Source organism: Oncorhynchus clarkii, chromosome 7 (genome assembly GCF_045791955.1).
Source record: "Oncorhynchus clarkii lewisi isolate Uvic-CL-2024 chromosome 7, UVic_Ocla_1.0, whole genome shotgun sequence".
NCBI classification, from domain to species: domain Eukaryota; kingdom Metazoa; phylum Chordata; class Actinopteri; order Salmoniformes; family Salmonidae; genus Oncorhynchus; species Oncorhynchus clarkii.
This window is the reverse complement of record NC_092153.1, coordinates 21367737-21428927: the sequence shown is the minus strand read 5'-3', so window position 1 is coordinate 21428927 and position 61191 is coordinate 21367737. Positions and strand designations below refer to the sequence as shown.

General features: G+C 42.6%; 2 protein-coding genes across 2 annotated transcripts; one reads left to right on the top strand and one right to left on the bottom strand.

Annotated features, from left to right (window-relative positions):
- Window positions 1-15040: 15040 nt before the first annotated feature.
- On the bottom strand, window positions 15041-22931 carry LOC139413052 (ras-related protein M-Ras). The gene is made up of 6 exons (XM_071160067.1): window positions 22779-22931; window positions 21072-21283; window positions 20623-20776; window positions 20374-20473; window positions 19287-19366; window positions 15041-18952 (listed from the first exon to the last, which is right to left on the bottom strand). Exons 2-6 carry the CDS (start codon window positions 21262-21264, stop codon window positions 18853-18855), a joined length of 627 nt encoding a protein of 208 aa, XP_071016168.1. The 5' UTR covers window positions 21265-21283; window positions 22779-22931; the 3' UTR covers window positions 15041-18852.
- An 837-nt stretch (window positions 22932-23768) lies between these two features.
- Window positions 23769-60671, top strand: LOC139413051 (tyrosine-protein phosphatase non-receptor type 4-like). The gene is made up of 26 exons (XM_071160066.1): window positions 23769-24157; window positions 28539-28693; window positions 38923-39030; window positions 39749-39791; window positions 39888-39966; window positions 40104-40148; window positions 40259-40311; window positions 41558-41678; window positions 41970-42057; window positions 42259-42347; window positions 43228-43291; window positions 45204-45376; window positions 46527-46595; window positions 46832-46978; window positions 47198-47356; window positions 50465-50615; window positions 50728-50868; window positions 50989-51148; window positions 52006-52208; window positions 53395-53485; window positions 53635-53699; window positions 53987-54133; window positions 54309-54437; window positions 54615-54763; window positions 55113-55248; window positions 55810-60671. The coding sequence occupies exons 2-26, from the start codon at window positions 28556-28558 to the stop codon at window positions 57772-57774; spliced, it is 4713 nt and encodes a 1570-aa protein (XP_071016167.1). The 5' UTR covers window positions 23769-24157; window positions 28539-28555; the 3' UTR covers window positions 57775-60671.
- The last annotated feature ends 520 nt before the right edge of the window (window positions 60672-61191 follow it).

Sequence of the window (61191 nt, the reverse complement as noted above, 5' to 3'; positions counted from 1 at the left end):
CATTTTCTGGGGCCAAAAAAACAACAACATAGAACTGCAACAATCACTTCATAATCTCTTAAATGTTATCCTTGACTGTACTGAAAAACTCATTTTCTACATATTCATTGTGTCTTATTTGGGATTCCTCCCTTCATTTTCATTAATTCATTCATTAAGTAATTCATCCATTCTTCCATTCATTCATTCCTTCAAACTTACCTGACTAACAATAGTTAGTATAGCATAGTAGTTCTCTAGTAGAATGAGTTTGTTGCCTCATGGAAACCTATCTGGGGGGCGGGAAGTTACACAGCTTCCAGGGAACCCCATCATTTTCACCGGTAGCAGAAAACAACATTTTAATGGGCAAAACTATAAAAACTAACCACTACCATATCTCACAAAGTATCTCTCCACGTTTTGGCACCGTTTTCTTGCCCACGGAAAGGAGAGAATATGACGTGTAGGAAATATTGAAGAAATCCTCCCGTAGTTGGTATTTTTTTGGTCATGCTCATTGAAAAATAGTCTCTGCTTGGAGCATTAGCCTCCTGTGGTGATAATGACTGGCCCATACCTCTTCTATGTTAGGTTTTATAGAGTGGTGCTGTGCTGAGCTGTGTGGAATCACAGCAGCTGTGCTGTCTACTAACTACAGTGTCATAATTAGTCTACAGGTGAGGAGTGTTTTCTGACACTGGCTGCAGTTCAGAACCAGAGTCAGGTTCAATCTGTCCATTCACAGTAGCTTTAGTTTACACAGAGGGAAGATTGCGGAGAGTAAATGATGAAGGGTTTGGTGACTCAGTTTGTCTTCTGTCATTTGGACCACAATTGCATGTTTAAATGCAATCATGTATTTAGTAGAAATGGCATGGGGACCCTCTCAAGTCAAATCAATTCGAATCTAACTGTATTTACCACATGCGCCGAATACAACAAGTGTAGACTTTACCGTGGAAATGCTTACTTACAAGCCCTTAACCAACAGTGCAGTTCAAGAAGAAGAAAGTATTCAACAAGTAGGCTAAAATAAACAGTAATAATAAAAAGTAACACAATAAGAATAACATTAACGAGGCTAAATACAGGTGGCACTGTTACCGAGTCATTGTGCAGGGGGGTACAGGCTAGTTGATATAATCTATACTTGTAGGTGGGGGCGAAGTGACTATGTATAGGTAACAAACAAACAGCGAGTAGCAGCAGTATACAAGGGAATTGTTGAATTGTTGAATTATGAATTGTTCAGCAGTCTAATGGATTGGGGGTAGAAGCTGTTGAGGAGACTTTTGGTCCAAGACTTGGCGATCCAGTGCCGCTTGCCGTGCAGTAGCAGAGAAAACAGTCTATAACTTGGGTGTCTCTGACAATTTTGGGCTTTCCTCTGACACCGCCTATTATATAGGTCCTGGATGGCAGGAAGCTTGGCCCCAGTGATGCACTGGGCCATTCGCACTACCCTCTGTAGCGTCTTACGGTCAGATGCCGAGCAGTTGCCATACCAGGCGGTGATGCAACCGGTCAGGATGCTCTCGATGGTGCAGCTGTAGAAACCTTTGAGGATCTGGGGGCCCATGCCAAATCTTTTCAGTCTAATGAGGGCGAAAAGGTTTTGTCGTGCCCTCTTCACAACTGTCTTGGTATGTTTGGACCATGATAGTTCGTTGGTGATGTGGACACCAAGGAACTTGAAACTCTCGACCCACTCCACTACAGGCCCGTCGATGTTAATGGGGGCCCGTTTGGCCCACCTTTTCCTGTAGTCCACAATCAGCTCCTTTGTCTTGTTCACATCGAGGGAGAGGTTGTTGTCCTGGCACCACACTGCCAGTTCTCTGACCTCCTCCCTATAGGCCGTCTCATCGCTGTCGGTGATCAGGCCTATCACTGTTGTGTCGTCAGCCAACTTAATGATGGTGTTGGCCACGCAGTTGTGGGTGAACAGGGAATACAGGAGGGGACTAAGTACATACCCGTGAAGAGCCCCAGTGTTAAGGATCAGCGTGGCAGACGTGTTGTAGTCTACTCTTACCACCTGGGGGCGGCCCGTCAGGAAGTCCAGGATCCAGTTGCAGAGGGAAGCTAAGGACTCCCAGAGTCCTTAGCTTAGTGATGAGCTTTGTGGGCACTGTGGTGTTGAACGCTAAGCTGTAGTCGATGAACAGAATTCTCAAATAGGTGTTCCTTTTGTCCAGGTGAGAAAGGGCGATGTGGAGTGCGATTGAGATTGTGTCATCTGTGGATCTGTTGGGGTGGTATGCGAATTAGAGTAGATCTAGGGTGTCCGGGAAGATGCTGTTGATGTGAGCCATGACCAGCCTTTCAAGCACTTCATGGCTACCGACGTGTCCTTGGTCATGCAACGCTGAGTTACAGCGTGTGACTATATCTTAAAAGGGCAATCCACAGATGCTACATCCATTTTTGGGCTATAACAAGAAGACTATAAGAAGACTATAACATATGCCTAATTTATAATGCCTCAGAACCAAAGCTTGTTTTACTTCAATGTGTGCAAACATTGTAAATGTAAACAAACACTATATAGCCTCCAAATAAACTTCAAACTATATTTTTTCATTCCTTGCATCAAGAGCTCTGCATTTTTACCAACACAGAGGCAGGGTAGCCACTTTGTTATTGTTTCAACTACGGGTTACACCTTTAAGCTCTATCTCAGGAAATGCCAGAGTTACTCAATAAATTACGCATGTACATTTTATTCACCTGGTGGTCCAACCACACTGCAACTTTCAGGAGGAGGAATACCCCCTGCTCCATTTAAAAAATGGTTAAAGAATATGTGCTTATATGCATGCGTGTGTGCAGAGAGGGGATCCTTGCAAGCATGTGGTGGAGGAAGTAGGTAGTTGGTGTGGGGTCTTGTAGTCTCCTGCAGGCTGCTGAATGGTATTTTCCACAACCCTGGTGGTTTCCTTCCCCCCTGACTGGGGGAAGCCTCTGCCAATGGGGTGTCCCCTACAGTATGGGTCATAAAACCAGGGTCGGGAAACCCCTGTGTCTACGTGGGAAGGTAGGAATGGACGTGATACGAGTTGCCTGCTTTCAGCCATCGACGTATGTGTGTGTGATTGTGTGTGATTGTGTGTGTGTTTACGCATCCGTGTGTGAGTGTGTGAGTGTGTGAGTGAGCGGGGGGCTTTCCGCTGGCAACCTTTGTTAGCCTTTGGAAAACAACAATCACGTGTGGAGCGTGAGCATACAGTTCCCTAAGGAGGTGTAACGATCGGTTATCGGAGTGTAATGAATTAAATAATTAACTATTGACACAGGCGAAGCTTGTCTCTCAGCATGGGTGTTTCAGTCAATACACTGCTACACAAAGTCTCTTGACTCTAGGGCTGAGTCCCAAATGGCACCCTATTCCCTACATAGTGCAGTACATTTCACCTTATGGGCCCTGGTCAGAGTAGTGCAAGAGCACTATGGGCCCTGGTCAAAATGAAGGCACTATATTAGGGAATAGGGTGCCATTTGGGACACAGGCAAAATCATCATTATCTGTATAGAGTTTGAATTATTAATACATTTTGGTTTAATTCATGTCAAATGCATGATCATGATGTATTGTTGGGAACTGACAAATGTAGTTTCTTTCAGCGTATTAATAATGCATGTCTGTCACTGTGGAGGGATCTTCATGCTGTGCCCAGCTAAACAATAAACTATTTGTATTGGACTATGCTGTAAGTAGGAGCTCTGTTGACATCTAGTGGAGGAAATATGTATCCGTTTATATTCATTGTTGACAAATCGGCCCTGAAATCATGTTGTAATTATGTTGTAATATTTTCTGAGTTGAAGTTTGAAACTGCAACCTAAAAAATATCTGTAACCTAAGACTATAACCTAAAAAAGATCTGTACCCTAAGACTATAACCTAAAAAATATCTGTAACCTAAGACTATAACCTAAAAAAGATCTGTACCCTAAGACTATAACCTAAAAAAGATCTGTACCCTAAGACTATAACCTAAAAAATATCTGTAACCTAAGACTATAACCTAAAAAAGATCTGTAACCTAAGACAATAACCAAAAAAAGATCTGTAACCTAAGACTACAGTGCAGTGTTCTGGGAATTGTGACATGGCAGGCTGCCATGGGAATTGTTCTAGGATTGCCACCTGGATCTTTCCCACTTGGTCACTATAGTAACAGCAGAGCAGCTCAAGCCTTGGGTGGTGGCAAATAGTGCTGCTCAGTGCTCATGTTTTATTCCATCAACTTACCTGACCAATCACATGCTAAAGAGTCAGATGATATCTGTATAGGCCCATCTATTTTATCAAACTGAATCATGCTTTCAAGTTAAAGCTGACATCAATAAACAAATGCAAACTGTTGGGGAACGAAGCAACTTTTATTTTGTAACTACTTCACAACAGTAACGGATGGTAAATGGACTACATATGTGGTACTCTTGCGGTGCCAGACATCACACCAAATTACAGAATCAACTATGGTAGTCAACGGTTGTCTCAGTTGCATCGGTCAGAGGAACAGCACCAGACATGAATGTTCTCACTCTTGTCTCCAAACATCCGGCATTCTGACATCTGCATGCATCTCTTGAATGTTGAGGGAGCTGTGGAGAGAGGATTGAAAATACCAAATACCTAAGAGACAACCTGGACCTGTATTTATAAAGCATCTCAGAGTTCTGATCCAGGAATATGTCCTCTGTGTCCATATATTCAGTATCATCTAAAAGGCAAAACTGATCCAAGATCAGCACTACTACCCCAAAATGTGTGTGTTTTACTGATAATTGAACCTTGGTAGGTCGCACAGATGAAGCACAAGGTAAAGTGGCCAAGTGAAGGAGGGAGCTACATACGAAGGTGAGTGTTTGAATGTTATTCTCGCACAGATGTTTTTTTTCTCGCTTTGGCAGGTCTCCAGTGTGTCTCAGCTATGGTCTCCACAGCCACTGTCAAGATGTTTGTTTCACCTTAGGCCCTCTCCTGGAAATACAGTAGACAAGCATTATCTCTGGTGTAGTTTAGTAGCTTGGTTAAACCTGACTGAACGAGTCAGGTTTAACAATGGTGAAAACATTTGTTTAGTAGCTTGGTTAAACCTGACTGAACGTTCCATGTTAAAAAAATATGAAAAAATGTGTTTAGTAGCTTGGTTAAACCTGACTGAATGCTCCATGTTAAACAATGATGAAAAAATGATTTCACAATGGTTCAGTCTGGTTAATAACCAGGCAAGTATTCAGTGAGACAGTTTATCATACCTAGTAAGACACAGAGTACTCTTTTTGGGCAGACTCACCATAGCTTAAAGCCAGCAGCAGGAGAAGGAGAGAAACACACACCACTTTCATCTTTCCTTCTCTTCAGGTGTCTTTTGAGCTGTCATTTTAACGATAGAACATATGTCATCAAAGAGTGCTTAGTGTGACTAACGTATATTGTCGGTCCTGTTCCGCTGCTTCACATGCAGGCTTGTGTATAATGATGGACATGGTGAAACCCAAGTAGCACAATTTAATTGAGACAAATATTTGTAACACTTTACAACTTTTTAAGCATTTTAGTGTTTGTGTTTGTTCTCGTAGCGTATTGTTATAGTGTGTTGTTATGAGCAATAAATAGTGAAGTAGTTGCAGGTAGGCTACAACTCAAACAGAATCTCTGACCTGGTTAAGTTTCATTTAGAGACGTTCTTTCTGGTCCAATCAATTGTATTTTGATTCTAGCTTTCCTTTCCCTTCTCCTCTCCATATGTCATGAAGCAGCTAATATACTTGAATCTACTCTCTGATATTCATTAGGCATTGTTTCATTTATTCAGGTTTAGCACAGAATTTCCCAGATGTCCTCTTGTCTGGATCTGAATATCAGAATGGGAATTCCTGGTTTTCAGAAGAGATTACGCAAGACAAGAAAGTTTACAGCGATCAGTGCCACAAAACAGGGACTGTTCCAGATCTGGGCCGAAAATCGTTACATTTTGTACTTTATTTGAAAATACAAATAGTTTTAAAAAGCAGTCATTTTTGGGATCTGTATTCAAATAGTTGTAGTTACCTCCAAAGTAACTATTTGCTCCACCGGATTAACTTTCCACAACTCAGCTATTCAAGGTCTGCTCTGTTCCACATTGGGACATTCAACATTGGGACAGAGTGTGTAATGACACTTTTAAGCTGAATGGAGTCTAGTTTATAGCTGATAAATCACATACAAGTCATATACAGGACTAGTTTATAGCCTATATGATGTATTACCCTGTACCACCACAGAATATACAATCTTGCTCAGTACAGTGCTCATGTTTTACCTGGCTAATCACAGTTTAATTATGTCAAACATAAATAATAATTAAATGCAAACTATTTGGAACAAAGAAGCAAAAGTACAACTTTATTTCTGTTACTTCTTGACAGTTTCAATCATGTGCATTGATTAGTACAATTAATGGACTGTATAGTATACAGTATGGTAGACAGAGGATGTGTCTCTCAGTTGCATTGGTTGGTGGTGCAGCAATAGGCATCAATGTCCTTGTTGCTTCCCAGCAGCATGCATTCTGACATCTTCATGCATCTCTTGAAGTATGAGATAGCTGTGGAGAGAGAGAAGCGAGACAGGATAAAACACCAGATACAGAAGACAACAAACCAGCACATTTTCTTGATTGGATAAAGCAAACGTATTCCTTAGATGTCAATCAAAAGGATCAGGTATTTTGTGTTTTCCCGATTGGTTACTGATCCTAGAGTTAAACACAGTAAAGTGCCTAGTGAAGGGGTATATACAGATGAAACTCCGGGTATACTGCCTAGTGAAGGGGATAATAGATGCAGTACGTACGGAGTGGGTACTTGAATATGACCATGGCACAGGTGTCATGGTCAACACGGCAGGTCTCCACAGTGTTACTGCAGCCATTGCCAATACATCGGTTGCATCTCAGGCCCTCTCCTGGAGAAAACAGAAGAACAGCGTCATCTCTTGTATTGGAGTGTGTCTGGTTATCCATTGTGTATAATGATAGATTGGAGATGAGAATAATCTAGCTTTAATCTGGTACATGTGTTTAATTGGCATGGTTCCTGTCAAATAAATACATAAAATTAGATGGTAATTTTACATGAAGTTTAATTGTCTGGGTGTCCAGTGAATGTAACACAACAATCAACAGTGAAAAGAAGGACGCCTGTACAGAATACAAATATTCCATAACATGCATCCTGTTTGCAATAAGGCACTAAATTAAACCTGCAAAAAATGTGGCAAAGAAATTATCTTTATGTCCTGAATACAAAGCGTTACCTCTATGTTTGGGGCAAACCCAACACAACACATCACTGAGCACCACTCTTCATATTTTCAAGCATACTTTCCTTCGGCAAGGACTAGTGAGTTTTTAAGTGTAAAAATAAACAGAATAGAGCAAAGTACAAGCAAAATCCTAGAGGAAAACCTGGTTCAGTTTGCTTTCCAACAGATCCTGGGAGACAAATGTACCCTTCAGCAGAAAAATAAACTAAAACACAAGGCCAAATGTAAACTGGAGCTGCTTACCAAGACAACATTGAATGTTCCTGAGTGGCCTAGTACATTTTTTGACTGAATTTGGCCTGAACATGGCTGTCTAGCAATGATCAACAGAAATGTCCGGGAACTTTCAGGTGCCTTGGTGGAAAAGTGGGGTAACATCTCACAGCAATAACTGGCAAATCTGGTGCAGTCCACGAGGAGGAGATGCACTGCAGTACTTAATGCAGCTGGTGGCCACACCAGATACTGACTGTTACTTTTGTTCAGGGACACATTATTCAATTTCTGTTAGTCATATGTCTGTGGAACTTGTTCAGTTTATGTCTCAGTTGTTGAATCTTGTTATGTTCATACAAATATTTATATATGTTAAGTTTGCTGAAAATAAACACAGTTGACTGTGAGAGGACATTTAGTTTTGTAGTGGTAGTGTCTGCAGTAGTAATGGTGGTACTGTAACTGGTCATAGTTGACAAAGTAGGGTAAAGGAAATGTTAGGATAGCCTGAACATGCAAAAATTGGTTTGGTGTATCTAGCTTCAACGGTTCAATAGTTACTGTTGGTGGGTTATTTTATACAAATGTATATAGTTACAGTTTGTCAAAAAGCCATTATAATTTAGGATAGCCTGAACATGTGAAAGTTAGTTTGGTGTATGTAGTTTGAACAGTTAAAGAGTTGATGTTGGTGAGTTATTATGTGCTAAAATAAGACCTTGTTGGGCAGACTCACCAAAGCTACACACCAGCAGCAGGAGGAGCAGAGAAAAACATACAGCTTTCATCTTTCCTTTCTTCAGGAGTCTTTAGATCTGTCGTTCCAACAATAGAAAATATACATCACCAAAGACTCCCTTTCCATGGTGGGATTATCCTGTCTAACAATTACAACATGTACTGTAAGTCTATGTAGGTCTACACACTGTAGGTATACCTCTTATTTGCTTTAAATGTGCAGAAACATTCTGAAACCAACCATTTCACAACCCAAGTGGTACAATATCATGAGACAAAGTTATGAAGAGCAATAGATTGTGGAGTAGTTGCTCACCTGATTGTATTTCCTTTGGATGTGTGTTGAGCTCTCTTTTACTTGACTTTCCTCTCCTTCTCCTTTTATACAGCATAATATGCTAATAAAGCTGCTATCTGTGAGTCACTTGTGTGAGATAATGGCAATATTTACTTAGGTTTAGCACAAGTAGTTCCCTTAGCCTACTCTATATACAGTGGCAAGAAAAAGTATGTGAACCCTTTGGGATTACCTGGATTTCTGCATATATTAGTCATAAAATTTGATCTGATGCTCATCTTAGTCACAACAATAGACAAACACAGTCTGCTTAAACGAATAACACACAAACAATTATACGTTTTCATGTCTTTATTGAACACACCGTGTAAACACTCACAGTGCAAGGTGGGAAAAGTATGTGGACCCTTGGATTTAATAACTGGTTGACCCTCCTTTGGCAGCAATAACCTCAACCAAAAGTTTTCTGTAGTTGCGGATCAGACCTGCACAACGGTTAAGAGGAATTTTGAACCATTCCTCTTTACAAAACTGTTTCAGTTCAGTAATATTCTTGGGATGTCTGGTGTGAACTGCTCTCTTGAGGTCATGCCACAGCATTTTAAATCGGATTGTTTATTGCTGCCAAAGGAGGGTCAACCAGTTATTAAATCCAAGGGTCCACATACTTTTTCCACCCTGCACTGTGAATGTTTACACGGTGTGTTCAATAAAGACATGAAAACGTATAATTGTTTGTGTGTTATTCGTTTAAGCAGACTGTGTTTGTCTATTGTTGTGACTAAGATGAGCATCAGATCAAATTGTATGACCAATTTATGCAGAAATCCAGGTAATTCCAAAGGGTTCACATACTTTTTCTTGCCAATGTACTTTTTGAAACAGTTGCTTTCTCATGTCTGTATTCAAATAGTTAAACAAAAGTACTTACTTTCTGAGATGTGTATTTACATTTTAAAAAGTAGTCGATTTCTGAGATCTGTTTTCAAATAGCTTAGAAAAGTAGTCAATTTCCCGGATTTAAAAAAAAAACTTCCCGGAAGCATAGTTAAAACTATAGTTATCCATGGTCTGCTCTGTTCCACATGTGGACAGTCCACATCGGGACAGAGTGTGTAATGATACATTTAAGATATCAAACCCTCAACAGAACAACTAAATGTAGTCTATATTTTCTGTGGAGGTATTGGGTAATACATAATATAGGCTGTATATGGCTTATCATGTATAAACTGAACTTGCTCAGTGCAGTGCTCATGTTTCAGGCCATCACCTGGCTAATCACATGTTAACGATGTCAAACATAAATAATCAATAAATGCTAACTGTTTGGAGAAAAAGTACAACTTTATTTCTGTTACTTCTTGGCAGTTTCAATCATGTGCATTGATTAGTACAATTAATGGACTGTATAGTATACAGTATGGTAGACAGAGGATGTGTCTCTCAGTTGCATTGGTTGGTGGTGCAGCAATAGGCATCAATGTCCTTGTTGCTTCCCAGCAGCAAGCATTCTGACATCTTCATGCATCTCTTGAAGTATGAGATAGCTGTGGAGAGAGAGAAGCGAGACAGGATAAAACACCAGATACAGAAGACACAAACCAGCACATTTTCTTGATTGGATCAAGCAAACGTTTTCCTTAGATGTCAATCAAAAGGATCAGGTATTTTGTGTTTCCCCGATTGGTTACTGATCCTAGGGTTAAACACAGTAAAGTGCCTAGTGAAGGGATATATACAGATGAAACTCAGGGTATACTGCCTAGTGAAGGGGTATATACAGATGAAACTCAGGGAATACTGCCTAGTGAATGGGGATAATAGATACGTACGGAGTGGGGGCTTGAATAAGACCGTGCCGCAGGTGTCATGGTCAACACGGCAGGTCTCCACTGTGTTCCTGCAGCCTTTGCCAACACAACGGTTGCATTTCAGGCCCTCTCCTGGAGAAAACAGAAGAACAGCATCATCTCTGTTGTATTGGAGTGTGTCTGGTTATCCAATGTGTTGACTGGGAGACTGGAGCATAAAGAATGGAGATGAGAATAATCTAGCTTTAATCTGGTACATGTGTTTATTTGCCATTGTCCCTGTCAAATAAAGACATGAAATAAGATGAAGACCTTGTTGGGCAGACTCACCAAAGCTACACACCAGCAGCAGGAGAAGCAGAGAAAAACATACAGCTTTCATTTTTCCTTTCTTCAGGAGTCTTTCGATCTGTCGTTCCAACAATAGAAAATATACATCACCAAAGACTCCCTCTATGTGGTGGGATTATACAATGTTCAACAATTGCAACATGTTAAGTCTGATTTATTTGAAATGTGCAGGAACATTCTGAAACCAACCATTTCACAAGCCCAGTAGCACAGTATCACGAGACAAAGTTATTAGGTGCTGTAGATAGTAGAGTAGTTGCTCACCTGATTGTGTTTCCTTTAGGTGTATTGAGCTTCCTTTACTCTCCTCTCCTTCTCCTTCTCCTTTTATACAGCACAGTATGCTAATAAAGCTGCTATCTATGAGTCACTTGTGTGAGATTTTGGGCAATGGATTTACTCAGGTTTAGCACAAGCAGTGCCCTTTGTCTCTCTGTAAAAGATTGGAAATTCCCGGATTTCATGAGACAAAGGTTTGCAGTGTCGTGTTCCATACTGGGACATTCCAGGACATTGGGTTAGGAGAATTTCGAAATATTAAAGCGCAACAAAACAACTGACTGGTGTGCAAAGTTTATCTAAGAGGTGGTGTTGGATGATGAATCATTCATATCACATGTAAACAAGTTCTTATTATGACATTTAGACATTTGTTGAAATCAGGAACAAAAGGTTAAAATATCATTTTGCAATACTGAATGTATTTCATTGCTATTTGAACTGGGCTCCTGCCACACGCATACCAATGATACAGAAGGTGAGTAGAGGCCATGGGTCTTATAAGTTGCAGTTGTTCCAGTTGCAGCAGGTGACTCTCAGACCCTCGGTCACACCAAGCTTCAGGCACTCCATCATCTTGAAGCAGGACTTGTGGAAGGTGTTCTCTGGAGAAATAGAGAGAGAAAGATAGAGAGGGTGGAGAGACATGGAGATGACGATCCCCACAGGGCACAGACGTCAGTTCAACATCTAGTTTTGATTGTTGTCAACTAATGTTGTCAACTAACGTGAATTCAACACGAAATCAACAAGAACTGTCACCGTGTCATTGGATTTAGGTTCAAAGCTGGGTGATAAAAAGAGGAAATGCCCTGACGTTGATGACCTTTTTCCAACCCAATCAGTTTTCTATGTTGATTCAACGTCATCACATAGATTCTTGTGGGGTTAAAATGACATGGGAACAACATTGACTCAACCAGTTTTTGTCCAGCGGGTAATGACTTTCGACTGAGTGATAATCTTGTAGGCCTACCTAGTAAATAGATTTCTGTTGTTTGTGTGTGTATGTCTTTGATGGATTGCTGGTTGGATTAATAAGGCACTGTGGCAGTGATTGTGGGTGTATGCCATGCCGACTGAATGGTGCTGGGACTCACCATAAGGGGAAGGGTAGGTCACTTTGGCACAGGCGTCCAGCTCGGGAGGACAGGTCTCCACAGTCCCCACACAATCACCACTGCCTCACGTGGCCCGGACACACTTATGGCCCTGCAAGGCCTCACCTGAGAGAGGGGGGAGAGAAAGAGAGAGAGAGAAATAGAGAAACATTAACGAAAACCTGAGTAAACCTTGAAAGTCACTGGCCACAGTCATAGTGTGTAGCCTAGTGCACACTACTGACCTACAATCAAGGTTTTTTTTTTATTTGAACTTTTGAAAAGAAAAACATTAGGATGGTTCAACATGAAGAGATATTTCCCATAGATGACGGCCACCAGGAGCAGGAGACCAAAAGCAAAGACTTTCATGTTTGGATGTGGTTCTAAGAGAAAGAACGACACATTTCAACAGTGTAACCTATATAGACACGACAGTTAACATATTGTTCAATACCTTTACAAGTCTTTGTGTCCTAGGCTCAGACAGACATTTCAAACAGGGTCAAAAAAGTGTGAAGTCAGTGCCCTTTTGTCCATCTTACCTTCTGTACCTCTGCAGGTTTCAGTGTAACTCTCCTTCCTCCGGCCCCTCCTTTATTCAGAAATATGAGACTGATAAACACAATGCTTTGGGAAAAGAACCCGATAAGAAAAGACATGTTCTTTTTAAAGCACGGACACAGGTGCAGTGTCAGACATGAGTACGTACAGTAGTGGAATGGGTAGCCTACCGCTCAAATGAAAGGATCATTGGGTTTAATATTCCTTAACTGTCATCGGCTGTAATTGTGTTGTAGCTGTGTGATTGCGCTGCGTAGCAGTTACAGGAGCTAAACACACTTTTTCATCTTCCACCTACTTTTCATTTTTTTTAAAGGATTGAAAAAGGAGGTGGGGGAGTAAAAAATAAGATGAACCATTTGAAATGAACCTGTAAAGCTTTGAAAATGACAACAAAAACAATGAAAAGAAAAGATGGGGAAATATAAAGAAACATTAGGCCTTCCTAACAAGCCAATGTGGTGGGTAACCTTGAAGAGAAGCCAAACCAAAGGATGAGGAGGCTGTGTAGCTTGCGCTGTGAACCTACCTGATGCTGCAGGTCAGAGATGGGTCCCATTATGCCTGGCAAAAACCAAACAATGCATTCCACAGTAAGAACCTCATACCAACGGTCAAGCATAGTGGTTGTCGTGTGATGGTTTGGAGATGCTTTGCTGCCTCAGGATCTGGGCGACTTGCCTTAATATAGAAGGAACCATGAATTATTCTCTGTATCAGAGAATTCTACAGGAGAATGTCAGGACATCTGTCTGAAAGCTGAAGATGAAGCGCAGCTGGGTCATGCAGCAAGACAATGATCCAAAACACACATGAAAATGGCTAAACAAAGAAAGAAATTTGAAGTTTTGGAATGGCCTAGTCAAAGTCCAGACCTAATCTCAATTAAGATGTTGTGGCAGGACTTGAAACAAGCAATCCATGCTTGAAACCCCACAAATATCACTGAGTTACAGCAGTCCTGCATGGAAAGGTGAAACAAAATTCCTCCACATTGACGTGAGAGACTGATCAACGACTACAGGAAGCTTTTGGTTGGAGTCATTGCAACTAAAGGTGGCACAACCAGTTATTGAGTGTAAGAGGAAATTTACTTTTTTACATTGAGTGTTGGCATTGAGTGTTGGCATTGAGTGTTGGCATTGAGTGTTGCAGACTTACATAACTTTGTTTATGAAATTAATGACATAAGTATATCATTGTTGTGTTATTGGTTTACTCAGGTTCCCTTTATCTAATATTAGGTTTTGGTTGAAGATCTGATAACATTCAGTATCAAAAATGGGCAAAAATAGAAGATTAGAAAGGGGGCAAATGCTTTTTTACAACGCTATACTGACAATATGACAAATAAAATGGGAGTATACTGTACATTTAAAACAGGTTAAAACAATCATGTTCTCACTTTATTCGATCCCAGAAAACTAGAATATAGAATAGAATAAAATACATATAGAATAACATAGATATATAAGCCTAGCAAGCAAATATGAAAAATCTGATAAATTCTCAATGTAGCAAGGTGGTAAAAGCGCATAGCTGTATTCATTTATATCCACTAGATGGCACTGTCCCTTTACGAGATTCATAAATGAGGTGTGCAAGCAGTTATGGGATTGCGCATGCACAGTGTGTGAGTGAGAGCAAGCAATTAGACTGGAGAGCTGTTGAAATCCATCTTTGGTCCAACATTACTTTAGGTGGGCAAATCATTTTTTTTTTTATCTTACTCTTGTACCAGAATATATCATAGTTTGCATAATCTGCAATGTATAAGAGTTTGTTTTGCAATATTGATGCCAGATGGTCATGTTAGCCTGTTGATACTTTCAGATTGACATGGTCATGTTAGCTTCTTTCTCAAGAACTCCTTGACATTATGTTGGCCTATTTAAAGAAGCCTGTTAATTATCTTCGCGGCTGTTGGTCTTTGTACTGTGTGTCGTGCTCTGCGTGATCCATTGTACTACTCTCTGAGCTGGACCATTTCCCCCTATATTACACTTTTAGAGGCTGATCACAAAGGATCGCATTACTCATCATCAACCCGCTTCACTTCGACGCACACTTAGTCACAAGCCTAATTTGGATGATCGTGAATTGAACATCACTGGCTAAATTGCAGCATGCTTAGAAAAAGGGCCACATGAATATGATTTGATATATTCAGAAGATTTTCAGCGTCTAAATCTAAGAAACAACAAATTGATCCATTACATAAACTAGATTTGGCTATTTCAGTGCTTAGCTTTCTGTGGGATACAGTGCCTTCAGAAAGTATTCATAGCCCTTGAAAATGTAAAATGGTTTAAATCTTCATATTTTTTCTACACACAAATCTACACACAATTCCCCATAATGAAAAAGTGAAAACATGTTTTCAGACATTTCTGCACTTTTATTGAAAATGAAATACAGAAATATCAAATTTACATAAGATATTCACAGCCCTGATTCAATACAAGTTAGAATCCCTGTTGGCAGCGATTACAGCTGTGAGTCTTTCTGGGTCTCTAAGAGCTTTGCACACCTGGATTGTACAATAGTTGCACATTATTCTTTAAAAAACTCTTCAAGCTCTGTCAAATTGGTTGTTGATCATTGCTAGACAGTCATTTTCAAGTCTTGCCATAGATTTTCAAGCGGATTTAAGATAAATCTGTAACTAGGCCACTCAGGAACATTCAATATTGTCTTGGTAACAACTCCAGTGTATATTTGACCTTGTGTTTTAAGTTATTGTCCTGCTGAAAGGTGAACTTGTCTCCCCATGGTCTGTTGGAAAGCACTCAACCAGGTTTTCCTCTAGGATTTTGCCTGTACTTAGCTCTATTATGTTTATTTTTACTCTTAAAAACTACCTAGTCCTTGCCGAAGACAAACATACCCATAACATGATGCAGCCACCACCATGCTTAAAAATATGAAGAGTGGTACTCAGTGATGTGTTGGATTTACCCCAAACATACAGTAACACTTTGTATTCAGGACATAAAGTTAACTTCTTTGCCACATTTTTTTTGCATGTTTAATTTAGTGCCTTAGTGCAAACAGGATGCATGTTTTGGAATATTTTTTATTCTGTACAGGCGTCCTTCTTTTCACTCTGTCATTTCGGTTTCACTCTGTCATTTCGGTTAGTATCAGTTAAAAAGGACACGTCTTTGTAGTGGCCAGGGCTGGATCTAGGCTTACGGGGCCCTAAGTGAGATTTGGTTGAGGGGCCCCGTCACCAAGAGGGCAATATGTTTTAGTAGACCCCCTCTTGACGGCAGAGAGAGAAAAATGTCAGTTTTAAAGTTAATTTGCAATCCTACCCATTTTGCCATGAAGCGTACAGAAAATGTTGCCGTTTTCAAGCAAGTTTTCTGTAGTTCTACACATTTTACCATGGGGTGGAGAGAAAATGTAGCAATTTTATAACACATTTCATGCAATTCTGCTCGTTTTGCCATTTGGCAGAGAGAGGTTTAGTGGTTCTAAAGCACATTTTCTTCAATTCTACCCATTTTGCCATGGGGTGGAGTGTTTTAAATGGAAATTCTGCCACTTTTCAACCTTGTATTCATCATCTTCATCACAGTGTCTACATACAGTGCCTTCAGAAAGTATTTAGACCCCTTGACTCTACACACAATACCCCATAATGACAAAGCAAAAATGTATTACAAATAAAATCAGAAATGCCTTATTTACACCATCCCTATGGTGAAACATGGTGGTGGCAACATCATGCTGTGGGGATGTATTTCAGCAGCAGGGACTGAGAGACTAGTCAGGGTCGAGGCAAAGATGAATGGAGCAAAGTACAGAGAGACCCTTGATGAAAATCTGCTCAAGAGCGCTCAGGACCTCAGACTGGGGCGAAGGTTCGCCTTCCAACAGGACAACAACCCTAAGTGGCTTCGGGACAGGTGTCCTTGAGTGGCCCATCCAGAGCCCGGACATGAACCCGATCGAACATCTCTGGAGAGACCTTAAAATAGCTGTGCAGCAATGCTCCCCATCCAACCTGACAGAGCTTGAGAGGATCTGCAGAGAAGAATGGGAGAAACTCCCCAAATACAGGTGTGCCAAGCTTGTAGCATCATACCCAAGAAGACTCAAAGTTGTAATCACTGCCAAAGAGTCTGAATACTTATGTAAATATAATTGTTTCGTTTTTTATGTTAAAGAAATTAGCAAAACATTCTGAAAACCTGTTTTTGCTTATTCATTATGTGGTATTGTGTGTAGATTGATGCGGGGGGGAAACTATTTAATCACTTTTAGAATAAGGCTTTAATCTAACAAAATGTGGAAAAAGTCAAGGGTTCTGAATACTTTCCAAAAGCACTGTATGTGAAAACAGCGCGCTTCTAGGATCTGTGGTTAAAAAGATAAGGTCCTAAAAAAGGGCCCCTGGGCACATGCCCCAAGTTTAGATAATTGGCCAGGCAAACTTAGTAATCTAAAGATTGTTCGCTGACATGGCTAATTGAGTGACTGTCAGTGACTGACAAAACAAGAGAAAAACTGCTGATGCACAACCACACTTTTAACTTGCACCTTGTGTATTCTACTATTCTAACTTGCAACAGTAAGTTCAAACCCCGACTGAGTTCCAAAAAAAAACACACATAAGCGCCTGCTTATGTCGCTTATGCCTGGAGCCGGCCCTGGTAGTGACTTGGTACTGATACACCATCCAAAGTGTAATAATAATAACTTCACCATGCTCAAAGGGATACTCAATGTCTGCTCTTTTCAAGTCCGACTGTAACACAACAAAATGTGGACAAAGTCAAGGGTTGTGAATATTTTCTGAATGCACTGTATATCCCCCAGAACAAAGGGCCAAATGTACAACCATGCTAAATGTTGTTCCATTCTTGCAGTTACATTTATATCCACTGGAGGGCACCATCAACTCACTAATATTCACTGAGATTGACAGAGACAGACAGTCTTCTGTTTCATTATAATTATGGTTTTATCCAGACAAACCAGTTTACCCAGGATGTGTACACATATAATAGAACACAAAATGTATTAACACACATTTATACTTTGCCTACACGTCTTTTGTTCCATCAATTTCTTAGTTAAGCTCTGTGCTTTGTGCCTCTCTGGGGTAGCCTTGTACTAATGATAACACAGCAATACATTACTTATATAAAATAAATAGTGAAATAGTAGCAAAGAAATCTAATATTCACATGTAAAAATGTGATTTCATCGTCTAGGATATGTTCACATCCAGGGCACTCACGCACGCACACACACACACACCACAATAGTGTGTTGAAAGCGTTTTGAGAAGTGCACGACTACATCCAGTGAGCACTGATAAGTCCAAATGGTCACGGTTCATAAGTGTACATTCAAATAAGACATTTGGTGTGTTCAATAAGCTACAATACAGTTCTATGACAGTCTTGTTCGGAGATTATAAAGACGTTCTCCATGTAGAAATTATGGGGCTACACATTGGCTGCCTCCCAGGCTTTAACACAATGTCTGGAGTCCCTTTGCCAGATGCTATCCATTTGGAATCTCTCTTTCTCTCTCTGTGTCTCTTTCCTCACTTTCCCTTCTTCTCTCTGTTGTCTGACAGGCCCACTGATTCCAACACAAACAGACATATCCTCTCCCCTCCTCTCACTCCCCTCTCTAATATACTCCCCCTCACTGGGGAAAGTTCTCAGTTTCCTCCCTCCTTCCAGTGCTTTATTCAATGGCCTCCATCTTAATGATAGGGACTATAACAAGAAAGCTATTTAAAAACAACAAGGACCAAGTTTTAAAGGCCTACCTCTTAGTAAAACGATGTTTGTGTGACCCTGCTACAGTATGTCCTAATTATTTACAGATTATCTTTGTGAGCCCATATGTCCAGTTTCTCTGTCAAAGAGCTTCATTGGTAGATAAAGGCAGTATTGATGCCACTTTATCGCCATGTAGTTGAGTAAGTTAGTGCACATTCCCAGAAGAGCTGTAAAATGATTCCACTGGTCCTTTTAGGGCGAGTCAGTCACATCCCGTGTCTGGGAAACTCCTGTGCTGTTGGACCTGACCCTTCCACCTAACTCATGTGCCGGGATAGAGGGTACAAACTGCCTCCTGGAACTCTGTGTAGAGAGTAAACACTCCTAAATGTAATCATCTTCCCCCTGTCCTGTAGGGAGCAGCTGTACAAGTAAAAAACCATCATAGGACAACACAGTGCAGTCGGTGGGAGACAGTGGACCTGTCGGCTCGCCACTTGGTTTTCCTCTTCTTCTTCATGCTCCTCTCTGGAATCTGTTGCCTGGGTGTGTGAGAGAGAGAGAGAGAGAGATAGAGATAGAGAGAGAGAGATAGAGAGAGAGATAGAGATATATAGAGAGAGAGAGAGAGAGAGAGAGAGAGAGAGAGAGAGAGAGAGAGAGAGATAGAGAGAGAGAGATAGAGAGAGAGAGAGAGAGAGAGAGAGAGAGAGAGAGAGAGACAGCGAGAGAGAGAGAGACAGAGAGAGAGACAGAGAGAGAGAGAGAGAGAGAGAGAGAGAGAGAGAGAGAGAGAGAGAGAGAGAGAGAGTGGCTCTCATAGCTTTTGTATCAAACAGACAACCCTTCTCTAAATAATCTGTGGCGGTAACATACCTGATTACTCTAACTAACTCGTGGAACGCCTTGTCAACATTCATGGCTGGGTCCTTAGCACTGGTTTCAATGTAAGCTATCTGTAAATCAAAAAGCTCAGAACTGAGAATGGAGATCAAACAATATCTGTAGATTACATACAGTGGCAATACAACGTATGTGAACCCTTTGGAATTACCTGGATTTATGAATAAATTTGACATAAAATTTGATCTGATCTTCATCTAAGTCAGAACAATTGGCAAACACAGTGTGCTTAAATAACAAACAAATTATTGTATTTTCTTTTCTTGTCTATATTGAATACATAATTTAAACACTCACAGTGTAGGTTGGAAAAAGTATGTGAACCCCTAGGCTAATGACTTCTCCAAAAGCTAATTGGAGTCAGGAGTCAGCTAACCTGGAGTCACTGCTGTCCAAAAAACGACAGCTACAGCTTGCTATCATCGACGGAAAAACAAATTCCCAAGTTTAGCAAGTCATCTTGCAGGAGAATATAAGGCTATCTGTCTGCCAATTGAAGCTCTACAGAAGTTGGGTGATGCAACAGGACAACAACCCAAAACACAGAAGTAAATCAACAACAGAATGGCTTCAACAGAAGAAAATACGCCTTCTGGAGTGGCCCACTCAGAGTCCTGACCTCAACCCAATTGAGATGCTGTGGCATGACCTCAAGAGAGCGGTTCACACCAGACATCCCAAGAATATTGCTGAACTGAAACAGTTTTGTAAAGGGGAATGGTTCAAAATTCTTCCTGACCATGTGCAGGTCTGATCCGCAACTACAGAAAACGTTTGGTTGAGGTTATTGCTGCCAAAGGAGGGTCAACCAGTTATTAAATCCAAGGGTTCACATACTTGTTCCACCCTGCACTGTGAATGTTTACACGGTGGGTTCAATAAAGACATGAACATTGTTGGCATGTTGTTCGTTTAAACAGACTGTGTTTGTCTGTTGTTGAGACTTAGATGAAGATCAGATCAAATTGTAGGACCAATTTATGCAGAAAACCAGGTAATTCTAAAGGGTTCACATACTTTTTCTTGCCACTGTACATGTAAAGTTCACACATTCACTCACACTGTGTTTACTAGCCATCTCCCTCCCCTGATCACTGGGTATTTTACGTAAGTGCAGCAGATCCACTTTGTTGGCCACAAGAACCATAGGAAAGGATTCCCTAAAAAAATAAGGAAAATGACAATGAATAAATGAACGAATGGATGGATGGACAGAGTAATAAATGCATGAATGCCTGAATAACGGAATGCAGGAATGACTGTTGTCCTGGCCACGGCCACCAGTGGGAAGTTAAGTAGTAAATCCCACCGGTCCTTCACCCTGAGGATGAGTTGATGGAAGCGGTCCACATGTTCAAAGCTGGCCTTGTCTGTGACAGAGAACACGATGAGGAACCCGTCCCCAGTCCTCATGTACTGTTCCCTCATAGCACTGAACTCCTCTTGGCCTGCTGTATCCAGAACTGCAGAGACAAACACGATCAGACAGGTCCCACATATAGCATCTACACTGAGAACAGTATTATGAATGATCCTGGTTATTCATAAATGCGTGTAGCTGTGTGCTGATCCCTCACATCTAACAATGGCAGCACAATAATGCTCTCCTTTTTTTTTCTCCTTATAACAGAACATTCAATCTTGTTCTTCAGTACATTACAAAGGTTATTTCTGGGGGAAACGATATAGTACTTTTGGCTAGGTTAACAGGTTGGGCTTTTTATTTGTAATGTATGTGCTATCTATAAATCCATTTACCATCCAATATGGCCCACTGGGCATCAATCTCAGTGTGTTTGAGATAGGAGTCCTCGATGGTGGGGTCGTAATCAGGGACAAAGATCTTCTGAAAGAACTGAATGGTGAGCGCACTCTTCCCCACTCCCCCATCCCCCACCACGACCAGCTTATACGTGGGGAGATTGTCACTGGGAACAGCGCTCGTTGCCATAGTGACAGCTATGCTATACCTGGAACATAGAGGGAAGACGGAAGATGGTGTATGTCTGACTGATGCCATTTAGAATGGGCTTTTTGCCCCTCTCTTGCTCTGGACAAAAATACATGACACAAATCACAAATTAAATGGCACAGGTAATAGTGTGGTAATAGATCAATATACATCTTAAATTAATATTATAAAAGCAGAGATCCTTCTTTTTCACTGCAATGCATAGAAAACACGGTCATTTATCTTCCATCCCTTACATGGTTGCTTACTCACTGGGCCAAAACAGTATCATTCTTATGTTGGAATACCCACTCTTTTTTTCCACTGAAAACATCAAACACTCAAACAAGGCTGAGGTCTGTACTGTAGCAGTCTAGTCCTTGTCTGCTGGATCTTTACTGACGTACTTAAGTCAGGGAATCACCCACCCACACACACACGCCATGAGTAAGGAAACCTAGCCTGCAGCTCCATACAATGGCACTGGCCTAACAGGATGAGGTCACACAGAGAGTTCTTCCTTCCTGCAGTCAACAATGGCAGGAAGTGGATGGTTTCCTTTCTCAGTGGATACTGTAGCCTGCATCGCTGGCCGGAGTAGGAACGGAACCCAGATGCTTGTGGAACTTACAGGCCCTCCATAACAATATTGTAGCCAGAGAATGGGACAAGGGCAGACCAACCAATAACAATTCTCAGTCGAACCTGGGGCCTGAGGAGACCTTATGATCTGATTTGTCCCCCAAAGTGTTCAGAGCAACAACAAAAACACTTTTTTTTTACATAAAAGGCTGTAAAAACACCAGGAAATCAGCTACAAGTGATTTTAATTTAAGAAATCTGTTCCCAAGTATTCCCACACACAATAGAGAGACATGTGATCTTATACAAACGACAGCGAGTTATTAAATTAATGTTTTATATAACATTATAAAACAGTAATTATAACATGATATCTATTTGGGGTCCTTGTGGACAATTTCTAGTCTACAAATGATTTGTAATTATGTTCCAGCCCCCGAACACCAGCTCAAGTACAAATCGTCCCGCGGCTGAATCTAGTTGATGATTTAATGCTGTTCTAATCGCACATTATGTAGGCCTACCTACCCAGCACAACCTGTTGATCGAGGACTATGTAGTCTGGGTGATTCCTTATTTCTCAGACACACTTCGCGCACACATACACCTCATTTGTGATCAGTCAGCTCTGTGATTCATAAATCCCCATTCATCTGTGATTCACAAAATCCCATATCCCCACTGAACAGTTTTGTTTTTATAGTGCCAAATTCGATCCCATAACAAAGTTTAACAATTCTTTGCTTAGGCATAACCAGATAAAGTGCGATTCGGTATTGTAAAATGCCTCACCATACCATATTATTCCAAGGTATAATTGGACTTACACACACATTTCAGTAGGATACAGCTAGCCGTGACTTTACATCTGAAAACACCAGACATCCCAAAACATCTCAATATGTCGTAGCCGATTAAATAAAATAGCTTACCCCAATATATTTACTGTAAAGTCGCTTGCATGAAGTCACATTTCCTGCCTTCTCATGTTGTAAAGCTGACCTCATTCAGAGCTGTACATTTATATCAAATCCATTTCATATCACAGCTGCTGGAAAGTCCAGCATCTGCCACAAAAATGTAACAGTTACTTTGCGTTGCAACAGCTGATACGATAGGTTTGCTTCACGCGGGAGAAGGGGGGGGTCAACATTTGTTATTTTAGCGCAAATAAGCCCTTATTTTAATGATTATAGGTCCCATTTAGAGTTTGTCGCGCTTAATTTAAGTGCTTCAATTATTGACTTTCAATGTGTTATGGTTTTAACCTGCCATTTTTGGAGGTAAAGTATAACAACATTTGAACAGCATCCCCTTGTTGTAGAAATGGAGCATTCCATAGTGACTCAAGTCCAGATGTGACCATGTAAAAATAATTATATTTTCAACCAATGTATAGCCTATTGCTTATTTACAAAGTATCTATAAACTATCTACAAAAACGAATAAAGAACTATTTATTAACAACTTACAAACTCCCCATTAATCATTTTAAGTGGGCCATACCTTATTGTTACTTACGTGTTACCTAAAAGTGGTCAGTTCTAAATGGGAGTGTACAATAATGCGGATCACTATCAGAGTTTCTGCGTTTCATTTTGAAACTATATACAATAATCCAGTTATTACCATTCATCTCAAATAGAAGTGGCATGGACATCGAATTGGCCACAAGATGGGAGTATAGGATATTTATTTGCAAAAGTAACTACATGTTTACTAAGCTTTTAATATATCACACACAAACTACATTAATGGAAACAAATATTTGAAGTTACCTACAATCGAATAATAATAATAATAGTATTCATATTTCCCCCATTTCTCACAATGTAGGCTGCGCGCGTGCGTGTCGTGAAACCTGTGCCTCAAATGCCACGCCTACTAGTTTGACAGACATCAACCCCCGTTCAAAAAAATGTGTTGTGGAGTTCACGCCATGTTTCGTTGATGCCCCATGGTTTATGCTTCAGCGATATAAATGATAAACGTCTTCACACGGGGTTGTCTTTGAATTGAACTACAGTTTGGGGACCGCGGAAAGGAAGTTCTGTTTTTTTTGTGTGATCATACCTACCTGCCAGTGCTTGCCTTGCCCGCATTACAATGGTTGCGTCCTGTATTGACGTTTGCCTGGGTCCATCATCGCTGTGGTGCTGAAAAGAAACGAACCCGTGCGGCCGTAGCGAGTGCATGCTGCTGCGAACGATGAGGAGGTTTCTGCGGACCTGCAGCGGTTGAATTGCACCACCTCTCCCACTTCTTGATTTTATCCCTCAAAACCTGGACTCTACCGGCGCAGTTTATGAAGGTAACATTAAGCAGCCTGCATAATAATAACGTCATGCCATGGTTAGCTTGCTAGCTTGCATAGCACAGCTGATGTAGCAAGTTAGCTAACTAGCTGCCCATCTATCCAGAGACAGTATAGCTACACCTCTGCGTTAGCTGATGCTAGTCTTAGTGACAGTGACAAGTATGTGATGGCCTGGTGGCTAGCTTTCTAGCAAGCTAACATCAATGTGTTGTTATTTTTCTGTCCCTGTCATATGCCAGTTGACAGCCTTATAGGCTACAGTTAACTAGAATGGAACCGAACAGAATAGAGTGTGCACTTCTAACCTATGTCTGGTTCTGGGAGGGAGTGTAGGCCAGGGGAGAAGGTAGAGGCTAAATATATGTCTGGGTCAATAGATGGATAAACCTCTTTCTTGAATCAGTACACAGAGAGACCCCACTGATTCTGATTACAGGTAGGCAACACACTGGTTTAGCTGGTTGACATAATGAACTCCACTCAGAATTACATACAAGTCTTGTTTGTCTGTAATAATGCTGTTATGACACATATTCATGTCGTATTCATGCTGCTGGATGCAAGACCCCGTGCTCGGGTTCCTATCACAAGAAACATGGACGCTCTAGTTTAGTGCACCGACTGACTTGATAAAAACACTAGGCTTCTAATATACCTGCTGTTACAAAGAAAGGCTGAGCGAATAGAGCTTCACAGAAATGGCATCGTCCCTGGAATCTATAGAATCCCCACTGATGTCATCATCATATTCCCTCCCCTGCCTCCTTGCTGACCATAGTGGAATATAGAGGAGCAGCCATTTGCTATCACACAATCTCAACTGTCTCTCTCTCTCTGATAAAGAGCTGCAAGGCTATAGTGGAGAATGACGAGAAAGAGTGGAAAGAAGAGGAGGATTGTATCCTACCCACACGGCTCCATCTCTCCACCTCTCTCCATCTGTCCAAAGCAGCCTCACATTTTTAGAGACTGGGTCAGTTATTGTCAAGTGCAAGGCTTTTTTTGACAGTGCAGTGAATGAGAGTGATGGAGTACATGGGATTTGATTGGGGAGAAGGGGGAGTGTGCTGAAACAGATGAAACCGAGCAACGGAGTGTGTGCTGCAGATAACGGAAAAGTGTGTGGTAAATGACAAACACATATGTGCTCATGAAGCTCTAAAACAGGATGAATCACTAGGGGGTCTACACTGTAGTGTCCCTACCTCCACAGTTCGGGGTGGTGAGTTAGTAGCTACACTGCTGCTTAGGCTAAATATCTGAATGAATGAGATGTGTAGCAACAAATGCCAATGGAGCTTTAAGAATGGGAGAGGAGGAAGGAAGGAATCAGGGAGAATGAGAATGGCCTCAAAGGGGGTTCTATCAATGGCAACGCTCTCTAACCTCTAGCTCACAGCCATCGACAACATAATTGTGTTTGTTAGGCTATTCATCATTATGCTCAATTCTGTGTGGACATATGTTGCAAAGGAATGCAGCTGATTTAATTTGCGACCCAGAATCCTTTTCAGAGTGAATCTCTTCTGTCGTGAACAATGTTGTTTAGATTTGTGCCCAGGGTTAAATGGCTTGTTAGCTACTGTTGGCTTTAGCCTCACAATGTTAAGAAGGCTTACTAGACCACGCACGGAAACCACGCACGGAAAAAACTGAGAATAGTGGAAAGAGAGAAAAAAAGAGGGCATACGCTCTCTAGTGTCACGCATGAGTGTGTGATCTGTGATGCATGTGTGGTGCTCCACAGTTGATCTAATGATGGTAGCCCTCCAAATGGCATCCTATTCCCAACATAGTGCACTACTTTTGACCAGAGCCCTATGATGAATATATACCATTTGGGACTCAGATGTGGTGACTGAGGTCTGCAGAGTGGAAGATCTGAGAGGAAGGGGAACTCCCTTTGTGTGTGGAACATAACCTACCTGGGTTGTGTTCAGTAGACCACACTATAGCAAAACGTGTTGAAATGAAAATGAGTGTTTATTATTGGACAAGTCCAAGCAGTCCCTCCTTGTTTTAGTCATTTTTTTTCCTGTTTCATGCCTAATGAACATGACCCTTGTTGTTTGTACTGTATTCTCTTGGGGGGAGAGATGTGTCTGAACTGTACACACAGCATGCTAATCCAGTGCTGGAGTGGGTGGGAGTGTTTTAGGAGCCAAGGTTTAATAAAACGATTATGTCCCTTAGCTGTCATAACAGTTTATTGTACACAGATGCTTTGAAGAAGGAATGTAGCCTAAGTACACAATATTTTTCTGCTTTATAACCCATAGTTATACCGTGTCAGATAGGTAATGCTGTCCTGTTGTACTTGCTGTGAAAATACTAAGACAACGGTAGGCCATTATGTCACCTGATTGATCTGTAAAGCAATGTGTAGCCTACTTTATTCAGGGGTTAGGTTACTAACTTCGGTCTAGGGCCTAGGAGTTGCATTGGGATTCAAGGTAGCTCCTCTGCATTTGGCATGGTGTCTGTCTGGTCTCTCCACGCAGCTCCAGCAATCCAGAGCTGTGGCTCTATTACTGAAAGGTCACTCAGCCCCAGAGACTCAGCCTATGATTTGAACTCTGTTATGGTGGGTGGTGGTGTTGGCAGGCGAGCCAGGTTGGAAGCGGGTTACACTGACACTGACACACAGTCTATCTGTTCCCATCCCTCAAGTTCATGGTTATTGGATGGACCCACCCCACACTCAAGGCTAGCTGCCATGGCCATTCACTGCCAACTTTGTGTGGTTGTCCTGGATGCTATGGTGATAGAAAGTGCAGTAAACAAACACAGTAAACAAACAATGACAGTGAAGGTCAAAGTAGGTATATATGGATCAGTATGTTTATTAGGATTCTACTGTGACTGTTCCATGTGTTGACATCTGCACACTGGAGGTTATGTTTTTGGACTGCAACTTTGTTCAAAGGAGGGCCTACGTTGTAAATAACCTTAGTCTAAACCTGAGACTCATTGGGACATTTGGCTTTTTTCTATTGGTAGGCGTAAACAAAAACGGTCATGTCCTGAATAGACTTGAGTAGATAATAAGGTCTGATTCAGGCCAGGACAGCTCCACTCCCTAGATATTTTTTAGGCCTAGTTTGACCATTTCATTCAAGAATTCAGAACATGGAAAACATAGACAAAGTGCATGTGAACTGTTAAAAACACGTTTAAATAATGGGAAGGATAAACATGATAGAATAATAGCCAGTAGGTTTTGAAGCGTCTGATCCCCCTGATTTAACCTCTTAACTGTGAGAAGTGGGGACCCGTGACAGGGTATTGGCCCATGTGGGAGTTCTGGAGACGGGTCCAGTGTGACAACACCGTACAGCGACTCAGCGTGTCTTTGTGTGTTGCACTGTGACATTCACAGGAACACCATTGTCACTGACAAAAACTCTGCTGCTGGTGTGGCCATTGTTTATTTCGGGACCTTTCTGTGTGCAGTCAATGGATGATGTCATGCAGGAAAAAGGTAAAAGGTGATATAGCCTAGCTTAGTTGTTTTAAAACAATTTATATGTTTCTGCAGTCACTTTTCTCCCTAAAATTGGATATGATTGTGAAATATGATTTTAATAAGTATTTATCACCCTTCCCCCTGTCATTACAACTTTATTACTCAGAATTAGGCCTAACAGCATCCATCAGAGAGAGAGAGAGAGAGTGTGTGTGGTGTGTGTGTGCATGTGTGTGTCTGTGGGGACTCTGGTGGGGACGTGAAGACTGCTAACCCTCTTGGGGAAGTCCTCTTTAGTGTGTGTAGCTCTCTTCCTCCCAGCAGTAGTGAACTGGGTCATGCCTCACTGAATCCTTTCATTGTACTGCAGCCTGACTGTAAGAGCATGGACCATAAAGGATCAAGGGCCTTGCATCTGACGGGGATCTCTTTCTAGATATTACTAGAATGAAGTATGACATCATCAGCGTCAGTCACAGATTTAAGGAGGAGTGCGTTGTCTTTATTCTTTTTACTTGACTCAATTATGCCGTTGCCAACTGTTTAAAAAAAAAATGAAAATGAACAACATTTTGAGAAATGGTATACTGGTGTTGAAGAGGAGGCTAACCATTCTCCATTGCAATTTTTTTTATTTAACTAGGCAAGTCAGTTAAGAACAAATTCCCTACCCCGGCCAAACCCTCCCCTAAACCGGATGACGCAAGGCCAATTTTGCATCGCCCTGTGGGACTCCCGATCACGGCCGGTTGTGATATAGCCCGGTATCGAACCAGGGTCTGTAGTGACGCCTGTAGCACTGAGATGCTGTGCCTTAGACCGCTGTGCCACTCTGGAACAATGTAATGTATTTAAATGCAGTATAATATAAGGTCCCTAACCCTTCTGTTTTGTTTCTCTGTGTTGCAGACCCAGTGTGGACAGTAATGACCTCACGCTCCCGGTTGCCAGCTGGCAGTAACGACAATGTCCGAGCATCAGAGCTGGCACAAGACAGGCAGCACACAGAGGTGGTCTGTAATGTTCTTCTGCTGGATAACACAGTTCAAGCCTTCAAAGTTAATGTAAGTACTGTACTATACTACTCCCGGCATCTACACTGACTGTACAGCCATACATCTCACCATAGAAAATGACTGGGTTAGGGCCTTCTCTCTCTTCTCTAGACCAGTTGTCTATCAATAGGCTACACAATAACCAAGTAGGCCTATAAAGATAAATTAGACTTTGTTTAAAGGGCAATTCTGCCACTTTTCAACCTCATATTCATTACCTCCAGAACCATACTAGTGTCTGCATATGCGAAAACGGCGTGATTCTATGATATGTAGTTAAAAAGATAAGGAATGTCTTTAAAAAAATGCTTCTCTGACATCACAGGGTAGGATTAAAACTAAGAAAAAATTTGATTTATCGAAACCTGCAGTGAATTTCTAGCCAGAGGGAGGGTATTTTCTTGCTCCCCACAAATCTTAGTGTTTAAAAATGTCATCGGGTAGAACTTTTTAACTTAAATATTTTTCTACAAGATGTTTTTCACATACAGTGCATTCGGAAAGTATTCAGACTAGTGATGCACCGATATGACATTTTTGGCCGATAGCGATATCCAATATTTTCCTTGCCCAAAAAACAATACAGATATTTAAAATTTTAGCTCCCTTTTAAGCATTCTAGTACAGTTAAATAGTTAACACACACACATGGACTCAGCGGTCTAAGGCACTGCATCTCAGTGCAAGAGGCGTCGCTACAGTTCTTGTTCGAATCCAGGCTGTATCACATCCGGCCGTGATTGGGAGTCCCATAGGGCGGTGCACAATTGGCCCAGCGTCGTCCGCGTTTGGCCGGTGTAGGCCGTCATTGTAAATAAGAATTTGTTCTTAACTGACTTGCCTAGTTAAATAAAGGTTACACACACACACCACACTGACCAAAAAGTTACTTTATTGGCATTTATGTATGTCCCCATTACCAGTAAAACATTATCAAAACATATTTATTTCACTTATTTGCTGTGCTGTTTCGTGGTTCATTTGTTAAGTTGTTTCATTCTCAACCAGGATTTCTATGGAACGCCGTTTGGGTCTTTGCGTGTCAAAAAATATAATATTTAACACTACTAGACGTGTCAAATAAGCTTGTTGACCAATCAGGACCTGAATATGACTGCACGTCACCTAATAATTTAACGCGTTCGTACATTTTTTGCGTAGTTATTACACATTGATTACACTATCACTCGTATTTCATATGTCACAACGATTCATATATACGTATGCTATGATGCTGGTAAAGTTGTCTCGCACACCTACAGTGCTGGTCATTTAAAAAAAAGCTAGATAGCTCATGGATGCGAACAATGTTCTTCCCCAAAAACATAGCAAAACGACATCTGTTTCAGTAGCTATAGTTAGCTCGTTAACTATATAGCTAGGTGTCATCATCTAAAATAACCCTAATTTATAAGAGTTCTTATTTGATTAATGGTGGTCGGACCCATCTATGTGAAGCTAGCCACAATAAGGATTAGCCACAATAGTGGACTTTGCTGTTAGCCTTCAAAATAAAAGTATGACAGAATTCTACTATTTGTATTCATTTGATATACTTTTATTCTGAAGGCAAACCGCAAATTCCACTATTGTGCCTAATCCGTATTGTGGCTAGCTTCACAACACAACCCGGTCTGGTCGAACCTCATTAGCCAGATAAAGCTAGCTGGCTGCTTATAACGTTTGCTTTGGGCAACAGGGTTAAGTAGCTGGCTAGCTATTTATTTTCATGAACTTAAATTTCAATAGGCGAACAACAAGTGGCAACCTAGCTAATACTTACAAGGATTCCTAAATCATTGCTAAGAATAATGAAAATGACTGCAGTTTCTACATGGTCATTGTTTTCAGGCAGGTTGTATTGGTGCTAGCAGCTACCCCAGAAGTTGCAGTACAACAAATTATGCTTTATTACCAACGCGGTATTGTAAACACATCGTTCGTGGCCGGTGTTTGCTTGTTTGCAGACTTTTTTGTACAACTTTGACAGTGCTACTGAATCTTTTTTGACACGCAAAGACCCAAACGGCAGTGACGCTATTACTGTGTAACTCTGGTAGGGCAACTTCTGAAAAATATCTCACTTGGTAGTGTGTACCGGTGCTCGACCAGTCGGCGAAAGCCAACATCACCCACGGCAGAGAACGGTTGATTGTTAAGGGCAATGAATGCCATTATCTTGGCTTTAATCGATTTCGCCTTTGAGATGTCTCTCTGAAATCGTGTTACTCTTTCAAATGACTGCTCGACTTGTTGACTGCTCAATCCACACAGAAGTCATTACGTCATGTACCTACGTTATATAGGTATGCACGTCAGCTTTGACATCGGTTTTGCACTTCCGCGTTAAACTAGACATCAAGATATGTTCACCGATATATCTGCATCCCTAATTCATACCCCTAGACTTTTTCCAGATTTTGTTAAATTACAGCCCTATTCTAAAATTGATTAAATCTTCTTTTTTCATCATCAATCTATACACAATACCCAATAATGACAAAGTAAACACGTTTTTTGTATTTTTTGCATATTAAAAAAATACAAATAATGAAATATCACATTTACATAAGTATTCAGACCCTTTATTCAGTATTTTGTTGAAGCACATTTAGCAGCGATTACAGCCTCAATTCTTCGGTATGAGCTTGGCACATATCGAAGCTTGGCACACCTGTATTTGGGTTTCTCCCATTCTGAATTTCTCTCATTCTTCTTTGCAGAACTTATCAAGCTCTGTCAGGTTGGATGGGGAGCATTGCTGCACAGCTATTTTAAGGTCTCCAGAGATGTTTGATCGGGTTCAAGTCAGAGTTCTGGCTGGGCCACTCAAGAACATTCAGAGACTTGTCACAAAGCCACTCCTTCGTTGTCTTGGCTGTGTACTTAGGGTTGTTGTCCTGTTGGAAGGTGAACCTTCGCCTCAGTCTGAGAAACTGAACACTCTGGAGCAGGTTTTCATCATCTCTGTACCTTGGTGGTTCCAAACTTCATCACTGTATTCTTTGGGATCTTCAATGTTGCAGGCTAGAGGTCGGCCGATTATGATTTTTCAACGCCGATACCGATTATTCGGCCGATTTAAAAAAAAAAAAAAAAAATGTATTTGTAATAATGACAATTACAACAATACTGAATGAACACTTATTTTAACTTAATATAATACATCAATAAAATCAATTTAGCCTTAAATAAATAATGAAACATGTTCAATTTGGTTTAAATAATACAAAAACAAAGTGTTGGAGAAGAATGTAAAAGTGCAATATGTGCCATGTAAGAAAACTAACGTTTAAGTTCCTTGCTCAGAACATGAGAACATATGAAAGCTGGTGGTTCCTTTTAACAAGAGTCTTCAATATTCCCAGGTAAGAAGTTTTAGGTTGTAGTTATTATAGGAATTATAGGACTATTTCTCTCTATACCATTTGTATTTCATTAACCTTTGACTTGCACTTTAGTATTGCCAATGGAACAGTATAGCTTACATCCCTCTCCTCGCTCCTACCTGGGCTCGAAGCAGCGTTACCCATGCAGAGCAAGAGGAACAACCACTCCAAGTCTCAGAGCGAGTGACGTTTGTAACGCTATTAGCGCTAACTAGCTAGCCATTTCACATCGGTAACACCAGCCTAATCTCAGGAGTTGATAGGCTTGAAGTCATAAACAGCTGCTGGCAAACGCACGAAAGTGCTGTTTGAATGAATGCTTATGAGCCTGCTGGTGCCTACCATCGCTCAGTCAGACTGCTCTATCAATCATAGACTTAGTTATAACATGATAACACACAGAAATACGAGCCTTAGGTCATTGATATGGTCGAATCCGGAAACTATCATCTCGAAAACAAGTTTATTCTTTCAGTGAAATACGGAACCGTTCCGTATTTTATTTAACGGGTGGCATCCATAAGTCTAAATATTGCTGTTACATTGCACAACATTCAATGTTATGTCATAGTTACGTAAAAATTCTAGCAAATTAGGCGGCCCAAACTGTTGCATATACACTGACTCTGCGTGCAATGAACGCAAGAGAAGTGACACAATTTCACCTGGTTAATATTGCCTGCTAACCTGGATTTCTTTTAGCTAAATATGCAAGTTTAAAAATATATACTTCAGTGTATTGATTTTAAGAAAGGCATTGATGTTTATGGTTAGGTACACATTGGAGCAACGATACGCACCGCATCGATTATATGCAATGCAGGACACGCTGGATAAACTAGTAATATCATCAACCATGTGTAGTTAACTAGTGATTATGATTGATTGATTGTTTTTTATAAGATACGTTTAATGCTAGCTAGCAACTTACCTTGGCTTACTGCATTCGCGTAGGCAGGCTCCTCGTGGAGTGCAATGTGGTTAGAGCGTTGGACTAGTTAACTGCAAGGTTGCAAGATTGAATCCCTGAGCTGACAAGGTTGTTCTGCCCCTGAACAAGGCAATTAACCCACCGTTCCTAGGCCGTCATTGAAAATAGGAATGCATTCTTAACTGACTTGCCTAGTTAAATAAAGATTAAATAAAGGTGTAAAAAAAGAAATAATAATAATTAAAAATCGGCGCCCAAAAATACTGATTTCCGATTGTTATGAAAACTTGAAATCGGCCATAATTAATCGGCATTCCGATTAATCGGTCAACCTTTACTGCAGACATTTTTGGTACCATTTCCCAGATCTTTGCCTTCACACAATCCTGTCTCTGAGCTCTACAGACAATTCCTTCGACCTCGTGGCTTGGTTTTTGCTCTGACATTCACTGTCAACTGTGGGACCTTATATAGACAGGTGTGTGCCTTTCCAAATCATGTCCCATCAATTGAATTGACCACATGTTGACTCCAATCAAGTTGTAGAAACCTCTGAAGGATGATCAATGGAAACAGGATGCATCTGAGCTCAATTTCGAGTCTCATAGCAAAGGGTCTGAATACTTATGTAAATAAGTTATTTATGTTAAATGTGCAAACATTTCTAAAAACCTGTTTTCGCTTTGTCATTATGGGGTATTGTGTGTAGACTGATGAGGAAAAACATTTAATTTAACATGTAACGTAACAAAATGTGGAAAAGGTCAAGGGGTCTGAATTCTTTCCAAATTCACTATAGTGTATAGACACTGGTATTGTGCTGGAGATAATGAAAATGTGGCTGAAATGTGGTGGAATTGCACATTAAAGTACAGATGCATTGTAGTAGTAGGGATCAAAAGAGCCTGGGTAATTTTAGATATCTGTCATTAATAGCAGCATAGCAGAGACAGCAGAATGTCTGGCATTCTGGTTTTAAAGGAGACTCCAGGGGTCACTAGCCAATGGAGTAAACACTTACCAGGACTGAACTGCAAACCTCACAATGGCTTTTCCGAGCCAAGCATAGGGGATATCTGTCCCGTGTGGTGTACTGTGGGGAACGGGGGCAGAGAGGCATGATGTTAGTGCATTCCCCCTAATTATAACACATACCCAACAGCACCTCAGTCTAACCCAGGACCATCTCTGTTGCCCCGATACTTTTTGTTCTGTCCTGGGTCAAATCTACTTTGCTGCAGCCCACTAATCCCCTGGTCATGAATTAAGATGAGTCCATTTCAGGGACTACAGAGCTGCCATTATGGAGTCCTTTGTCTTTACTAGTGCCATGCGGGGCTAAACCAGGTCAACGCTTCACTGCCAGTCAGGATTAGGTGAATACAGGCCCTCATGTTTGTGTGCATATGTGTTTCATATGGTTTGTTGGCGGTGATGTCGGTTCTTTCCTCTGGGAACCATCCAGTGTGCACAGACACGCATCATGTATACACAGGTGAAGTCAGTACTGAATGACAACTGACAGCTCCTTTATCATGTCCACTGGCATTCTACTGCCATGCATGCACCACCTCCAATACTTGCACTGCACAGGGAATCTACAAGAAGGCTTCTAACAGGCATCTGTTTTAACTACTGGAGCTGGAGAGCTTCAGTGTTTTAGTAAAGCCCCTCGTTGGCTGGTAGTTTGGTTCCCCAACGTGGCTGCTGTGCATTAGCCTAGTGGTTGGAGAGAGTATGACCTGATAGCTGCTGACCTCTATGGTCATGATGACCGTAGTAAAATTCCACGTGACTCGTAATCTCCTCTTATGCACTCTGGACATGTTGTGGTAGTACCCAACTCGCTAATGGTCTGGGTGCTAATGGTCTGGTACTCAGGGCTCTGTTGTCCCACCATCAGATACTAATGGCCTGGTACTCAGGGCTCTGTTGTCCCACCATCAGGTACGAATGGTCTGGTACTCAGGGCTCTATTGTCCCTACATCAAGTCCTAATGGCCTGGTACTCAGGGCTCTATTGTACCTCCATCAAGTCCTAATGGCCTGGTACCCAGGGCTCTGTTGTCCCTACATCAGGTCCTAATGGCCTGGAACTCAGGGCTCTATTGTACCTCTAACCACTCTGACATCAATGCAAATGCAGTCGAAAATCACATCAAACACTTATCATCAAAACAGTATGTGATTTTAAACCCGCCTCACTGTGATGATCAATTTGAAGAAAGGAGTTCAACAGCAGGTTGAAACTGAGTGTGAAACATGGTCGTTGTGGATGTTGTTTCCAAGCCGAACACAAAGTAATGGACAGCGCTTTTTAAGGTTGATGATTCATTCAGAACACCCATACGCATATTAAGAGCTTATGAATCAAAATTATATTTGTGCCGTTATACAACTTAGCCTACCGCATATTACGCATGGCAAAAAAACTAAACAGATTTAAGATGTCTTTGGTCCATAATAGGTCTAGCCTATACTCCAAAATTAAACACATTCGAATAATCGGCTTTGGGTGGATCATCATCCATACTGGGTAGACTGGTTACCTTATGCTACGCTCCAACATTTCTATCCACAAGTCTGGGAGGGAACTTATAGTCCTAGGCGATGCTGTTGGTTGTGCAGGGTAGCTAACAGTTAGCCTACAATTATAGTGCATTTTTATTTTGAATGCCCTAGTAATAGTTTTATTTTAAATGTATTATTGTTAATTGTGTGACATGACCTTTTAGCTACAGAATATCTCACCACCGTGCGTTTCCATCTCCTCTCTCTCTCCTTCATTCCTTTAGCTACAGAATATCTCACCACCGTGCGTTTCCATCTCCTCTCTCTCCTTCATTCCTTTAGCTACAGAATATCTCACCACCGTGCGTTTCCATCTCCTCTCTCTCTCCTTCATTCCTTTAGCTACAGAATATCTCACCACCGTGTGTTTCCATCTCCTCTCTCTCCTTCATTCCTTTAGCTACAGAATATCTCACCACCGTGCGTTTCCATCTCCTCTCTCTCCTTCATTCCTTTAGCTACAGAATATCTCACCACCGTGCGTTTCCATCTCCTCTCTCTCCTTCATTCCTTTAGCTATGTGTGGACTGAATTAAGTGTTATATTTATTTCTCAGCTGCTCATACAGTTGAAGTCAGAAGTTTACATACACCTTAGCCAAATACATTTAAACTCAGTTTTTCACAATTCCTGACATTTAATCCTAGTAAAAATTCCCTATCTCAGGTCAGTTAGGATCACCACTTTATTTTAAGAATGTGAAATGTCAGAATAATAGTAGAGAAAAGGATTTATTTCAGCTATTATTTCTTTCATCACATTCCCAGTGGGTCAGAAGTTATAATACACTCAATTAGTATTTGGTAGCATTGCCTTTAAATAGTTTAACTTGAGTCAAACGTTTCGAGTAGCCTTCCACAAGCTTCCCACAATAAGTTGGGTGAATTTTGGCCCATTCGTCCTGACAGAGCTGGTTAAACTGAGTCAGGTTTGTAGGCCTCCTTGCTCGCACACGCTTTTTCTGTTCTGCCCACACATTTTCTATGGGATGAGGTCAGGGCTTTGTGATGGACTTTGTTGTCCTTATGCCATTTTGTCCTTATGCCAGTATGCTTGGGGTCATTGTCCATTTGGAAGACCCATTTGCGACCAAGCTTTAAATTCCCGAAGGATGTCTTGAGATGTTGCTTCAATATATCCACATAATTTCCCTGCCTCATGATGCCATCTATTTTGTGAAGTGCACCAGTCCCTCCTGCAGCAAAGCACCCCTACAACATGATGCTGCCACCCCCGTGCTTCACGGTTGGGATGGTGTTCTTCGGCTTGCAAGCCGCCCCCCTTTTTCCTCCAAACATAACAATAGTTATTATGGCCAAACATTTCTATTTTTGTTTCATCAGACCAGAGGACATTTCTCCAAAAAGTACGATCTTTGCCCCCCATGTGCAGTTGCAAACCGTAGTCTGGCTATTTTATGGCGGTTTTGGAGCAGTGGCTTCTTCCTTGCTGAGCGGCCTTTCAGGTTATGTTGATATAGGACTCGTTTTACTGTGGATATAGATACTTTTGTACCTGATACTTTTTGCCCTTTGCTGTTGTTCTGGGATTGATTTTCACTTTTCGCACCAAAGTACCGTCATCTCTAGGAGACAGAACGCTTCTCCTTCCTGAGCGGTATGATGGCTGCGTGGTCCCATGGTGTTTATACTTGCGTACTATTCTTTGTACAGATGAACGTGGTACCTTCAGACATTTAGAAATTGCTCCCAAGGATGAACCAGACTTGTGGAGCTCTACGATTTTTTTGTCTGAGGTCTTGGCTGATTTCTTTTGATTTTCCTACGATGTCAAGCAAAGAGGCCATGAGTTTGAATATAGGCCTTGAAGTACATCCATAGGTATACCTCCTATTGACTCAAATTATGTCAATTAGCCTATTAGAAGCTTCTAAAGCGATAACATAATTTTCTGGAATTTTCCAAGCTGTTTAAAGGCACAGTCAACTTAGTGTATGTAAACTTCTGACCCACTGACATTGTGATACAGTGAATTAAAAGTGAAATAATCTGTCTGTAAAAAATGTTTGGAAAAATGACTTGTCCTAACCTAAGATGTCCTAACCAACTTGCCAAAACTATAGTTTGTTAATAAGAAATTTGTGGAGAGGATACGTGCATACGGATTGTTCCCCCCCTTGCCCCTGTTCCCGCCCATTTGATAATGAGCCAATCTAAATCTAAACTAATTTTACATATTAGACAAGATTAAATTTAGAATTGTCTGATGGGTGAAAATAGGATCAGTTGATCAGAGAACAGCTGTGCAGTGCAGCCTGAGACAAGGGACAGAGCTTCTTTTTTTCTGCGACTCTCTCAGATCATCAATTGCCTATAGTCTCATCATGCATCCCATATATATTTTAATTTCTGAGACATTAAGGTTTGTATCATTCCCAACTAAAGTTGCCAAATAACTGAACATCTAGTGTATAGGACCTGTTTCAAATGATCACTTTTACCCTCAACATATCCACTTAATGGGAAAAATATCCTTCTATTTTATTCAGCTAAATTCAATTACATCCTTCTTACTATTGCACGACAATAACCGGATGACAAAATGTCATGACTGCCACAGCCCTTGTGGTGTTTTCTTATTTATGCAGATACTGAAGGTTTTCAGTTATTATTCATTTCCTCTACATTATTGATCACTTAATGCCAGTGACACAGTCAAACACAGTCAGAGAAGTACTTCCGTTTCAGTGCATGGGGGTCATAGTGAAGCTCCATGGAAATCACTGTTTCACTGAAACATGCCAGTCAACCGGTTGGTCCAGTTTCTTTACATTACTGAGAGATTGGCGTATGTAGTTAGGTGATTGAAACATGCTTTTTTTCTGCTTTCCTGCCTGGTTGACATTACAAGGTAGACTGTGATTGCGGAGCCTCAGTTGAGATTGAGAAGTATGGTGTTCCTCAAGGCTCCATGTGCGGACCAATGGTCTTCCTACTACTAGTAGCCTATGTGACATGGGCCAATCAAATCAGGCATTAGTCACTGTGTGTAGTATAGTTTGTGTTCCTTCCTTCTCACAGCTCTCTGTAAATAATACATGGTCTGGTTCTGTGTTCCGGATGCCTGTGGTTGCACATTGCCCTGACACTTCTGTGAGGCCTCAGTTAGAAACCCAGTAGGGTAAGCATTACACATAGTTGTGTGATAGTTTTACAACAGCCCTCTATCAAATAAGTATTTTTGCGCTACTCTTTATTGGAGGTGTCAATCACTTTATGGCCAACACACTTCTCAGTCCTACGTTGCTTCAGTTGTCTGTATTATGAGATGGTCATATATCTGTACTACAGGATTGTGAAGGTCTTGTCTGGTTTCTCTCCCTGCAGAAGCACGATCAAGGACAGGTCCTGCTGGATGTAGTGTTCAAGCACCTGGAGCTGACGGAGAGAGACTACTTCGGCCTACAGCTGGCCGACGACTCCTCAGACAGTCAGGTGAGGCCTCTTCTCAGAGCCCAGAACCAAATCTTGCGTACGCTAGGTAATTAGCGAGCTGCTCGATTGTCTCGTTTATTTCAACAGGCTGTCGCAACAGGTCAGGTGAGGCCACGTCGGACTACATTGCAGTCGGACTACATTGCAGTCGGACTACATTGCAGTTGGACTACATTGCAGTCGGACTACATTGCAGTCGGACGGCGCAGAATCACTGATCTCCAAATCAACTGGCTTCCAAAATGACTCATTATTATGTGATCAGGATTAGCGGATGTACGCCGAGCCCTGCTCTGGCCGATCCCCTCAAACACTCTGATCGGCAGCATAGCAGCATCTCATGAATGGGCTCTCTCCAGCCCCGTCAGCAAACTGTGGCGTTTCTGCAGCAAACAGTTTGAGATACTAAGAAGGTTATGGGTCATGATCGGCAAACGATAGAGTTGAAACAGCGGCTAGAATAGTGTTTAGAGGCTACAGATTGTGTTTATTTAAAGTTGACAAAATAACAATGCAAATGTTCATTTGTGACAGCTGAAATTCAGACTTTGATACGTATGTATATTTTTGATGATTCTATCTCGCAGGACAGTTTGATTTCTATTCTGAACTTGCTCTAACGTTTTGAGTAAAAATGTATCTTCATTTTTTTTTTAATGGCCTATTTTCCCTCTTGTCCCATACCGTGTCTGCGGTTGTCTCTATCCATATTTTACAGAGGTGGCTGGATCCAACCAAACCGATTAGAAAGCAATTAAAAAGTATGTTTGATACATTTAGAATATTCTCGAGTATTTTCAATATTCTATTTATCGCTCGTTTTAGTCCCATTAATTTGGTTGTTTGTTTTCCTTCAGGGGGATCTTCACACCGTTTGAATTTTAGGGTTAAATTCTTTGTAACCGACCCCAATAAACTCCAGGAGGAGTATACAAGGTAAGTGCTTAATGGGTGGCATTGTGACAGAAATAAGCAGTACACTATAGGCCTTCCTCTATGCTATTCTCCATACAGTTTGATTAAAGTGGACTTAAAAGCTCTGTTTTCACCTTGCTGTTTTGTGTCCCCTTTAGGTACCAGTACGTTTTGCAGATTAAACAGGACTTACTCAGTGGGAGGTGAGTGTGGATTTGATAAACGCACGGCTCTGTATTTGGTTGGTTTATTCAAACATTTGAATAATCTTCATGTAGTGAATTTGAGTAATAACTGAGTCCTCGGCTCGCAGGCTGCCGTGTCCGTACATCACAGCCGCTCTTCTTGCTTCATACGCCGTTCAGTGTAAGTACTTTGATTATTCCTCTCAGCTATTCAACTACAACTGTACGACTGACTTATGGTCGCATACATTCTGCCTGACACCTTGTAACTAACTGTACTAATGATAGAATATGTTCCGCAGTGTATTTTCCCTATCTCCCAGCTAATATCCACCTTGGGATTTCAAGCATTGAGAGTATGGGGGGTGGGGGGGGGGGGGGGTCAGGATATTACAGTAGCTTGGAAACCCCAGACTGTAATACTACTTCATACTGTACTTGTCTTGTAATGATGCTGCTTTCATGTGTCCTGGCTGCTGCGGGTCTTTGTTTACACATTGACCCCAATACGCTGCTGAGAGGGGAGGAGTAACAGCACAATCGCCACAACCAGGCTGGCAGCAGGGCAGAAGAACACTGCTCATTGGTTGTTAGCTTAGTAGGCTGGCTGACTGACTGACTGACTGACTGACTGACTGACTGGCTTGCTGGCTGACTGGCTGGCTGACTCTCTCGTGGGGTTGTAGTAAACGTATCACGCTATGTGGGAGGTATAGAGGTCACAGGAGGAAATGGAAAGTGGCCATGGTGGTCTCACCGCACTTACTGTAATAACAACAAAAGAATGGAGGACATTTCACAAGTGCCAGTCTGTCTGTCAGTCACAATTCAGACCAGGATAGTTAGTGTATACTGGGATATTACTGTTCATTTCCCCACTGTTTTCACATACTGATGTAGTTTCTGCTCAAATGACAGAGCAAGGCTCTTTATTAATTGATTCACATTATTGTGCTACATACTTTTCTTAAAGTGCTTTGGAAATAGAGGCACTTAACCCCCAACTTCCTCATGTCTGCTCCCTTTTCAAATGCCACCCTGTTCCATATATAGTGCACTATTTTTGACCAGAACCCTATGAGCCCTGGTCAAAAGTATTGGACTATAGAGGGAATAGGGTGCCATTTGGGAAGAAGGCAGACTGTTTATACAGTATGGAAACACTGAGACACTCAGCAGGACGACTCATCTCTCTGTCTCTCTTTTCTAAACATTGACAAAAAAAAGTCAAGTGTTTGGCTCCTCTCAAGCTGCAAAAGTCCTGCTTCTTTCCGTTTGCACACAAAGGAGAAGTTTGACCAGAAAATGTGTGAATCAATGGGAGCTGTGCAGGAGGGAGAGAAGGAGAGGAGTAAAGGCTTCATTGTGCTTTGTGTCACACACACACTTACACACTCACACACTGTGTGCTTTGTGTTGTGTTGCAGCTGAGCTAGGGGACTACAGTCAGAACGAGAACTTGCCCGGCTACCTCTCCGGATACTCTTTCATCCCCAACGCACCACATGACTTTGAGAAAGAGATTGCCAAACAGCATCAGCAACACAAGTAAGAAGCAATCTCTCAACTGATATTGTGTGTGTGTGTGGATACATTGGTGTAAAACGGGAAATGCACAGAAAATATCAAATAACTTGTAGATTAAACAGGGATGGACTCTGCTCATTCACTGCAGCTGAGGTTGAGGCGGCTCAGACTTTGTGCCCAGGTCAGAACAAGGTCTGTCATTGTTTAGCCTCTCACGTAGATGGTAGCTTGGCCTACTCCCTGAATGGCCTGTGGAGCCAACTAAAGTCGTTCTCTCTCCCTATCTCTCACTCTCACTCTTTTTCCTTTCAGGGGACTGCCTCCTGCCCAGTCAGAGTTCAATTATCTAAACACAGCACGGACGCTAGAGCTCTATGGAGTCGAATTGCACTATGCAAGGGTAAGTATTTAGGTGTGAAATGGAGTGATGCATGCATACTATGCTCCCCAATCAACCTTCTTCAACGTGGTTTCATTAGACAGTGTGGCGGTTAGCACCCTCCATTGCCCAACTATAGGGTTTCTGTTAAGTAGAACCCACCCACAGGAAGTCTGGACACCTTACAATCCTCCCTGCCCTTTTTCCCCTCCTCCGTTACAGGATCAAAGCAACACTGAGATTTTAATCGGAGTGATGTCAACTGGGATTGTCATCTATAAGAACAGGGTACGAATCAACTGCTTTCCATGGTGAGTCAAATCAATTGAGTATATTTCCACATTCAGCCACATTCTCCATATAGGGGAGCCATTGGATGGGACACACAGATCCTAAAAAGTTTTATAAACTGGGTGGTTCGAGCTCTGAATGCTGATTGGCTGACAACTGCGGTGTATCAGACCGTATACCACAGGTATGACAAAACATGTATTTTTACTGTTCTAATTACTTTGGTAACTAGTTTATAATAGCAATAAGGCACCTCGGGGGTTCGTGGTATATGGCCAACATACCACGGCTAAGGGCTGTTTTCAGGCACTCCACGTTGCATCGTGACTAAGAACATTGTATATTGGCCATATACCACACCTCTTCAGGCCTTATTGCTTAAGTAACAAACAGTAGTAGCAAACATAGCATGAAAGCGGCATTTACGATGCTCTACTTCTTTTCATGGCCCAGATTCAGCCATAACTTACTCTAGCTCTACTGTAAAGTGACAACATGAGCCCTCTCCCCGCTGTCTGATCTTGCCCTACTCCCTTTGATGGGTACAGCACAGTGAGAGTTTATCTTCATGAAAAGAGACTTCTGTAGAAATGAGTAATAGCGTAACTGTGTCAGGTTGGGACACAGTGCGGTCTACATTTAGACTCTCTCTCTCTCTGAGTCATGCTTTAAGGAACCAGGGAAATAGGCCTGCAGGCACAATGGAACTATAGAACACGGAGCATGATTTGTTTCTGATTAAAGCACGGAGGGGATTCTTATGGATGATAACATGGGGAGTATGTATTCTCTTAGCTTATCCAGTGGCTTCAGAACGCTGGATAAGTTCGCTGTTGTGTAGGAAATTACGGGAGAGATTCCATCCCGTGGGTGACAACAGCTTCTTTTTCTTTCTTTCAGGCTACAGATTGTAAAGATCTCGTTTAAATGTCGACAGTTTTTTATTCAACTCAGAAGAGAATTGGTAAGTATGTCCGGGTTTCGACTGGGATTGCATCCCTACTATTGTGCGAGCTCAAATTCTCTCTCGTCATTATGAATAATACATAATACAAAATATACATAATGCCCTTTGTGTGTGTACTAGGCTGGCCATATGAAACGAAATCTAAAACGATTTGATCCCAACTAGGGTGTCTAGTAGTGGAAGACGCACAAAAACACCTGGTTGAAAAATGCAAGCCAAGGAGACCTTTAAAATCAATTGTACAGTACTTGATATCTAGATGAATTGATGTCATGCGCTTATAATTCATGTATCCGAGTAGAGAAGTACTACAGAGCACACCATAGTGTCTGGCCTAGAAGAAGCCATCTCATGGCCAGCTATGCAAGTCGAAGGGTGATTTCTTCCTCTGTATCCGTGTTCTTTTAGCTACATCTGTGTGACGTCAGTTGATCAAGTGTGATAATCCAATCAAATGTTATTGGTCACATACACATGGTTAGCAGATGTTATTGGTCACATACACATGTTTAGCAGATGTTATTGGTCACATACACATGGTTAGCAGATGTTATTGGTCACATACACATGGTTAGCAGATGTTATTGGTCACATACACATGGTTAGCAGATGTTATTGGTCACATACACATGGTTAGCAGATGTGATTGGTCACATACACATGGTTAGCAGATGTTATTGGTCACATACACATGGTTAGCAGATGTTATTGGTCACATACACATGGTTAGCAGATGTTATTGGTCACATACACATGGTTAGCAGATGTGATTGGTCACATACACATGGTTAGCAGATGTGATTGGTCACATACACATGGTTAGCAGATGTTATTGGTCACATACACATGGTTAGCAGATGTGATTGGTCACATACACATGGTTAGCAGATGTTATTGGTCACATACACATGGTTAGCAGATGTTATTGGTTACATACACATGGTTAGCAGATGTGATTGGTCACATACACATGGTTAGCAGATGTGATTGGTCACATACACATGGTTAGCAGATGTTATTGGTCACATACACATGGTTAGCAGATGTGATTGGTCACATACACATGGTTAGCAGATGTGATTGGTCACATACACATGGTTAGCAGATGTGATTGGTCACATACACATGGTTAGCAGATGTTATTGGTCACATACACATGGTTAGCAGATGTGATTGGTCACATACACATGGTTAGCAGATGTTATTGGTCACATACACATGGTTAGCAGATGTGATTGGTCACATACACATGATTAGCAGATGTAATTGGTCACATACACATGGTTAGCAGATGTGATTGGTCACATACACATGGTTAGCAGATGTTATTGGTCACATACACATGGTTAGCAGATGTTATTGGTCACATACACATGGTTAGCAGATGTGATTGCGAGTGTGGCGAAATGCTTCTCGATCCGACAGTGCAGCAGTATCTAACAGGTAATATCTAACAATTCCACAACAAAACCTAATATCTAACAAATTCCACAACAAAACCTAATATCTAACAATTCCACAACAAAACCTAATATCTAACAAATTCCACAACAAAAGCTAATACACACAATCTAGTAACGGAATGGGATGAGAATATATAAGTATAAAATATATGGATGAGCAGTGACGGAGCAGCTAAGATGCAATAGATAGTAAAGAATAGATAGTCATGAGATGAGCAATGCAAGATATGTAAACATTCTTAGTGGCATTATTAAAGTGACTAGTGATCATGTTGATCTTGTGTGATAATCACACACACCTACTGTACCATGCTTCATGCTGTACTGTACGCCTGAGTGTGCTGAGCCCACCACTAGCCTCGCACTCTCTCGCTCTCTCCCTCGCTCTCTCTTTCCCTCTCTTTGTCTCCCTCCCTCCCTCCCTCCCTCCCTCCCTCTCTCTCCAGAATGAGAGCCGTGAGGCGCTGTTAGCCTTTAACATGGTGAACTACCGAGCCTGTAAGAACCTATGGAAGGCCTGTGTAGAGCACCACACCTTCTTCAGACTAGACCGACCCTTACCACCACAGAATAACTTCTTTGCACATGTCTTCCATCTGGGCTCCAAGTACCGCTACTGGTGAGTGGGCCTGGGGAATGTTTGACTGTATCCCAAATGGCACCCTATTCCTTATATAGTGCGCTACTTTAGACCAGGCCCTGGTCAAACGGAGTGTACTATGTAGGGAATATGGTGCCATTTGGAAGTGCATAGTCTCTGTTGACGTTAGCCTTTAGCAGATTTGGTCCTTGGAGCTGAGGTTGCATATTAAAATGTGTTTTGAAAGAGAGTCAGTGATCAAGTTGGGATCCCAGCAGGCAGAACTGGCTAATGATGCCGTTTCAACCAGCTTTTCCCGCTAAGATTATGTTTGTTTGTCAATGTTTACATGAGTCTTGTCAATGATAGTGTGTGTAACTGTATATAGCTGCTGTCTAAAGGTGTCTAAACCTCACCAGAGAAAACAGTACTCTCTTAGAAAAAAGGGTTCTGCGGTTGTCCGGTTGTCCTGGGTTCCAGGTAGAACCCTTTTTGGTTCCAGGTAGAACGCTTTTTGGTTCCATGTAGAACCCTCTGGTGAAAGGGTTCTACATGAAACCCCAAAAGGTTCTACCTGGAACCAAAAGGGGTTCTTCAAAGGGTTATCCTATGGGGACAGCCGAAGAACCCTTTTTGATTCTAGATAGCAACTTTTCTTCTAAGAGTGTAGGCTACACATGACCTAATCCTTTCAATTTCTCCTGACTCACTCCGTTCAGATCCAGTCCTTCCTAATTGTGTTGCCCTCAGGATAACACCATCATCATTTTGCTGAAGCATATTTACATTTTTGTACCAATCACGACGGTGCCATTTGACCCACTGTGCCGCGTATCACAGAAATCGTGTGGGCTGGTTTGCATAACACAGGAATATGTTTACTGTGCCGCCTACAACTGCCAGTAGAGACCCAAAGCACCAGTCCTCTCAGCTTTGCCAATGCCTTGTCACGCCGTGTGAGTGACTGACTAATAGTGTGACAGAGTGAAAAGAGCTGTGGTTTCACACACTGGGGTGTGTCAATATTAATACTTCCTGCTGGCTCACGACACACATTAAAATGTCTAAATGGTAAGAGGTGCAACACTGGTTTGGTCCCCTCTTACTCCAGGATATGACAGTGTAAGGGGCAGAGGTTGGTGTATGACTGTTTTCCGTTAAATGAAAAATGTTTCTGTGTTATATGCAGTGGTAGGACAGAGGTGCAGTCTGTCCAGTACGGCAAGGAGAAGGGCATCAAGGACAGGGTGTTCGCCAGGTAAGACACTTTCTGAAGCCCAAATGAAGTGACACTGGTGCTTACTGATAACTAAGAGAATCAGAAATGTGAGAACATGAAGAGACGGGGATGGAGGAATCTTGCACTGAATAATGAGCAAAAGTCTAGTGAGTTGTAAACCGTTTTCATCCTGCTAAATTGAAATCTGGTGAACGTTTTACTTGCTGCAATCCAATCTAACAATGACAATGACCTCAATATCATCTACCAATCAGGTCTCCCAGTAAGCCCTTGGTGCGGCGGCTGATGGATGGAGGGATGGACTGGGAGTCAGTCAGCCGGAACTCCAGAGCCTCTCTGTCCGATGACCGCCTGGAGACCCAGAGCCTGCCCACACGCTCCCCACCAGGCACCCCCAACCAGTGAGTAGCCCTAACCCGTAGTGTAAGCAAACAGTACATTCCTTAGTGTCAAATCTATGAGCGGGACTGAACAAGTGCACACTTCGGGGAGACGGAGGGGGAAGGAAATTGGGCTAATCTACAGTTGAGGAGGAGGAGCGATGTCAAGTAACTCTAAATAACCTTGGATGACAGTACACTCGGGTACCTTACATCTCCCTCCTCCTTTTGTCTCAGCAGGAACTCCAAGTTTGCACAAGAGCGCCTGCGGCCGTCCTCCGTGGGACACCTGCTGGACCATGTGAAATACCACGACCATGCCTCGTCCTGCCAAACCTTTACCAATCACAAGTCAGCCTCGTCAACCCAGGCCAACTCCATCAGCCTAGATTCTACCCCGTAAGTCTGTCTGCCACACACGCCCACGGACACACAGCCCTGAGTCATTTCAAACCAAAAGAACAGAAAAAAAGAAGAATCCTGCACACTGCTCTTGATAGTATCACTGCTCTTTAATAAGCTTTACATATCGATCCTCAAGGCCGATGTCATGCACCTGCAACAAAGATAGCTCAGATGTGCCCTCAGAGTGCCTTTTGAATTTTCAAACCAAAAGACCGGGCCATGAGCATCTCTTTCATCGAGACTTGATTGGGTTGAAGCGCGCACGCACGCGCACACACACACACACCGCCCTCTAATTTCGATGTCTTTACAAACCGTTTGTTTTTATTATGTAAATACCCCGGGGCTGTAGCACCAAGCTCTGCTTGCCTGAAGACTACAAAATAGGCCTCTTTCATGGCTGTCATTTAAGCGTCCATAATGAGGTTGGAGCTCGGCAGGCTGGCCGAAGCCAAAGAGCTGCAGCAGGTAGGTTGGGGCTGCAGGCACATCACAATGGTGAATGCTTGTTATGTTACTAACACAGATAGTGTGGGCTGAACCATTGCAAATCTTCTCATAACATCAAGGAAATATGCCATTACCCCGTTTCTCTTTCACTCTTGTAAAGTGAAGGATGGTGACACACAGACAGTCTTCTCTGCATGTGAATTTGAGAAAGAACAGAATTCTTTGAAGTGGTTTGGTGCGTTTGTTTCGACTTGGATCGTTTTTTTCTTCTCTCTCTCTCTCTCTCTCACCTCTCTCTCTCTCTTTCCCTCTTTCTTTGGATAGGCACTTCTTCAGTCTAACTGTGCATATCGTTTTTGACCTCATCGCTCTCTGTGGTCCCTCTGTGTATCTCCGTGTAAACTCCTTTTTGAGGGGTCCATGGGGCTCGACACTGTTTGTTTCGGTGAGCGCTGCCCCAGCCAGTTAACCTCCACCAGGGTCTGCTCAGGGCTGCTCCGAGGCAAACAGCAGGCTAAACAACATGGATGTTCTCTGACTGGGGGAAGTACATGAACAGTACATGAACACATCGAGCTGAGGGTAATATGCTGGTAGGACACACAGCGCCTCTCCCAAGGGGCTCGTAAGCTGCTCTAGTCCACAGGTTGAGGCTATAGCACTGAGCAATGATAGGAGATAGGGGGGAAGAGTTCCTATGAACTGAGAAAGCCCTCTGCTCTGACTGAGCCCTGTAATGATTCAGTGGACACAGAAGATGATCATTGCCTTCTGAGAAATGGAGTCACGTGAAAGGAACATATTCCATTGAGAGGTTAAGCTCTGGAACATCACAGTTTCCACTGTGTAGTTAATGTTGAGTCAGAGTGTGTTTCCAGGTTCATATATAACCCTCAAAAAGGGGAAAGCACACGCAATAACACGCTTAATTTCTGTATTTATTGACTTGTTCTCAATAAAGCCAGCACCGGGGTTGATGTTTGGATATACAGTGCCTTGCGAAAGTATTCGGCCCCCTTGAACTTTGCGACCTTTTGCCACATTTCAGGCTTCAAACATAAAGATATAAAACTGTATTTTTTTGTGAAGAATCAACAACAAGTGGGACACAATCATGAAGTGGAACGACATTTATTGGATATTTCAAACTTTTTTAACAAATCAAAAACGGAAAAATTGGGCGTGCAAAATTATTCAGCCCCCTTAAGTTAATACTTTGTAGCTGCGATTACAGCTGTAAGGCGCTTGGGGTATGTCTCTATCAGTTTTGCACATCGAGAGACTGAATTTTTTTCCCATTCCTCCTTGCAAAACAGCTCGAGCTCAGTGAGGTTGGATGGAGAGCATTTGTGAACAGCAGTTTTCAGTTCTTTCCACAGATTCTCGATTGGATTCAGGTCTGGACTTTGACTTGGCCATTCTAACACCAGGATATGTTTATTTTTGAACCATTCCATTGTAGATTTTGCTTTATGTTTTGGATCATTGTCTTGTTGGAAGACAAATCTCCGTCCCAGTCTCAGGTCTTTTGCAGACTCCATCAGGTTTTCTTCCAGAATGGTCCTGTATTTGGCTCCATCCATCTTCCCATCAATTTTAACCATCTTCCCTGTCCCTGCTGAAGAAAAGCAGGCCCAAACCATGATGCTGCCACCACCATGTTTGACAGTGGGGATGGTGTGTTCAGCTGTGTTGCTTTTACGCCAAACACAACGTTTTGCATTGTTGCCAAAAAGTTAAATTTTGGTTTCATTTGACCAGAGCACCTTCTTCCACATGTTTGGTGTGTCTTCCAGGTGGATTGTGGCAAACTTTAAACAACACTTTTTATGGATATCTTTAAGAAATGGCTTTCTTCTTGCCACTCTTCCATAAAGGCCAGATTTGTGCAATATACGACTGATTGTTGTCCTATGGACAGAGTCTCCCACCTCAGCTGTAGATCTCTGCAGTTCATCCAGAGTGATCATGGGCCTCTTGGCTGCATCTCTGATCAGTCTTCTCCTTGTATGAGCTGAAAGTTTAGAGGGACGGCCAGGTCTTGGTAGATTTGCAGTGGTCTGATACTCCTTCCATTTCAATATTATCGCTTGCACAGTGCTCCTTGGGATGTTTAAAGCTTGGGAAATCTTTTTGTATCCAAATCCGGCTTTAAACTTCTTCACAACAGTATCTCGGACCTGCCTGGTGTGTTCCTTGTTCTTCATGATGCTCTCTGCGCTTTTAACGGACCTCTGAGACTATCACAGTGCAGGTGCATTTATACGGAGACTTGATTACACACAGGTGGATTGTATTTATCATCATTAGTCATTTAGGTCAACATTGGATCATTCAGAGATCCTCACTGAACTTCTAGAGAGAGTTTGCTGCACTGAAAGTAAAGGGGCTGAATAATTTTGCACGCCCAATTTTTCAGTTTTTGATTTGTTAAAAAAGTTTGAAATATCCAATAAATCTCGTTCCACTTCATGATTGTGTCCCACTTGTTGTTGATTCTTCACAAAAAAATACAGTTTTATATCTTTATGTTTGAAGCCTGAAATGTGGCAAAAGGTCGCAAAGTTCAAGGGGGCCGAATACTTTCGCAAGGCACTGTATACTGTATTCGTATTTTGCCGCAAGGACTCATTTGGATTTGCCTGTGTCCAGGTCACCAGACTCGACCATCGACAGCCTGCCGCCCGCTCTGCCCCCTAAGCAGACCAGGAGGCCTCTGTCCAGCCAGTCCCACTCTCAGCAGGAGTTGGGCAACCACATCAATGAGCTATATGACACGCCTCTGTCAGAAGACAAGACTATGGTAGGAGAGAGACCTACGTGCACACAGGCGCACACTCACGCACACACACTGTGATTTCGTTTTACTTAAACGTTGTTTTGTCCTCTTGTGTTTCTTCTTCTCCCTCTCACAGCCCAATGGAGTGCTTCCTCATGACAATCTGGTGTTCATTAAAATGTGCCCCGACGAACAAGGACGATTTGGATTCAATGTGAAGGGTGGGCTGGACCAGAAGATGCCTGTGATCGTGTCCCGAGTGGCCCCGGGAACAGCGGTACGTGTCCTACTACCTGGGCCACCGTCACTGCCAAACCCCTGAACTTCTCAAATGACCTTCACAGGTAATGAATAATGAAAAACACACTGTTCTATTCTGTTTTAATGCCCTCCCCAGGCTGACCTGTGTGTTCCCCGGCTGAACGAGGGAGACCAGGTGGTGCTGATCAACGGTCAGGACATCTCAGAGCACACCCACGACCAGGTGGTCATGTTCATCAAGGCCAGCTGTGAGGAGAGCGACTCAGGAGAGCTGAACCTGCTGGTCAGACCCAACGGTGAGGAGAGAACAGAACAGGCATCTTAACAGGCCTTGTGGTCCTTTACGGTCATTTAGGATCTTTTGCGGTCCGCTGTAGCTCAGTTGGTAGAGCATGGCAACGCCAGGATAGTGGGTTTGATTCCCGGGACCACCCATACATAAAAAGTCACTTTGGATAAAATCTTCTGCTAAATAGCTTGTGTAATTATTCCATTTTTTTTACAGCAGGGTTTGTAAAACCATAGCTTGCCTGTCCCCGAGGTAAGAGGGAGTGAGGGACCACAGTGGACCCCAGGAAGAGTAGCTGCTGCTTTTGCAACAGCTAATGGGGATCCTAATAAAATACCAAATAGCTTGCCTGTCCCTGAAACAAGAGGGAGTGAGGGACCATAGCTTGCCTATCCTATATCGGGTCAATACACATCCACTATACTATGGGCATTAAATTTGGAGTCCTTTGCGGTGAAACGGCCACGTCCGTTTGGGATATTACAACAACAAAGACATTACTTCAAACGACAAACACTGTTTTATCCCCTCGGACATCGTTGCACGCGCGATAGATCAGAAGAGTATGTACTACGATATATATATTTTTTTACGTTTCTTCTCCTTTTCAAAACCAAAACAATAACAAGTGCGCCTGAGGCAGCCAGTGGCACTGAGCCTAATGCGGATCTCAGCTTCTAAGTCAAAGCATCAGTCTGACAGTGTAATGACTTAGGAGGGGCGTTTTTAATTTGGCTCCTGCCTTTCTGACGTTCCCTTTTCTTTGTTTTGCTGTTGTTGTTGCTTCGTTTTTCTGACTTCCTGTCACCGGCATTGGATGTGCAATGTTCAATCACGCTGTCACCCTTCCTGTCATTCCTCCAGCCATGTATGACCTGGTGGAGGAGGAGAAGCTGGAGGATGGAGATACAGAGTCTAACTACCAGTACTCCCCAGAGAGGGCGCCCCAGGACCAGCCCCAGGACCAGCCCCATGACCAGCCAGACCACCACCCATCCTGCTGGAGAGACTCCATACTACAGCTGAAAGAAGGCTTGAGCACTGGGGCCGTACAGCAACAGTTTGATGTTAGTCCACATATACTACAAAATATAGTTTATGTTTAGCTGAAGGAGGGCCTGAGTTCTTGGAAGGTTGACGTTTATTGGGATGAATCTTGTCCTGGAGGCAGAGCTTAGTGATTTCTGGTAGATGGGCCAGTTGCAGTCAAAATTGGCTATATTGTACAAATGTATGAAAACAAAAATGTATTTTTTGGTCTTAATGTAAGGTTAGGGTTAGGCATAAGGTTAGCAGTGTGGTATTATAATTACATTTTTTTGTGGTTAATATTTTTTTTGTGTGTGTGGTTATTAAAGTTAGGGTTAGGTTTAAAATCAGATTTTATGACCTTGTCCCTATGCCAGCTGGTGACTTCCCTGCAGAGCTGCCTCCAATACATGAGTCATCCCAATAAGAGATTTAATTGATGAGGGTTGCAGGTAGCCTAGTGGTTAGAGCGACAAAGTGAAAAATCTGTCGATGTGCCAATGAGCAAGTCACTAATTGCTCCAGGGTCGCCGTTGACAATGGCTGACCCTGGTCGTAACCTCACTCTCCGAGAGGTATCTCAGAGGGAGTTGGGATATGCAAGAAAACACATGAAATAGGACCAATATAAGACGCCACCAAATGATATTACAATTCAATTCCAACCTGCGAGTACTGGGTCCATACAGGCACAGTTTGATCAAAGATTTGTATAACTATTTGCATAATTCCATTGGGAACGCCTACTCTGTGAAGTGCTCGTGTGCAATAACTACATTGTATATGCAATAACTATATGCTTGTTGTTCACATGGGCCAAGTAACTAGCATTGCCTCTGTTGCCCCTGTGTCTCTGAACTGCTCCCAGTCCACTTTGATATTATCAAATGCAGTTGGTTAATCAAGGCTTCCACCGGTTCTAGAATGTATTTCACATTGCACATGGCTAAGACTGATCACATAGCATGTAAGTCATTTACCAGAAAGAGAGACGGGCGAGAGTGAAATAGAGAGATGAAAGGAAATATTGAATGTCTATTGCTTCCTGTTATTGCTCCACACTGCCTCAAATGTTTCCTGTTTGTGTTCCACTGATAGGTTATCAGTGAGAATTGTGGTTTAGTGTAACCTAGAAACCAAGCTCATGTCACGGCCCGGTCTGAACTTCAGTTAACTTGGGACAAATGTTAACCATTGTTTTTTTGTTGTTGTGATGTTTCTCAGCAACTCTACCGGAAAAGGCCTGGATTGACAATGTCATGTGCCAAATTACCTCAGAACATTTCCAAAAATCGATATCGAGACATTTCACCGTGTGAGTATACTGAACCATCAGAACTGACCTCTTCTGTCACATATGCTGTACTTCCTCATACAGTGACGTAAGTAAATGCCCTCTGTCTCAACTGCCACCCCTTTCTTCTCTCATCCTCTCTCTCTCTTCCTGTATCTGTCGTCTCACAGATGACGCCACCAGGGTTATTCTGAGGGGCAAGGACGGGGACTATATCAATGCAAATTACATCAATGTGAGGGCCTTCTTCTTTTCTTGATACTCAACACTCTTTGATACATACGCCACAATCTTTGATTTTATGACCAAGACAGGACACCTTCCTTCGACTAGGTAATGAATATCACAGAGACAAAAACACCCCCGGAAAGAGATTAGACTTTTCTTGATAGATACTCAACACTTCTTAAAGTGTGTGTACATAGACTGAAACATGGATTATGCTTACATATATGAATTTGCCAATATGCAGCTGTACGTATGTGTATATTTGCCAACCCATGCCATTCACCTGGCCCATAGATGGTGATCCCAGCGGCCAGTGCTGTAAACCGCTACATCGCGTGCCAGGGCCCGCTGCCCGCCACCTGCTCTGACTTCTGGAGGATGACTTGGGAACAGGGCTCCAACATGGTGGTCATGCTCACCACGCAGGTGGAGAGAGGACGGGTATGTCACATCCCCAACCAGGGTTCGCTCTCTCCATTTCAGCCCCTTCCCAATGCTTGTGGTCTTGTTTTGGAATTTCTTGTGGTGAAAATTGAAGACGTTTCCAATCCCCACAAAGAAAATAGACAAAATATTCCTCCTCTTATCTCCAGTGATCCTTTTGTTTCGTTCCAAGGTGAAGTGTCATCAGTATTGGCCCAACCCTGGTGCCATTGCTACCCATGGGGACTTCCAGGTGTCCTGTGTGACAGAAGAAGAGCAATCAGCATTCCTGGTCAGAGAGATAACTCTCACACACCTGGAGGTAAGGGCCATTTCTTGTATCATCTCTCGTGGACAGACTACGTAAACATCGAGCATCTGACCAAAATGACTTGAGATTTTATTTCTGGGTTAACCGAGATTACTTCTTGCACTTAGCGAAAACTGTATGAAAGAAAAGTATAAAAACATCAAAATACATTTGGTTGATTTTATTCAGAGTGAGGAGAGCAGGTCGCTGACTCAGATCCAGTACATGGCCTGGCCTGACCACGGTGTACCAGACGACTACACTGACTTCCTGGACTTTGTCAGTCTGGTCCGCAGAAAGAGGGAGGGCAAGGAGGAGCCGGTGATAGTACACTGCAGGTAAGGTTCTAGTTCTTACACAAACACTGCATACACTAACGAGTAAGCTCTTATCCCCTCCACTCACATCTGTAAGCCATCTCGCTGTTGGTACAGCTTTGAAGTAGGTCTAAGGAATTTTACACAACATCTTTTAAAAATATAAGCCTTTGTACATCTGCCTCACAACTTGGCTTAAAGAAAAACATTCCCTTTTTCTTCGAATCAGACGTTAAGACACTTTGCACGTTGTTGTAGCAACAGTGATTGATTGCAGTGTAAGTGGCGGGAACGAGGATTTGAATCCTCTTCTGTCATTGCAGCCATCTTCAGCCTCATCTCACTCACCTCGTCCTCTGTGTCTCTGCAGCGCTGGGATTGGTCGGACGGGGGTGCTCATCACCATGGAAACAGCCATGTGTTTGATTGAGTGCAATCAGCCCGTGTATCCGTTGGATATCGTGAGGACAATGAGAGACCAGAGGGCCATGATGATCCAGACTCCGGTAATCTGATCTGTGATGCATAGAAATGAGACTAAGAGAAGAGCAGAGGCTCTATCCTCAATACGGGTTGGTTGTTTAGCAACAAAGCCGACACGTGCGCAACTATGGGGCAAAACAGACGGGGTTGACTTAGACCAGGGGTCTAGCTTTCAAATCGGCCCATTCTTCTCTACACAGCAACTCTTCCCCGGGTCCTTGGTGTACAAGATATGTATTTTCTGCCAATATACCTGGTAAAATAATGGTTAATAAACGATTCTAAGGGGGCCCAAATTGGAAAAAAATCTTCAGTTTTAAACTTGCAGCATTACAATTACTCATAGACAAACAACGGAAATTGATGTTCTAAGTCCATGTCAGTGCCTAAATCACATCCGAAGCCAAAAAGATACTAACAAATTCAGATTTGTGTGTAATTCTAGCACATCTATCAACAGAGGAATGTGTTGGCCTAAGCTATGTTTCTGCTGTTAGGCTGAATCTAGTTACTCTATGACCTTGCTGTCGTCAGTACTGTTCACTCCCATTTAACCTCTGTCTCTTTGCTCTGTTTGCTTCCAGAGCCAGTACAGGTTTGTCTGTGAGGCGATCCTCAAGGTGTACGAGGAGGAGCAGGTCAAACCCCTGACAGCCACAGAGCCCCTGACACCTGTAGAGTCTCTGACGCCTACAAAGCCCCTGACACCAGTAGAGTCTCTGACGCCTACAAAGCCCCTGATACCCGAAGAGTCTCTGACGCCCACAAAGCCCCTGACACCCATAGAGTCTCTGACACCCACAAAGCCCCTGATACCCGTAGAGTCTCTGACGCCTACAAAGCCCCTGACACCCGTAGAGTCTCTGACACCTACAAAGCCCCTGACACCCGTAGAGTCTCTGACACCTACAAAGCCCCTGACACCCGTAGAGTCTCTGACACCTACAAAGCCCCTGATACCCGTAGAGTCTCTGACACCTACAAATCCCCTGATACCCGAAGAGTCTCTGACGCCTACAAAGCCCCTGATACCCGTAGAGTCTCTGACGCCTACAAAGCCCCTGATACCCGTAGAGTCTCTGACGCCTACAAAGCCCCTGATACCCGTAGAGTCTCTGACGCCTACAAAGCCCCTGATACCCGTAGAGTCTCTGATGCCTACAAAGCCCCTGACACCCGTAGAGTCTCTGACACCCACAAAGCCCTTGATACCCGTAGAGTCTCTGACACCCACAAAGCCCTTGATACCCGTAGAGTCTCTGACGCCCGCAAAGCCCCTGACACCCGTAGTCTCTCTGACGCCCACAAAGCCCCTGATACCCGTAGAGTCTCTGACACCCACAAAGCCCCTGATACCCGTAGAGTCTCTGACACCCACAACGCCCCTGACACCCGTAGAGTCTCTGACGCCTACAAAGCCCCTGACACCCGTAGAGTCTCTGACGCCTACAAAGCCCCTGATACCCGTAGAGTCTCTAACGCCCACAAAGCCCCTGATACCCGTAGAGTCTCTGACGCCTACAAAGCCCCTGATACCCGTAGAGTCTCTGATGCCTACAAAGCCCCTGACACCCGTAGAGTCTCTGACGCACTCAAAGCCCCTGACACCCGTAGAGTCTCTGACGCCCACAAAGCCCATGATACCCGTAGAGTCTCTGACACCCACAAAGCCCCTGATACCCGTAGAGTCTCTGACACCCACAAAGCCCCTGACACCCGTAGAGTCTCTGACGCCTACAAAGCCCCTGAAACCTGTAGAGTCTCTGACACCCACAAAGCCCCTGACACCCGTAGAGTCTCTGACGCCCACAAAGCCCCTGACACCCGTAGAGTCTCTGACGCCTACAAAGCCCCTGACACGCGTAGAGTCTCTGACGGCCACAAAACCCCTGATACCCGTAGAGTCTCTGACACCCACAACGCCCCTGATACCCGTAGAGTCTCTGACGCCTACAAAGCCCCTGACACCCGTAGAGTCTCTGACGCCTACAAAGCCCCTGATACCCGTAGAGTCTCTGACACCCGCAAAGTCCCTGACACATGTAGAGTCTCTGACACCCGCAAAGCCCCTGATACCCGTAGAGCCTCTGACGCCCACAAAGCCCCTGACACCCGTAGCGTCTCTGACGCCCACAAAGCCCCTGACACCCGTAGAGTCTCTGACGCCTACAAAGCCCCTGACACACGTAGAGTCTCTGACGGCCACAAAACCCCTGATACCCGTAGAGTCTCTGACACCCACAAAGCCCCTGACACCCGTAGAGTCTCTGACGCCTACAAAGCCCCTGACACCCGTAGAGTCTCTGACGCCTACAAAGCCCCTGATACCCGTAGAGTCTCTGACACCCGTAAAGCCCCTGACACATGTAGAGTCTCTGACACCCGCAAAGCCCCTGATACCCGTAGAGCCTCTGACACCCACAAAGCCCCTGACACCCGTAGAGTCTCTGACGCCTACAAAGCCCTTGACAACCTTAGAGCCTCTGACACCCACAGAGCCAGAGGTAGAGACAGAGAGAATTGGCTTTATCCCTCCTGGGACTGACTGACTGACACAGGGCTACATGGGCCTAAGCACCACCCTCTTCTTCCACAGCCTGTCTATCTGTCTGTCTAGAGCCTGTCTGTCTGTCTAGAGCCTGTCTGTCTGACTCCCTCAGTCACAATAGTTTCTTCCCACATCCGCCATCTTGAGTCTGGCAAGAGAGACTACAGTCACAAGCATGGAGACGACTACCGACAACCACTCGAACTGCCTGGGAGGGGAAACAAAGCACTGTTGCACTTTATGACGACAAAACGCCATACTTTGGAGATTTAACGGAAGAAGAAAAAACAAACAAAGTTACGATGATCAACTGGAATTTGTGATATTAGCAAGTGTCCAGGATCAAGAGCGAAGTGAGAAACAGAACAGTAGATGGGTTGGATAATATTGCTGCAGTGCCATTACTTTCAGACAAACCTTCATAATGAACACGACAACTCAATGGAAAATGGACTGACGTTTGTTTTCAACCCATCAGTGCATCATCCCCAAGTGTCATATCAGTGGTTTCTTCAGACTAGTCTTTCTGTCTTTGATTACTCCGTAGACTTAAAGAGTCCATTTTCTTTTTTTGAAATCGAAAAACTATTCATCGTCAACTGAAGATCTGTTCAGAAGTGGGTTGACCCTCTATGTAAGGTCCTGGTAAAGCGCTCTGACTTCTACCCTATGGCACTACTCATCTTATCATCTCATTTCTCTTATTGAGACTGTAGGTTGTCGGATGGATACTTTTGGGCTTTTATGTGTGTCTACAGATTGGAATCATCTCCAGGGAAGGTGTTTCCCAAACCAAGGTCAAAGGCGGGGGAAGGTTAAGAGCGGTGGAGGCTGCAGAGGGGAGGGCGGCTCATAATCATGGCTGGAGTGCAGTCGTTGGCATGGCATCGGCCACATGGAAAACCACGTGTTTGATACCATTCCATTGACTCTATTCCAGCCATTGTTATGAGCCGTCCTCCACTCAGCAGCCTCCACTGGTTAGGAGAGGCCTCCCTCCTCCTTTACCATAATCTCATTAGCTGATTACCTGCCATTGAGCTCGGCGCTATGTGGTGGTGTTGGTGTTGTTGTTGTTGTTTTTGAGGCAGCTATTCAACTTTGATTCAGATGGCTCAACATGTGACGGTACATCGGTCTCTCGAAGATGCTATACCACTAGCCCAAAACGGGCAGTATTTTAATGCAGGTTTTGTTATTGCTAGTAACGTAGAATGACATTGCCATGCAGGATTGGGTTGGTACAGTCCATAGGTGGTTTATCAAGTGTCATTGCATCAGATTTTGAAATTGAATATGAGGTATTCAGAGCTCTCTGATTAAGAGCATCGGGGTATTTGGTACCATGGTACTGTACATCAGGATTTTAGGCAGTTGGTGTACATTACATTCAGATGGTACATACATTACATAAAATGACTGAGCTTTCAGGACCAATAGGTTTTTAGGCTTGTGAGTAAAACAAAAAGTTTTCAAATTGTGTTGAAAAGCTATAAGGCTCAAGCTATAGATTTGCTTCTGATATTTTTTTATAAGAGACCCCTTTTGCTTCTTGGGGATAGTCAGCACTTTTCAGCTGAACTTGTAGCATATTTGCTGCTATGTATGATTAGACCCTACCCAAAAAATGTTGGAATTGTATTTAGCATTTTCTTAATATTTGTTGGATATAGACACCCCTATGGGAAATTTAAGCTATATGGTGTCATCTAGATTTGTGTAATGTAACTAGTATACATTGACTATGTTAATTTATAAGGTTTAATGAAATGAAATTAACGTGAGACCAAGTTATTTTTATAAGAGAAGAAAAGTCCCAAACTTTTCCACTTGTGTAAAGTCCTGCTGGAATTAGAAGGAATTGTTATGGGAAAGCATTGCAATAGATGTATGCTGTGTAAAAGTCCTCTCCTTAAGTCCAGTGACAGTGGAAAGAGTTGGGACCGGCAACATGAAGCTCTGTACACTGACTAATAGACTAATCACCATTAATACTGTTATTTTTTTATGACAATTGAAACCCACAAAGTGATTTTATTCCCATGATTTCCGGTTGAATCGATAGATGCGATTGTGCTTTTGAAATCAGAAAGCGGGCTTGGTCAAACTTCATCTTGCTGATACTTCTGCCGTGGGTTTATGCGGTACTATTGCTGACCATGTTTACAGTGGTCCGTGAGTTGGTTTTGTGATTTGGAAAGGACGTGTATCTACTGAAAGTCGGCGTGTTTACAAAAAGCTGTTGTGCGACGGGGAATTTCGGCCCAATCAGATCACTCACCCTCTGCGCCATCCAAATGGCACCCTATTCCCTATACAAGTGCACCACTTTTGACCGGGCTCTAGCCAAAAGTAGTGCACTGAGTAGGGAGCCATTTGAGACTCAGACGGTGTCTAACACTTCACCATGAAATAGACTGAGGCACTGGAATGTTTATTTTACAAGGTTGTCCCCGTTAAGGTCAAACACCTCTTTTTCAAGGGAGACCTGGGTGTTATGTTTTTTTGTTTTTGCACGATGCTTTTCGATCTTATCATCACTTAGGAATAGTACAACATTCTGCACAACTGTGATGTAAATATAAGCTTAAATCTGTGAACTAGTGAAATATATTTAAAGATCAAAATCAGGAGGATGTACAAATGTAATGTTTGTTGTGAAGCTATACAGATATTGAATGTATCGATCTCAAGCTTTTAGTTGTTTGAAAACGTACGGGATGTATAATTTGACTTTTGAGGGGAAATATTTTTCATACTACTGTACTTGTAAATGCAGGTAAATATCAGTCTGGGCTCTGCCTGGTCTGCGACCTGCTCTGTGTTTTTGTTGTAAATAGAAGCAATATCATGTCAGTGAAGTGCCAATGTTCTGTAAGTAAAGTCAAATTTCTGTTGTATTTTTTGGTTGACCTGGTCCTTTCTTTCTATGCCTTGACTGTGAATATGTACACAGCAACAACACTGCCTCGTTTGCCTTTCCACATTCACCTTTCTAGATTCAACACCGCAGCAACAACCACCATAGAATCAACATCCATTGAAATCAGAATTCTGGCCATTCTATTTCTACTGTATACACAGTCTTTTCTATGACAGTATGTTTACAGTAACACTAATAACCAGGTCAGGATAGGGCAGTCAGCTGGTGACAGACAGGCCTAGTTGTCCATGTTCAGCAGAAGGAAACAAAAATAATTCTTACCTTTCTATCAAGACTCTCTGCCTCCACCTAGTGTTCAATTTCAGACTGCTGTGGCTGATGATCGAGGCAAATGACTCAACTAGGCTACAGCAAAGATGCTGTATTATATTCCTCTCTGACCGCAGGAGGACATGATATTGCAAAATCCTGACATCTACAGAGAGACTATAGGTCTGACGAAGCTGTGGCTCGTCTCTTATTTTGTGTTTAGTG

What these genes read in the sequence shown, in the direction of transcription:
- LOC139413052 (XM_071160067.1), bottom strand. Translation starts at nt 21,264, where the DNA reads ATGGCAACGAGCGCTGTTCCCAGTGACAATCTCCCCACGTATAAGCTG. An exon ending in ATCCTCAGGGTGAAGGACCG is followed by an intron (nt 20,474 to 20,622) that starts GTGGGATTTACT and finishes TTATTTTTTTAG; the next exon opens with GGAATCCTTTCCTATGGTTC. An exon ending in GAGTTAGTTAGAGTAATCAG is followed by an intron (nt 18,953 to 19,286) that starts GTATGTTACCGC and finishes TCACACACCCAG; the next exon opens with GCAACAGATTCCAGAGAGGA.
- LOC139413051 (XM_071160066.1), top strand. Translation starts at nt 28,556, where the DNA reads ATGACCTCACGCTCCCGGTTGCCAGCTGGCAGTAACGACAATGTCCGA. An exon ending in CAGGACTTACTCAGTGGGAG is followed by an intron (nt 40,149 to 40,258) that starts GTGAGTGTGGAT and finishes CTCGGCTCGCAG; the next exon opens with GCTGCCGTGTCCGTACATCA. An exon ending in AAGGACAGGGTGTTCGCCAG is followed by an intron (nt 46,596 to 46,831) that starts GTAAGACACTTT and finishes TCTACCAATCAG; the next exon opens with GTCTCCCAGTAAGCCCTTGG.